This window comes from Chelon labrosus, assembly GCF_963514085.1.
Source record: "Chelon labrosus genome assembly, chromosome: 12".
Taxonomy (NCBI): domain Eukaryota; kingdom Metazoa; phylum Chordata; class Actinopteri; order Mugiliformes; family Mugilidae; genus Chelon; species Chelon labrosus.
Window position 1 is genome coordinate 3,406,975 of NC_140345.1, and position 72,089 is coordinate 3,479,063.

Genomic DNA, 72,089 nt, shown 5'->3' on the forward strand with positions numbered 1-72,089 from the left:
TTATTTTATTTAAAATAATTTGTTTTTATTTCCTTTTGTGTTTTCTATATTCTATGTTCTATGCTTTTAAATCTGCTTTTATATCTTCTGCTTCTGTAAAGCACTTTGAATTGCCTCGTGTACGAATTGTGCTATACAAATAAACTTGCCTTGCCTTGCCTTGCCTCTGCGACCCTTCACAGGACAAGCGGTTACAGAAGATGAAGATGAACTGAAATATCAGAAATAAAGATTGAAAACTCCAGTTTTATTTTTAAGCGCAGGTCTCTTTGAATCTCAAAAACATCAACAATCTCTTAATTTTATATATACATACAGTATATTTGTTAAAGAGTTGTTAAGAGCCTAATAAAAACGACACAAGACAAGAGGCTGACTTTAAGCAATACATTATTTATGTATAACATACACTTAAAGATTTCTGAAGGAATTAGTATTGATATGCAGGGTTACATTCTGATTGAAGCCCTTTTAAGAAGATTTAAAAAAAAAAAAAAAATTAAAATGACCCCAAAACAGAAACAAAAACTAAGGAGAGAAACAGAAAATTAAACCATCAAAGAGCAACCAAGAGAGGACACTGAAAGTCCACAAGTGAGCAGCTCGCACAACAAAACTGAACTCAGTGACACAATGATCCCTCTTTCAGCTGTCTCAGGCCGTCTCCTAGAGAAAACGTTTAGACCTCAGGATCTGCAGCTCTCCTTTTAAATTCACCTTCACACCTGAAGACAACGTTACACTGTGAGCAACCTGAGCTGAACTCAGCCGCGTCCAAGAGCCACGGGATCTGATCTTTCTGTTACACAGTTACACGGTCACGAAAAGAAGCATCCTACCTAAAAAGCTGCGACAGACTTGGCTACTTGCGGTGAAGTTAGACCAGACACGGTACCTGATGCTGAGTATATCCACAGAGCGAAAACACACAAGCTATGAATGTTGATGTTTAGGGGCAAATACTGCCTAAATACTGTCGAGAATGGGTCAGCTCAAAACAAAAAAAGAGGAAGCAAGTTTATAAAAAAAGACAAATGAACATCAACAGTACTCTGACTCTTTAAGCCACCGCAAAGCTTATCTTTTATTAACGTGACCTTCACTGCACTTGTTACTTAATAAATCCTCCAAATAACGACGAATGTCAAAGTAATTACACGTGTCATTGGCTCACACGCGTCCTTCTCGTAATCAAAGCCTCATGGACGCAATCAAAAAAACAATCAGACACAACAGAGCCTTGTGTCAACCATGCTGCTCACAGTGTCAACACACACACAGCTGGACAAAGTTATTTAAAGCACAGAAGTCCTGATCAAGAAGGAAAATAAAGTACTAACGCCAGCAGTGTGTGAAATTGTCTTCATTTGTTGAGCAGCTAATATTTAGAGGATAATTTGTATTTATATCTTTCAGATTCAACTGTGGATAGATGAAATAATGTGTTTATTGACACTGAAGTAACCGGGTCATTCAGAGAAACTGAGATGTTTTTGTTTCATTTCTGTGTCTGATTTGTGTCAGGCAAGGATGACTTTTCGTTCCTGACGGAGGTTGCTTGGATTTGAAAAAGTTAAAGCTTACAAACTATTTGGGCGCCAGAGTCAGGTTGAATCGGATCATGGATGGATTTATTTTAAGTACAGAAAGATAGCTGTGTGGCCAAATTATGTGCCACTTAATGCGGCCACGATGACACTTCCCCCTGCAGTTTTTTTCTTTCACACTAGAAACGACACTGACAAGAAATCTTCGCTCTTTGAGAGAAATTAGCCGAGCCAGCGAGACTTCTCTTTTTCCCTACCCTGCTTTAAAACCGGGACTCATGTTCAAGACATCACTTTACCGGAGGAAGTGGACTGTGACCAGGTTACTTAAGTGTCTTTAATCACGGGATCCCTGCCAGCTGCTGCTGCCGACCTCTGAACTCCCCGAGGAACAGAGGTTGTTAAAATACAGACGTGGTTGGCTGGTGAATGTCAGAATCAACCTGCTACTGTGAATACTTCCCTACTGTTTTGCAATAGTGATGATAAAAAGCAGCAGAGCCTGCTGATGTGACTGAGAGGAGGAAAAGGAGGAGGGCCGAGACAGCGTCATTTCAGAACTGATCAGAACTGTTCAACAAAAACACAATAACCCAAAACAAATCTGTACAAATATACAAAAAAAAAATAATAATAATAATCAACAGGATTAAAACAACATGAAGATTCGTTTTAAAACATCCAACAGAGTCACTGTGGATCTGACAGTATGTGGTAATAACCTGGATCAGAGTCCATGTGCAGACTTAGTTAAGTGCAATCCACAGCGAACCTGAGGACGGACTTTGTGCTCCTAGGTTTGACGGTGGAGTCGCCTCCTCCGCCAGCACCCCAGCCACAGTATAAAGGACAGCTGGTTAGTGATCGTTAGCATTTTATTTTCTCTTATCACTCAGGTTGCCTTTATTGTAGCAACATAAACATGAACTGCAAAGAAAATCTGTAAAAATCTAAAGACATACAAATAAAACAGTCCCTTTCTTCTTCCTGTTCTGCTGCTTGGTGAGTTGCAGTTTCAAAAGGTGTAACCTCTTTAAACATGCAAATAGTTCACTGCGTTGAAAGATAATGCTCCGTTTGCAGTCAAAATGTAGGTAATCATCGGGAGCGAAATGCACCTTGTAAAAGTTTAGAAGCAGCTAAAACACAATTTTTTTCCCTATTTGATAAAATTTCATTTGTTTCAGTTTCCAGACTCAAGATTCAAAACTCTCAGCTACGTGTATTACTTTTACCATTTAAAGCCACCTCTGAGGAGTTTCATTCCCAAAACCTGAGTGCATTCTTTTTAAATAGACAGGGGACAGGTCTGACCTGGTCCACAATGCAGCCAGACAAGCAGCACCACAATGTCCTGCAGCCTAATGAGCAGCCGTGTTCACGGTTCACCCTCCGTCTGCCTGATGAGGTCGAACATTGAGAGTCTGCTCGGGTGGTGTCGGCTGTAACAAGCAGAGGAGGTGTTTCAGTTGTCTTTTTCAGTCTCACGCTTGTCGGACTGAACAGATGCACTTTAGTGGGATCAATACAGCCGTGTACGCAGACCTCAAAGCTGCATATTTATAAGTCTGTTCTGTTCCGTGCAACACAGGAATGACCACACCACCTGTTTACACACTGACAGATGACCGCGGCTGCTGCTCCTGTGCTGCTTTAAATTGCAAATGGTTCAGACAACATGTCAAGTCCAGATGTTGCTCAGGCAATATTATCAAACATCCAACTGGAACCAATTAAATTCACACACCTTCAGGTAACCGTGCTGCTAACATTCCCCAGAGGTGTTTAAAAAAATATTCAAATTGAATATTCCTATGGAGACCACTTTGCAGGACATGATCAGATAAACTGATCTGGCTTTTATTGATTCATTTCTAAAACTATCTGTCTCCTGAAATGATCCATTCTGACTTTTGAGTCATTTTTACCAGTTTTTTTGAAAACTGCCAATTAAAGGAATGAAACTCTTCAGAGGACTCACTGGGAAGAGAAACTTTGCCTGAAACCCAGGGTATGAATATATACGAGAGTCTGAATTCTCCAGAGGTTGCGGCAGGTAGTTTGTCATAACATCCCCTTCAGCAGCCTCTCTCAGTTCCTGGTTCACTGACTGATCACATGACTGAGTTCACGCAGGGTGTCACATGATCACTGCACTGGGCTTTACATAGCAAAGCTCCGCTGCTGACGGAGGAAGGAAGAAGGGAAGCAGGGACGGCCATGTTAGCTTGTGTTGGCAGAGGAGTGGAGTTCAGAGGAGGTGCGTTTGTTTTACGGCGCCGAGTGGTTCTCTGACCTCGGAGCAGCACGGTGAAGAGTTACTGACAGGAAGCCTGCTGATTTCCTAACTTTCACTCCAGAAAATCACCTCAACCACTGAAGCAAGAGGAATTGCTCCACACACTATAGTGCAACACACAACCATGTGACTGCAGAGGAAAGCTCAAAACAGGCCCTGACACTTCCTGATTACTGCATTTCATTTCAATCACTGGAGGTATCAGCTGAGTGTTAAAGAATTTCTACACAAACACAGCTGCTCATTTCCTTAACACCTTTTGTGAAGCGTTAGATCATTCTGTAAATCATCTGTTCTTTCATATCAAATTATGAACAGCCCAGTCAATCTTTAACACACCTCTCTGGTCACACAAGGTGCAAGGAAACTTCAAACCTTTATCTATCTTCCCACTGCTGCCTTTTCCTTCTTTGACAACTTTGATGATTCACACCCTTTAGTGTAGCCTTAGCCACTTTTTGTCTTAAGTTGCCACTGAACGTCACGCATGACGCGATGCTAAATCCATGTTCCGAGAAAAGTACTCAGGTTGTCAGGAGGGTGCAATGCCACAGCTTGTTTGCAACACCGAAAATGTGCCAACTAACAACGCAGGGCATGTGTTCAGACAGGAACTGCACAGAAGCATGAGCACGGAAGCACGTCGCAATTCACCATTTCTAACTCATATCCTGACCAAGAGTTGAATCAAACGCATTGCAAGAAGGTCTGGAAACACAAGGTAGATCACGGCAGAAAAATGATTAGCAGCTAAATCGGAGAACCTTTTAAAGGTTGGAAGTGTCTTTCGAGGGTTTCCAGGAAAAGTCCAAACTGAACCCTTCCTGTCTTTCGGCTGCTAACACACAGAACTCCAACCAGCGTAATGTGTTTCAGAGTCAACCTATCATGAAGTTCCTGTTTTTTTGCAGTCTGGTTTCATTAACTCATAACCTTTTTCCGACTGAAGGCTGAGCTCAATTTCCTACAAGGCACTACGTGAGGGTATAGGCGGCTGCTAAGCATTTACACTTACAGACAAGCTTAGTTGATTTGTCAGGAGCAACTATATTACGTCAACTACAAAAGCCCTGCGTTTAGAGTAATATCTACATTTTGCTATTCATAAAGGGGTACTTTTACTTTTAGCTGGCGTAAGTTTATAAAATAGGGCAGAAATATGCCAGAATAATGTTACAATTAAGTCTTGTTTGATTTAATACCTGAAGAACAAAGGAGATAGAGGCTAAAGCCCAAACATTTGCTTTTCCCTGCAGAAATGACATGCAATCACTTTGGGTTAGTTCATCAACAGAAAAAATTAACTTAAGAGGAGGACAGAGCAGAGGTTTCTCATTAGCACCTTTGTTTTCTGTAGTGACGAACGGCAGCCTAATTAAGAGGCAGAAGAGAAGAGCAGACTGAGCGGCTGTGATGAACAGTCAGACTTTTTCCCAGAGTTCTGCTGGTCACCCAGTTCATTCCATATGTCACCATATGTTCAGGATAATATCTATCCCTTCTTACATTAGAGGGAAAAATATTTTGGTTTGTAGACGGGAACTCCAAGACAAATTAATGAATTAATCCTCAGAGGTGGAATTCCTCTCACAGTGGACCATGATTCAATCATGTGGGATTAAAAAAAAAACAAAAAAATGAGAAAATTATCAGCAGAGTATTTCCTCCTCGACGGAGTCGGAACAGGCCGTCAGGAGAAACGGGCATTCCTCAGTCACTGCTGTCGTCTTCGTCCTCGTCGTCTGAGAGGTTGTGGAACTTTGACCCCGGCCGGCTGATGGAGTCTAAGCGCGGTGCATTTCCTGACGTCAGCTGCATGTAGCAGTACTCACAGACGCGAACAGGTTTGGACGACTGGCTGGGCAGGAGGTACTTCTTCTCCGAGCATGGCCCGCAAACCACATAGCCGCACTTCCGGCAGTGGTGGCGGCGGCTGACCGGCGTAAACTTAACCTTCCGGCATCGCATGCACACGGACGCCTCCGAGTCCGGCACCCATACAGCAGCGTGCTCGTCTGTTGGAGACTTGCCGCTCTTCTGCAGCAAGTCCTCCACACACTTCCCTATGTGGTTCATCCACTCAGACTTCTCGGTAGCAGTGGCGGCGTACACGATGAAAGACTTGGTGGGTGTCTTGATGAGCCAGCCATTGCGCAGCTCGCCCTCGTCCGGTACCGTGTCAATGGTAACGCTCTCCAGCGGGATGATGTGCTGCTTATTGTACTTCTTCTTCTGGATGACGATGTTGCCGTAGACCAGGATGTCGTTGAAAAGGAAGAACTGCCTCGCCTTGGGCTTCTTGCGGCAGAGTTTAGTAAGGACACCCTCGCCGATCAGCACGCGGCCCGGGATGGCCAGTGGTTGACCCGCAGCTCCAAAGCAGCTCTCCACCACGGCGATCCGCTTGGAGTTGGCCTCGCTGTTCGCAAGCCGGTCCACCATCTTCACCTCACCTAGAGGGAAGATGAAAAGAGAGGAAAGTTTGACAACAAATACTTTTACCCACTGTTCTGTTAAATGAGTGTCTCTAAAAATATATTTTACAGGAACAAACATGCTGCCACAATTATTTAACACTGCTAAGCAAATTAAAAACCAGATATGGAGAAGCCATTCGTTTAGTTACCTTGATAGCAGACCCGTTTATTGTTATCCAAATAAATCTCAGCTTAGAGTCAGTCTTAGAAAACTTTGTTGTTCCCAGTTTAAGACATCACGTTTGTTTTTACAATTCTGTTTTTCCCCTATTTTTTTCAACACCTGTTTAAAGTTCTGAAAGAGAGGAAATTACTAGATAATGGCACAATGACCTCCATTGTAAGCCTTAAATAAGACAATATTTCTATATCTAAGATGATCTATGATTTCATATGGCTCCAATTATCCATGAATCAATGAGATGCAGTCATAAATAATTTACCACCAAAGCAATCAGAGTGGCGTCTCCAAGGTCAAAATTACACTTCTATTATTCTTGCCAATATATTCCATGTCATGTTTTGTCCTTTTCATAATATAAATTATTTTGCATATTTAACACAGAAAGCATTCTGCTCTACCTATAACAGAGCTAAAAACTAAATTAAATGTACCGTATTTCACATTAACGTCTGTGTATTCTTTTCTTGTGACATCAATTCACTGTTCTTCTTTCCCATCTTGTAACTCACTCCACCTGCCAACATTTCCACGGCCGTCTTAGGTCATTTCAGACATTTGTCACATGTTGGCTGCATGCCACAAAATCTGGTTTTATATAGCATATCTGTGTGGAACGGAGAAATGTGACTGCAGCAATCTGCCAACAACACTGAGGAGTAAACATTGAATCTTTATCAGATGGGACAAAGGTAGTTTACAATATGAACCAGTAATGTCCAATATTGCTAGACAACCCATAGCACCAATCAGCCACACTTAAACTGTCAGTGGCAAATCTCTGAACGTCTTTTCCCCTGGTGATAAAGTCCCCACTCAATGAAGAAAAAAAAAAAACAATGTCCTGCAATTTAGAGGCTAATGCTGCAGCAGAGAAAATAAAGTCAGCTCAAATATTCAGACCAACCACCTCAGCATCTGAGTATGTGAAGAACTTATTTAACCTGCTGACTGCACAAGCCATGCCTCCCACTAGCCTTAGCTCAGATGTCTCACCTGAAGCCCACATACAGAAGTTTAAAGTGAATGAAAACTAGTCAGCAAGTGAGCAGAAAAGTTGAACTGAATCACTAAAAGTACCAGATAAATGCCCAGCCTCTGTCATCAGTTGCGAAGTGTTCAGGTTTAAAACCTGAGAAACAGCACAGGTATAACCCTGACATCAAGGTTAAACTGAGTGTAAGGTCACCGTGGCCTTGGTATGTCTTTGTAGACCACACAGAATGTTGGGCTTCTGAATACAACCCCAAATCTGAAATGTCAACTACTTTTATTAAAACCAACTGATCAAAATAAATTGCTGTGTGTTGTTTCACACTACTATAACATGTTAGTGACACCACTGCATTGTCTATCTGCCTGGTGATAGTTTTTGTTCTCAGACAACAGAAGGAGTAAGAAAGAGTGATTGAAACAAGTCAACACAAAGTCTGCACTGCAAAAATCCTTTTAAGTTACATTCATGTGTAAAGTGATGCATCTGAAACAAATTTAGGCCTAATGCTCTCAGCAGCTTTGCGGTGAATGTAATTCCAACACCAAACAGAGTGCACTCTAACTGAGGTAGGACTGGGCCGAAAAACCAAGGCCCTACATCTGTGCTGCCATACTAGGGACTCTTTCCCATGGAGCGTAGCTAAAGTCAGTACAAAAAGTTGCTTGAATTGTTGCTACAATATCAAGAAATACAGATACAGAAGCCAATATAACACCCTGCTATCCTATTTTTGGGGTTATATTAGAAGCTATCTAAAAACCCAGCCTGGATCAAGGTGTGCAAGAGTCCTTTGATAATAAAGACTCAGGTCTGAAGCTTTTCAGAGAGTGTTCAATTGACATCCAACACCAGCAGGATTCTTCTCTCTGCTGTGACCCAAATGGCAGCACACCCAGCAGAACTCGAGGCCCTCCCTTTGGCTTTTCTTAAAGCACGGCGAAGGAGATCAAAGGTCAGTGATGATGGATCTTAAAAGCTGCTGGCGCTCTCTGCCAGACCCGGAGGCTTGAGTGCAGAGGTGTGACCTTAGAAGGATGCTCACATGCACTGTGATGTACACAATATAGTATAGACAGATAACACTTGTCTATACAGATAACTCTTCCTCCAATGATGCTGAGGTTCATTCATCTTCAGATCTTCATTTGTGTTGTGAGATATTGTATAGATATTTTTTTCTGCATTACATCTGGTCCTTCCCAGTCAGCCTTAATGAGCCTGGCTCCTGTGAGGCATCAGAGCTCACTACTGATTCCCTGAAAGTATTTATTTATTTATTTTAATTGAAAATATCAACCTCAATGTGAGCAAGAGCTTTAAATGCCAAACGTCTCTGACAAAATATTAACTGTCAATTTCAGATAGCTAACATCAATTGTAGATCTGTTCTACTGGATGAAAACCCACTGCCTGTTCAAGATCAAATAGCTAACAGAGAAGGTTAAATACTAGTTCAAGTAGATAGTGAAGCATTTTGCTGCTACAGAGCCAGATATTTCCCTCAGGAGCTAACAGAGGTTGAATATTGGACTGGTAACAACAAACTCGCCACAATAAATTACAACTGTAGCAAACTATTATTTTTATTGCTCCTCTTTTTAAATCGTTCTTAGTTAGCCATCATGCTAACTAGCCTCACCACCAGATCGATACATCTGAGGGTAGCTGACAGCTAGCTAGGGCTTCATCCAAGTGGTCAAATCTTTTGCAACGTGTTTATTGGGATTTATCAAAATGCAATGATAATGAAAATATGATTCATCTGTCAGGTACAGACATTCATGAACCCCACAGGATGTATCCTGTCGAATTCAGTGAACCCCTGACTTTTCCTTAAGCACAACAGGTAGACATTTTACTTGACATATTAACTTTGTCAGTGGTTTGTGGAAAAATACCTGTATAGCAAGTAACATTCCCATCAATCTCAAAAGCTCAAAGCTGTACTTCAATGTTTCCTGTTAATTAGCAAAAAATTTGCAAGATAAAATTCTTAAACATTACACATCTTTTTCAAATAACTCAATAACCATTTAATCCAAAATCTGTAAACAGAATTGGAAATAGTCCAACACTCTAAGACACTTAAGTTAACTATTATATAATACAAAGCAAAGCAGACGACCCTCCCAAAACAAATGACTAATCATTTCTGAAAAACTAGGACAAGTCCATAAACCATACAGTTACACAGACTACAATCAGATTTGCTGTCTAAACTTCCCAACCTTCATTGGATGAAGATTACCCGTCTGTACAAGTCTGTATAACAAACAAGCCCTTGAGTAGATGTTGTGGCCTTCACTTCACACAGATGCTTATGGGTGGGTGGACTGCACTTGAACAAATTCCATGGCTAAGCTAACTGTAACATATAGAAAACAGAGTGTAGGTGTGAGTGTACTTTCTTGCCCTTTAAAAACAAACCACCCTATGTTAATTAGCCAGCAGATGCCAGTGCAGCCTGGGCCTGGCTCCCCAGTGATCTGCACACTAATAACCCAGAGTGAACTGCTACTGAAAGCACTGAAGAGGACAGAGGGTCTGCTGACATGTCAACCCTGTTAGCGAGGGCTTTTTGCGCACTGCTGAGGCAACTGGGCAACCAGCTCCTATCAGCAGAGAGTTGAGGGCACAAAGAGCAAAAGGCTCCTAAGAGAGACATGCATAAATACAGGCTGGAGGCTCCCAACCCAGTAATCAAAGTGAGACAGAGTGGGATGAAATATCCAGAAAAATACACAGCACAGGAGAAAGAATGAGCTTTCTTTGCTCTGTAGCAATAAATGACAGTGATGACAGCCCTTACGAGCTAAGACAGGAAAACAGTCAAGAGGAAACCAGTCTGAGGGAATAGCCATTATCATTATAATTTACTGATAAACCCAAAGATATTTCAGTATCACAAGCTGGCAACACTCATGAAGTTACTTTATAATTCAACGTAAATCAGACAAACACAATACCAGACACCTTAGTCTTAGAAAATATTTTTTGGACGTTTCAAACAACGTCGTGCTTGCATCGTTTTTCCTATTGCGTCCGAAAGCATACCTATTTTTTGTGCAGACATTTCATATACTGTATAAATTGTTTCTAACAGTACGGATATAAGCAGAAAAAAAAATAACGCCAAGGTCTCAAAATCTTGTGCAAACACTGAACTCTATCAATTAATCAACCAATCATTTAAAAAATTGATCATGACTCTTACAGTCAAAACTTCAAAGGATTTCATTTAAAATGTATAAAACACAAACAAGCCACACGTCTGTATCAAACTTGGGATTTTTTTCTGAAAATAGGTGATTAGTCAACTAATCCTTTTACTGCAATATAATTCTTTTTATTAGAACCTTTACTGGTTCGTGGTCTGCTGGACTCAGTCTTGTGGATTATGGGTAATTGTTTTTCTTTTCTTTGAGCTGTCAAGCTTTACTGAAACAAAGGAATGAAGAAATTCCAGAGGGATGAAGGGAGAGAGTCTGCCGATACGAGGCTGTATGAGAGAACAAATTTACCTGCCTCATAAACATTTAACAGATGACAAGAGTCTGGCTGCAGCAGTGATGTGGCGTACCACTTCTTGCAAGAAAAAGGAACTTGATTCTTGTGCAAGTATATATGTTTTTGGGGTTGGTTTCTGATATTAATAATAATTCCAATGTTTGTCTAAAAAATATTATTCCCAAAATCTGAATAAAGCTCCAAAGAAGAATGTTAAGACCCAGTCTACATTCATGAAGCTTGAACTTGTGAATCTTAAAGTTAGTGATCAACTATCAAAATTACAGGTACTTAATGAAGAGCTGCAGGTGACAGCTTTTCTTCTAACTTTTTAGGAGGCAGGGTAAAACACTATTTACACTGCGTTTGCTCTCTAAAAATAAATTTTTCAGATTCCCCCATTGAGAAATTTTTATTGGGTTTATTCCGCATAAATATAAATGTAATGTACTAGGTGAGTGGTTACCTATCAAAGCGGCCGTTAAAGGAGAAACCTTCACAGCCTGAACCAATTATTTACCTGTACTACGTTGCTGCTTGGTGTCAGTTTCCTACCTAGAGGACGGATTGGGCTTTTCAGCCAACTAGAAAGAGGCAGATGGAACCCGTCATGCCAGCATCACCCTCTGTGGAGCTAAACTTTACCCACTTCTGTGTCAGAAAATGAGCATATCGGTCATCCATCTGTGGCCTCAGACAGATGCAGTCTGCAACCGAGTCAGGTCGGGGCAAAATGTTTAATTGAAGACCATTCTGCAGCAGCCTGCCTGGCCAGAGCTTTGAATATCCTTTGAGTCACTTAGCAGAACAACCTGACAAATATTTTAGAATTTGGTATTGACTGTAAAAAAAATGTCTGGTTTAGTTTAGTTTAGTTATTTATGTTTAAAAGCTGTGGCTGATTTCCAGAAGACCTCGGTTGAAACATGTGCTGTTTAAGTATTTCTTCATCTGTCGTTTATTATTAAAAAACATTTGTATGCTTGCTTCAACACAACTGTTTACACATTAAGATAATCTGCTCTGATTTGTGTGCTGACAAATTCATTCTTTATTTACCCAGGAAGTTTATTGACTTTTTAGATACATTTTATGTGGCCACGGTGACCTTGGCTTTTGACCCCCAAATCACAGAAAGAATGCCTTAAAAGTGTTTCTGAAACCTTGTCTTCATAAGAAAAGCCCAGGCGTTGTACATAAACCAAAAACAGCTCCTTCCGCTTTGCCATTATGGAGGCGTAATAAATTGAAGCATACCTTTATCTCTGATTGTTTAAATGTCACACTTGGGCTTAAATTTCTCAGACAGAGTTACTCTGTGTGCACGCACTGATGAGAAAACTTCATCTCAACCCAGTTTCGTGGATAAGCATGTTTATAATCTAGTTATTCATCTGCTTTATTCCAGCCACACAAAATACCACCTCGACTCTATCAAGCACACATGATAAGAAACTAGAGAAAGCCTCAGAAAGGCAGAGAAGTAGATGCTTTTTTTTGGACATGGGTAGTTTTGTAACACTCAGCTGGAGTTTGTTGTTTTGAATGTCAATGGCGACTGGCTGTGCTACCTTGGGTTACAGAAACAGCAGTGGCTTTAGATAAGCCCAATGATTAATTCATTAGGAGCACTGCCCTCGCTCTCAGTTTACAAGATCCGGTCATTTATTGCCAGGCCAAAATAAACCTTATCCAAAAAGAAAGAAAGAATAAAAGAAAAATCTAAAACCAAGGCACTTTGTTCTCTGTAACAGATGGGACAAAGGCCTCACACAACAGGGGGTGTAGGGCACACGCTTAAAGGACAGAACGTTTTGTTTTGTTTTGTTTTTTTAAAGAAAGAAACTGATGCCACCATTGTGAACGTGAACTTATTTGTCAAAGGTATCTCTGCTAAGACTATGCCAACGTGAATTTCATTAACAGGCCATTCTTTTGGCCTTGTGGAGTATCAGGGCCTCTTGCTTGAGGTTCTTGAGCAGCCTCACACTTCCTCAGCTTCACAGAGTGCACAGATGGTTGCCCGTACAGTAATGGGTGATTTATAGTTGTGCATGAAAGAGGTACTGTGTTGTTTCTGAGCTTGCAAGCATACTGTAGATATACCATAGACAAGTTACACCTACTACAGCAATGACTGGTCTTCTTCTGCTTTTGTTGAGAATGAACACAACATTAAGGAAGTTGGAGAAAGACTCCGTGGCTCAGTACGTTTACCTAATGTACAGTATATATAACAAAGACAATGAGTTGTCATTTACAATTTAAAGAAACAAACACAGTGCTTGTATGCAAGTAGTCTCCTATTAAGTAACAAGACAGGGCGACACTGATGTTAGCTAGCATTACAGGTACTATACAAACAATGTCAACACAGCTATAGAATAGAATTTAAATAGTAACTTGGCACTTCATGTTTACTGCAATATAATTGATTCTTTTTTAATGCAAATGTTGCGATATTGTCCTCTAGACACCACCGAAGAGGAGCTCAAACACACCCAACAAAAAGTGTTAATTTGCTTGGTCGAGCATGATAAATCACTACTGTGTTGCAGTGCAAATGTTAATGGAAAAAATCTCATACTTGACTATGAATTACAACACATACCATTCATATCTACTCCAAACCCTCTGCAAGAAACCCAACATAACTTGGCAATTAATGTTAGGCACAACTATTTTCCATTTTTAGATGTTTTTTTAAGATGTCATGGAAAGGCCTTGAAAAATGAGTCTTACAGTTCCAGTGAAAACCCATTGCTTACAACATGAATATGCCACCTGGTTAGGGAAATTACTGTGGCTTGGCTGGGCAAATGACACAGATATATTTTAACCCTAAGAGAATAACAAGAAGAAGAGTTGGTTTGGGTTTACAAATAAGATATGTGAGATAAAGAGGAGCATCTCTGGCATAGAAAATGATGAAGTGGGACTGTCAACTCTTCATCTGGGCCTGCAGTTAAACCTCCAGCGACACCACAATGGGAAGCCTGGGAAGGAAGGGAAGCTATGAGTCAGATGCTGAAGGGAGAAAGTGACGATGACAAAGACAGGGAGTGAAGAGAGAAAGAGCGATTCTCTAGGCTGTAAACAGCAACCACAGAAACAAGGACACCCATTTATCCCGAGGAGGTAATGTGAGGGTATGCTGTCGAGGATGACGCACTGTCATTGTTCCTGCCTTGTCTGTTGTATATCTCCGTCTTCCAGCTATGAGCAACATGATACAGAAGAAAGACTATGATAAAATGTAATAAAATGCATTCTTTGGCAGTGATTGCTAGGTACAAAGCTTTACATATCATGAAAACTGGATTTTGTAATAAAAAATAAAAATAAAAAAAAGTTGTGTGGCACATTCAAACTACGAACAACCGGTCTGGATCTGAATTAAACAGCATGCACTAACTTGAGAACACAGTCAGGTCAAGCCTGAACATACTTGAATATAATCAGGAGCAAATGAACCCTGGAAACCCTCTAATGACAACATAACAAACAGTTGAATATATGAAAAAGTAAGATAATTCAGCATGCTAAATGCTCAAACCAAGAATGTGATGTACTGTAAAACTGAGTCCTGAGCATCCTTCCAAATCTGGCTCGGAACAAAAACAAACATATAAAACTGTTTTCACAAGACTAAAGCACTATTTGCTTGGAATGATTATCACCTGGAGACATCAGCTGATTTAAAGATTACGCGCCTTGTTTTACTTGAATCTACTGACATTATCTCTGGATGTGTCAGAGCTCTGCTACTATCTGCTCCAAGAGGGAAATAGTAGCCTGCAGATTAGGCTTATACATAAAAAATTTATTTTCAAAACATGATGTAATAGGACTGTACCGATTCCATTGAGAATTCATAAACTGCCTGGCAGTGTGTAATAAGCTTGTATTAAACATATGAATGCAGCAACAAATAAAATCCAATACATAAAAATGAGCTTCCATACATGTAAGTCATCTCAAGGTCCTTCAAGGTTTTGCTACTCTGATTGTTTTGAGCTTGTTTTTCTGTGATTGGGTCTCGATGCTGGGTAGGGACATCCTGACAAACAGCTATCCAAACTTTCATTTTTAATTTTTTTTGCTATCACTGCTTTTATAATAGGAGAAGAAAAGGCACAAACAAACACAGGAGAAACAAAACTCCTTGAAAGTATTTCCACAGGACTTCCATGAAACAGTGTGGGAAATTTGCTGGGTAATTTTTACTTTACAAATTACGGACATGGCTGATTTGCATGGGATCAAGATCACTCTGTAATTATTACAAATTACTAGAGGTCCCTCAGGTAATACCAGTGTCCAGCAAATATGGATTAAGAACTGCTACTGCTGTAGTTGATCCAAAGTACTGCCAAAGCAGTTCATCCAACAGTTTCCATCTTTCAGTGGTGGACTAGGAAACTGACCACCACTGCTAGCTCTAACAACAGGTTTCTCCAGTGTTGCTCCTCTTGTGGCTTATAAAAAGGAGCCTTATTCCACTGTAAAGGGATTCACTTTTTTTGTGGTTCATGAATAAGTACCTACCACCCTTGGGATATACATGCATGCAACAGGACAGCTCCTTGACAACAGACAGCCTCCTTCAAGAAGCCCTTATCAGCTTGTGGCTAACCTGAACATGGTGTTCTACTGCTATGTGTCAACAACATCCTGTCACATCTATACAAAGGATTACGCACCTGCGGTGTGAAAATGAACACAGATAAACGGATTGGTGGCTAATCTGTTGTGAGAGGTGATGGTATGAAATTGAAACTAATGTTACCCAACCTGGAACTGAACTCACGTAAGCGGACTGCTTTATCTTTACAGAAGAAACAGCTGTAAAAGTCACACAAACTCTGCTTGGGCATCTGCAGTACTCCATACACGGGCCGTCTGAGGGTGTCCTGTGGTGTCTGGCAACAGAATGTCGTTAGTGGGGGCCTTTGGGTCCTATAGGTTGAGGGGAGGGGCCTCTGTGGATCATCCCACAGATATTTGATCAGTTTGTGATCTAACCAATTTGGAGGCCAGGTCAACACCTTGTGCTGTTTTTCATGTTTTCTGAGTTGTAACATCCACATGAATGTCAGGTCCAAAAGTTTCCCAGCAGAACACTGAATTGTCACAAGATGGTCAGTATTATTTACTTCTCCTGTCAGTGATCATAATGTTGTGGCTGATCGGTGTATATTATCGCCAAGAATGGAAAAATAAATATTAGTCCTGTTAGGACAACCCAAAGTTACATTTGTGCATTAAAAACGCATTTTTTAGGGTGTAGTTTTGATTAGAGTCTATGCATTCTCTGAGTTATGTTTAAGGGCACTTCCGTCAGTTAAGATAAAATGTCTTATCATCTGTCCAATTTCAGGTTGGGTTACAGCATGTAGTTTTTACTCATAACTGACGAGAGACTCTCTTCCTTGGTAATAAAATGATACACAAGGAGCCAGCGGAAGCTTGGCCAGGACCATTTTGCATTCTCACAGTTATAACCTGGAGAAAAGTTTAAATGAGACAAATGCTGCTCACTCACAAGTGTCATGTAAAGTCACATTTAATTTATAATACTGCAATTCCTCTCTGTTCTCTTTTCTCTCTCTAGAGGTATGACTTCATAATCAAGCAGACTTGAGTCAAGGAACTGGGATATTCAGTGATTGTAAGATAATATCACAATGCAGTTATTAGAAATAGTTTGAGGTTCCTCAATAACTTTGCAAATTACTTATTTCTAGAGAGTGACCATAAAACAGCACAAGCACAATTAATCTCAAGATTAAACACACGATTGAGTGCACCTTTTTATACTAGCAGAGAAAGGATTTATTCTACAGGAGACTTTTCTACAGATATACTATTTGAATTCACTGTAACTAAATTAAACTACAAACTTTTTACAGTTAACTCCACAGCAAGGATGCGTTTGGTACTGCAAAAACTGTGGAAGAATATTTTTCAGGACACCCCCAATGGGATTTTATCATGTTGGTACTTCCTTCCTTAAACGTTTAACGTGTCAATAAGATGTTTTGCAACTGCAGCGGGGGTTGTCATATCTGAAAGCATAATTATCTTTCCAGATATATGAATTTCAAAAGACTTTCCCAGTTTACTATCATGCAGGAAAAGTTTTAACCCAGGTCATCAGAACTGCTGCCTCCAATCTCATAAACACTCTGTACCCAAGAGGTTTCACAAGGAAAGGCAAGTAGCAAAGATTAAAAAACGTAGTGATCTGAGGGGGCAGGTTCAGAAGTAAAGTCAGACTAATAACAGACCAAACCACGTGATAAATGATAGTTCAGCTACACTGAGACATCAACAGCCAGACCGCCTTCCCTTAAATTCTGAATGTCAGAGAGCAGTAAAAAAATAATGATTACCACACAAGCTGTATTATCTTAGTGGTCCCAATATAATTACTTTTACAAACAAAAACTATTCCAAGAAGACGTCACAAAAACAGATATATGCAGCTAAAGTTTCAAGAGCAAAAGTCATTAATTATGTGACCAGGCAGAGCTTTTTCGTCTTCATTTTAAGCCTCTAGAAACTTCATTTCCAGCAGTTGCTCCCCCCACTGACCTCAGCTGGCTTCAAACGCTGACCAGGACAGAGATTAAACGCCTTTCCCAAACAAAACTCTTTCCCTTTTAAAGGTCTTGTGCTGACATCAGAAAAAATACAACTTCCAGTAGACACAAGGAAACTTCCAGAGTAAAGTTAACAAATGCTTACATTAGCTTTTAATTGAGGAGTTACCTTCAAAACGGTGGTATTTCAATATCTTGCACTAGTTTACAACCAGTTTGAGTTGACTCAAGAAACTTTACATCCATTCTTCCCTCAAAAGTGCCGTATGCAGATAAAACTATCACAATTCAAATAACTGAAATAACATCTATCAAGCAATCATTTCAGCTCTACTTAGGTAGTTAGGTTCACGTCCATTTCTGTTCAACCTTTTCTCTTGTTCTAATCACACAGGCCATACAGGAAGCACTCAGGCCATCCAAACATGATCCCCGTGGGAATAAAATCCAATAAACAAATCCTTCAAAAGAAGAGCCTGGAAAAAACAATTGTGAACTATAAACGTACCCTTACCGATTTTGAATCCATTTTATTGTTCAAAGTGATTTACAGAAAGAATTAGGACAGCTGCAGCAGTTTAAGTTTGCGGCGTCATGCTAAAATAAATGCTCGTTGGGCTCTTTGTCATTATTAAAACTTTAGTCCTGTTGTTCTGATTGTTTGCACAAAAGAAAAACATTATACAGTTATCAAGCGTTACTATTGATGCTTTGTTTTACTGATATTTTTGTTTTGCCTTTCCTCATGTAATCCTAACTAATCTGTCTTCACCGTTAGGCGGCAGGGCAAGTTTAATCAGTCACTCATGCAGGTTCAAACAGATTTAGTGAACAATCGAGGCAATCTAGCAGACTGATTAGTCAAGGATATGTTCAAACGCCCATTTTATCTATGAGGTTCTTGTAAAAAGTAGGGGTGCACGATAATTATTGGTCCAATAATTATCAGCCAAATGATGATGTCATTCCGATAAGTCTGATATCATAACGAATGGCCCCGATAATATATAATATATATTTTTGTCAGTACTGCGGTGTGAGTGGTTGTTTTAATCAATTGCTCCAACTCCCACATGAGACCTGAACGGCCTGAAGTGAATGCTGCGTTCAAGTGGCATCGGTATAATCGGAAAAAAACAACATTCTGGCTGACAAAAATCATTAAAACACTCCCTCATGTCGGAAAACAACTCGTCAACTCGGTCATTATTTTGGTAGTAGCTGCCATTACCCAGGATGTTACACATAAACCACAGAAACATAAAAGGTCGGAAAAACAACTCTCAAACCATCAACAGGGAACTTCCGTCACCACTTGAATGCAGCACAACGTGCATATGTTTGTAAGTAAACAACATGGAAAGTTATAGGTTTTAAAAAAAAAAAAAAAAGTTATCGTGCATCCCAAGTATAAAGCAAGCCTACAAACTAAAGAGTCCGGACTTTCCTGTGCCAAATTAGGTACCACCACTTCTGAATGTTGTATAAAGAAGTATAAAGATGTATATTATGCTAGAAATGCTTTAAAGTCCTCAGTATATTTATGCAAAAATTTCAAAGCAGAGTTCAAAGCTGATGGTGACAAACAGGAAACTACACAGCTTTTTCCAATTTTTCTTCATCTGAAGAAGTTGTAATTTGATTTTAGTAAATTCCATCTCCTCCTGGCCACACACTCTGCAGGACACCGGGACCATCACACTTAGTACAATTTACAAGGTGCATCTTCAAAGAATACAGAACAGAATGCTTGAAATCTTTGCATCTGGGCAGTGTTCTACAGAGTGAGCCAGACTGACGAGTGCACAGGTGTAAATGGCACCAGTATAGGCTACGTGCATAAGTTACACCGTCTGGTCCTGTTGTATTTTTCATTACTTCCACAATACGTTAATGACAAAAATACAGAAATGTGAAATACTGTTTGTTCTAGTCCCATTGGACTACTGCAGCTACTGCTGCACTACTTCACTACTCTGACTACCTCTGCTACAACATGTTACAATGCAGGATACAAAAAGATTATCGTAACAGAAGATATACAGTATCTACAAGTGGAACGTTTAACTATACAATAAATGTATATAGCTATTAGCCATCTTAGAGTGTACATGGTCTCAGTTTTAAAACACAGTGACACACTCTTATAGCTTAGTCTATACTGTTGGTGTGTGTTAAAAATGAGACCGTCAGAATGGAGCTTTTGAGGAATGTGCTCTGAACAGGCCTCCATCTGTTCCTCTCATTCTGTTGAACTCATGTGTGCAGCAGATCAACCTTTGAGCCTTTCCAGTGCAAATAAACCCAACAGGTAGCAGAAAGTTATGACCCGAGCTTCAGCTTCGGGGGTACATTTTCCATGCCTTCATTGTTAATTCACAGCGTTTCTGCATGTACCTTCAAAACAAATATATTCAAATGTCTTCACTGAAATGTTCCACACAATCCAAACAGAAGACAAAACAACAGGAGGCTCCAAATTGAGTCCTAAGAGTAACTGTAAAGAAGGCACAGACACAATGCTGATTATCAGAATATTACATTTAAAAAAAAGAATGTAAGCAGCTGGTAATAGCTACAACTAACAATTTATGTCCCAAACTAAAAAAGAAAAAATAAATTCAGTGTTTCCCACAAAATTAGAAATAAGAGCAAATAAGAGCATGTGTTTTTTATCAGACCCTTTAAATGACCGTAATAACGCGGATGTGGGATTTAGCAACAAATAACAGCAGCCTGTGCAGTTCATGTACATTAATACTAAACATAAGCTGTTAAAATGTGCCATTCTGTATGTAATGTATGTAAGAATAAATAAAGTATCAGCAAATAAAATGTATTTTGCCAGCTAGCTCTTACAAAGCTAAGCTAACTCACACTACATTTGGAGCTGTTTCCTTTGGGTTTTGATCAACTCTCTTTAAATAATTTTAAATCTCCATGGTCTAAAAATCAAGAGCAGAAACATCGGGTTATAAAAAGTCACGGTAACGTAAAATTTTATTAGTGAACAACACAAATAGCTTCATATGCTTTCGGGAGCGACAGGGAAAGATAACGCAAGCACAACGTTGTTTGAAATGTGCAAAAATATTTCTGATTCATTATGAGACTGTGGCGGAGTAAATTAGACCCTGGCGGGCCGCCACAGTATTAACATGGTATGGGAAACCCTGAAATTACATCTAGCCATCTTAAACCTGGAGATATGTCTTGCCTAAATTGCTTATTTGACCTGCATGCCCCTTAACCTCTGTCCAGGCCTAGATGTGTATTTGTACCCCATTTTTTGTTCAATGCAGGAAATAGAGATGAGGTTACTAAGCGCTTACCAATAAAAACAGAACTCTTCTGCTTGTTTAAGCTTGTTGAACGTTGATCACTTTTAATGACTTTTTACTCACAAAAGGTATTATTGCACTTAAAGTAACTAGTATACTTTGATCAACTCAACTGTGCGTCAGAGATAAGTGGCTGCAGGTCAGTAATAACTGACACGGCGGTAAAGAACATTCAGCATACCGGTAAATTGTTCCCATTTTTCTGACTCATGCGTTCAGAAAGAAATATCCCCGCCCAAATCTAGAAAAGTACAGTAAAAGCCGGCATGCTTAGTCATTTTAAACAACTCTCTACTGCAATCAGGTTGCTTCACACACCACGGGGGAAAGATGACAGATATTCTTCCCTCTAATCTAAAACTTGCACGTTAGAAGATCTGAAAATAATCACGCTCAAAAATAACACACACTACAGAATATTATTACTGTGGCAGATAAGGAACCATTATATGTCATCTGGTGTGTAACTGGATGTAGTAATGCACCTGCAAACGTTAGGTAGGCTAGATATTGCTACTTATTTCCTGAGCTGATCTGAGTCCAGTTCACAGGGACCCAATAAAGCCAATCAGCTTTCAGGAATGATGGTGCTCTCAAGGTTGGTGGATGTTTTGGATCTCCATCACACACGAAGCATTCTTGTTGCGTGGTGTCGCAAGATTTTTTGGTTTCATAGGATTTCTAATGAAAGGATGGAGGAAATGGCGAGTGTTTAGAAAATCAATCAGAGGATTTTATGAATCACAGACTCAGCAACAGCTTCCAACAACACTCACCCCACTCTCCCTGCTCCAAAGTCTCACCAGCCCCCCCAACATCAACACACACACACACCCAAGGCACTCCTGTACAACACCCAAGCATTGTGCAAGCCACTTTCAGCTTAGACAGACACTTGCACAACAAATATTGCACAACTACATGTATAGTACTACATATTTATAATACTTTCCACTACATGCATCTCTGGCTATTCAAACTCTATAGCACTGTCATAGATCCATTCTTGCAAAAACAATGCTTATTATGTATATATATATATATATATATATATATGTCAATAATGACGTTCACTCTAGTTAACTATTGTACCTACTATCGTATCTATCAGTGGAAGTATTCAATCAATGCATAGGCAGCTTTTGTATTTACACTGCGTGCACAATTATTGGGAAAGTTGCACTTTTGAGGATTAGTTTTGTTATTTAACAACAACAGTACTCCTGGTCATTCCAAAATGTTAATAAAGCTCAAACCTGAATATTTAATAGGGATTCGCCGAATATTCGGCCACCGAAAATGTTCGGCCGAAAATGGCCCAAAAGTGCATTTTCGTTTTTTTGGCCGAAAGACAACACGACCCAAACAACACGGCCGAAACGAGATGTATTTCAATATATAAAGTATTCTAGAAATATATAAAGATCCACTGATAGCGATTTGCAAAACGTGTGATGCTGAAATTTCAAGAGGCATGCATCTGCAAAGTCGGGTTTAATTTATCACCTGAAATCCAAACATCCAAGCAAGGAAGTTTCCCAGTGATGGTGCAGGTGCCCATTACGCCGATCGCGATCGACCGGTAGATTATTAAGGCAGTGCAGGTAGATCGAATGCCATTGGAAAAAAAAATAGTCTAATCATTTACCTGCTGCACTTCCAAAACAAACAGCAAGACAAACGTTTCTTTTTGTTTTGTTTTTGTGTCTCCATTTTCGGTTTCGGCCAAGAATATTCATTTCGGTGCATCCCTAATATTTAAGGAAGTGAAAGTGATCTTTTGGCTTTTGTACGAGAATATCTATGCACAATCACACTGCCAGCTGGATTTAACTCAGCAAAAAGGTGGGAGCCTCCTATTGGATAATTACTGCATGGGCGATTATCTTTCGGGTGGCAACAAGTTATTTAATCCCAAATGATGCAATAAGTAGCTTCTCATTTCTTAAACAACCATGTCAAAAGACACAACCTGTGGACGTGGAAAAGAAGTTAGTCTGTTTGAGAAGGGTCAAATCATTGGCATGCATCAAGCAGAGAAAACATCTAAGGAGATTGGAGAAACTACTAAAATTGGGTTAAGAACTGTCCAACGCATTATTAAAAACTGGAAGGATAGTGGTGAACCATTGTCTTCCTGGAAGAGATGTGACCAGAAAAAAGTCCTGATTGATCGTGATCAGTGATCACTCTAATGCTGGGTGAAATCAAATCAAAGAAAAACAGCAGTAGAACTCAGGGCTATGTTTAATAGTGAAATTAAGAACATTTCAACACGAACAATGAGAAAGAAACTCAATCGACTGAGACTGAACAGCTGTGTAGCCTTAAGAAAACCACTAATCAGTGAGGTTAACTGGATAAAATGGCTTCAGTTTGGTAGGAAGCATAAAGATTGGACTCTGGAGCAATGGAAGAAGGTCATGTGGTCTGATGAGTCCAGATTTAGAAAACATTTAGCTAAACAATACTATATTTTCAGTGGATGTTTAAAGGGACAGTTTGCTCTGAAATAAAATATATTGTATATAGTATGCTGTTTCTAGGGACTTTAGTAGCATTTATCCATGCATCATGGATAGATCCACGTTTCTTTCTTTGCAGCGATACAGACTGTGTGTTTTATATATAAAACTGCTTACGGCAAGATCTGTGTATTTTTTTGACAAACTGGGACATGATCACAGGAAACAGTTGTTTTGTTGTTGTTGCCTTGTGTGTCACAAACCGAGTGCCATCCAGTTCCATTGTTAACAAGTGGCTGAAAAACCTGAACGTCTCAAAAACAGAGCAGTTCCTTAAACGGATGCTTGAGCCCCCCCAAAATGAGTCAATCCCTATAGTAGTCTGTGTGAAAATGTCCAACTACCCAGCAGAAATAAAAATGTTTCACTAATTTCCCCACAACTGGACGGGAGGTGAATTTTGATATCGCTCTTTTCCACCTGAAACTTTGCATAAAAATGTACATGCTATGGCATTTACATTTTTTCCTTGATTATCCTGCATTTTCATTCTTTGAAAAAAAAAAGAACTACCTCTAATTCTCAACCTTGTGCTTGAAGGCTTTTCATCCTGCATTCAATGGAAAAGTCATTAACTTTCTTGAAAAAGCAAAAAAAATAAATAAAATAAAATCTGATTTCATGTCATGCCAAGCATTTGAACATTTTTGTTTGTGCATCCTATAAACAGACAAATGACAAAGTCATTGTTGTAACACAAAAAGGTATAAACATTTTTGGTTTCGAATATATCAAACTGTAGTCATCCCCTCAACAAAACAGTTTCTTTCAAGTATAACTTCAATCGCTCTCTCTCTAAATACAAAACACAGCAAACATTGCCATACACACCAAATAAATAGGCACTTGTTTTGTTCACATAGTGAAAACCCCTGATAGATGTATCAGGATGCATCTATCAGGACCAAAACTGGTAAAGAGCATTTCTATGAAATTGCATATTCAAACTGACAGTCAGTCAAAGGCTTTTTAGTCAGACGAACGTTTGCCAAATAATTGGTGTCCACTGAAAATTGGGCAGAAACAGCCTATAGTGACAGAGGCGTAAGTCCTCTGATGAGGCCACGCGAAAAATGCAGAAGTGAAACTGAGTTACTATAAAACATTTACATTGAGTAATGGTGTAGCCAGGTATGAGGCCAGAAAATGAGAAGTGTAGATTTTGAAAGTAGATTCGGACTCTACGCTGCCTTTATTAGGCCTTGCTCTGTTAACTTAACTACCTTAGCTGTCTGGCATTCGGTTTATGCAAACATTTGTCTACATCTGTAGACAGCTGGCGAACTCAAAACAGCTGACTTGCTTATACACAGACACCAACTGAGAGAACGTGCACAAGGACACGTTCCACACATGCACACTAGATTAAAATGAGTGGGACGTCCTGAAAACAAGAACAGTTGCCTTGTTTATCAAGTTTGGAGTCAAAAGTCAAAACGAGAAAACTGTGGGTGAAATGGTTTAATCTGAATTAGATCAACAGTGTGGATTACAGGGTTGGGGTTTAAAAAAAAAAAAAAAAAAAAAAAAAAAGTCAGTGTCAATGCACATAATTAATGAGAGACCTGACAAAAAACAACCAACCAGTCAGGAGCGTGAGACTATTCTAACACTACTTTTTAAATCATGAAATATATGAAATAACCTTACAACAACGTTACCTAACAAATTGAATGTTACACTGAATACCTAAACACCTTTCAAATGTAAAAAACATTTTAGAAATCTCAGAAAGGTCAACAGGATGGCAGATTGCTCTTCAAGGACAGATAGACACTAATTTAAACCAGCTAAAGCAGCTAGCTTCCTGTTCATATTTATAGGTGACAGCACAAAAGCCTTCATCAGAAGAGGAGGACAAGTTGTTTTTCCTGTACTACCCACATACACATGATAGTCAGCCAGTCAACATCTGTATCTCAACCTCCTCCCCGAACCACAGGAAATCATGCTACCATGATCTCTGTGAGGAAAAAAAGCACTAAATAAAACAGAAGTAAAATTATTGATTTTATTCCTTGGCAATGACACTAATTGTCACAAACATCCAACGGGACTCTATTATCTGGTAATCTGTTTGTTTATCTGTGATCTGTTTGAGGTGTCAGACAGGAAGTAACCTACTCTCCTTAACTGTGTAATCTGCATCCATTTATAAACCGAGACACGGTTGGATTATGCGCTGGGTGTTGAATTACACAGGAAGCTGGAGCAGACTCCCTGTGCTTGAGGTGAGGCAGAAGGCTTAGTAGGCCTGTCAGGTGGTTAATTTTACCTGACCTCGCCCTCATCTGCTCTGGCAGAACTAGTTTTACAACGCTAAGACACAAAGAGGAAGACTTGGTTGAATAGATTTGTTAACAGGAAACTCACCAGCTGACACGGCTGATTAACCATTTTAACTATCTACTTTGCTGGTAAGAAGAGGGTGTTAATTTATTTACCTTTACCATCTCATCTGGACTGGAAACGGAAAGTGACAGTTTCTTTTACTTGGGTATTAGTAATCAGAAGTTCCCTTTCAGTTCTTCATTTACTAACGTGATGTTAAATTCCTACCCAGCCTCCTTTTTTCAGTCCTCTAAGGAAGTGCAAAGTGAAAATCCTCCAAAGACAGATGATGTAAGAGCAGTACTGGCTGTCAAGTCTCCGACATTTTAAATAGTCTCACCTTAGTCTCAATTATAATAAAGAAAACCATAATAATCAATACTGCAGCCCTAGTGGTCTTGAGACAATTTGTCAGATTTAAAATCTTATTGTTGGGTCTTAGTCACGGGCCAAGTATTCTGGTGAATAGTCTCTTGGCCTAAGACTGAAAGCTTTAACTCTAAACACAGAATTTCACCAATTTAATAACCAAGCAGCACTAGACCCGCCAATTTGTACACAACACGCTTTTATTAACAAGATCAATTTTTATCTCATCTCAACCACCACTTCCTTTAATTTTGTCTTCCTGCAGAGATGCAAAATCTCTCTCTCTCTCACAGAAGTACAACCTTTTATTTAGTGCGCTGAATAATAAGTTCGAAATCTGACATCAACCAAGAGCATGTACAGCTGCAAAAATTTATAAGTTTATTGGTTAAATGTATGTAATAACACGTTGACTAATAAGTAGTCCATAAAAAAACATGGTAATGTTTCAAATGGCTTCTTTAGCCCAACAGTTCCAAATCCATAATCATCAACTGAATGGCATGACACAGATACAGAACAATACAATGACTAGATTAGTTAACAGGAAACCCACCAGCATGATACAATGACACAGAACCCATAAAAGACAGAAGTCATTACAGTAGAATAAATAGCCATTATTAGATAAACCAATCAAATAACTAACAAATTATTACTTTTTTATTTTAGGCATGAGTGAAGAAGAAGCAGTAGCAATGACAGTAAACTGAGACTATGAGCTGATTTAACTTCAGTAATATATCAACACAAAATAAAGCTATTTATTTATTTATTTGTTGTAAATATCAGCCACTCTGTTGCTCTGAGACAATCAAATGCCATAAGTCCCTAATTTTCTTAATATTTTGAACTGTTAAGGTATGGACACACCAAACCAACACCAAAGACGCACAACGGAAGCCAACTGTGACATCGCCTCACGTTGCCACTGTCTAAGACCAAAAACTTAAAACCTGAATGCACCACAAAGACAACAACCAATGGTCAGCAGGCACAGGAGGTCCTGAATCTCCAAGACAGGAATGAACTCTTCATACCAGCAGGTGGCATAAGGCCGTATTAGTCATTTGAAAGGGGGGAAAATAGGAAGCGCAACTATTTGCTGCGGCACCAGTAAGGCCCTCCTGAACCATGCTGATCAGCTCGTCTGCCAATTATTCATTCTAGAAGATATTTGTGTATCTCAATGTTCAAATTAGATCATTTTTGCCCTTCATCTTCTTGTGCACTGGTTCGCTAAGCCGATCAGCAAGTCTGAGGGATCTCTCTGACTGACGTGTTCCACCACCACCAAGGGTCTGATTACAGCCACTGATGCTCAGAGACACACTGGCCCAATGGCCAACCTACGGCTTGGTGTGTCACGGCCATTACTTGGATAAAATAAGAGATTAGGAGGTGTAAATTTCAGCTTTAATAACTTTACTGACTCATTTGCAACGAACAGACTAGTTAGTCTATTCGTTATAAATGAAAACCATCATTAGCTGTAAAATGAAACCTTGTGGCTTTGGATTATCCCACACAGCAGTCAAGAACTAATTTCTTAAACTAAGGAACAATGTTACTGAATGTAAATGGATAATTAGTGCATGGCGAAATAAATGTGAGCAAGCCATTTACTTTCATCGCACAATGTTAAAAGGCAAGTCAGCTGAAAATAAGTGAGGATTTGAAGAAACTCAGAAATGACAAGACTTACAAACTTCCCTTTTTGTGGTAGAAAAAGTTTCACCAGCTTTCAGGATCACACATTCACTTCCACAAGGGTGTAATAATAGAGTACGGACCTCGAACTGATTGCAGGCTACCTGCACGGTGAGGGTAAAGGCGGCTGGAGTACACGCAGAGAAGTTTTAAACTTTGTACTTCTTGGAAAAGTTATTAATCAGTTATCAAGCATTGTCATTTAAACCGGCGAGGACTCGATAAATGCTGCGTTTCCAGTCTGTCCTCCACTGGCATAAATAAATAAACCACAATGACTTCATCCCACAGGCTAAGTGGAGCGAACAGAAGCGAGACACGTGTGAACTGCTTTTTCATTTTATATTAAGACTTTTACACACAATTTGATTCAAGGTTTCCGTAACTTTTCGAGTTATGAGCCAAGTTTGTCAAACCGATGTCAGCTGGCAGCGTTAGCCACCTAGCTCAAAAGTTAGCTTCCCAAACGGCACTCATTTAACGCTATCTGTGTCACAGCTAACTCAACTCTATTTGGTCCTCTTAGCTATTATGAACTGTCGAGTATTTTACTTTTAAGTTTACAATGTAAGAAAAGTCGACGGAGAGCGGTTTCGCTGAACAGCTATCTCCCTGTTAGCATGAATGGGAAAAAGTAGCTCCAATCCACGGAGCAAACCACAGCTAGTCCTAGCAAAAGAGTGACAGAAGAGCAACAGATGTGACTTTTAAATGAAATAAAAACTAAATAAATACATACCCGACGGCAGCGCTTGAAGTCCAGTAACTTTTGCAATGACTCGAAGCTCCGCTGTATTCCAGATAATGTGAGTAAAGCAGAGTCTCCCCCTCTGAAAGTGCTCGATTTAACCGCAGAGCAGCTTGAAACTACTGCCCAGAAAATAAAACAACAACATGGCAGCGCCGCGCTGCGTTCATGGCGCACTGGACCGTCGGTAAATATTCAATGAATGGTGCATTTACTGAATTACTGTACAATTCTGATGCACATTAGCTTGAATATTTACTATTAACAATATTGGCTGTCAAGTTTTTGATAGTTTACTTTATTAACTTTACTTTATTGCTTTATTATTTTAACTGATTATTAATTTGTTGAGCTCGTCTACTTAAGAAAAACAATCTTTAATGCAGCACACACTTTAGAATAAGTAGTAGGATAAGTTATTTTAATAACTGACCATGCTAGTCATCAATCAAAAAAAAGAAAAAGAAAAAAAAAGGCAATAATCTGTGAATAAAAACTGGTCTAAATGGAGTCTGTACTACTTCGGAACAATGAAAACTGAACATGCCTTCATCACATCTAGGCTTGACTACTGCCATGCTCTACTGTACGGCATCCCAGCTAAAACCCTAAACAGGCTGCAGTATGTCCAAAATTCTGCTGCAAGGCTACTCACCCGCACCAGGTCCTGGGATCACATTACTCCCATCCTCCGGCACCTGCATTGGCTTCCTGTCCACTACCGCATTCAATACAAAATCCTTCTCTTAGTCTATAAATCCCTACAAAATCTGGCCCCATCCTACCTATCAGAGCTCCTTACCCCATACTTGCAATCCCGCACCCTCCGCTCTACAGACACATGTCTTTTAGCAGTCCCCACAACGCGACTTCGCTCCATGGGTGACAGGGCCTTCAGTGTGGCAGGTCCTAAACTGTGGAATGCCCTGCCGCTTGAGATGCGCCAAAGTACATGTATGTCCACTTTTAAAACTCAATTAAAAACACATCTTTTTAGCTTAGCTTACCTGTCAACCCCTGATCTCTACTTGCACTGCCTCTTTTATTTTATTTTATTTTCCCTGTTTTTGTCTGTCTTTTTTTTTCTCTAAAATTGGTCTTCACTTTGTGCTCAGTGTACTATTGTGTGTCTCTGAGGGTGTTTTATGTTTTATGTTTCTCTGCGTCTTGCCATTCTATGCACTGTGTATCCTTGTATCCATGTCCACCTTATGTTATGTCCTTCCTTGCCTATACCTAATTTGTACAGTGTCCTTGGGTACCTTGAAAGGCGCTTTTCTAAATAAAATTTATTATTATTATTATTATTATTATTATTATTATTATGTAATGTTTGTGCATCATTGGAGCAATTAAATAAGTTTGCAAGAGTATTTACATTTATTTTACATTCTTAGCTACTATTAGTTCTTTTTTGGATTAAAATTTCATGTCAATTTATGTCATTCAAAAGAATTAGAATCTGATTTGCTCTCGCATGAAGGTATTTGTCTTGGTGTTTGCAATAAACATAGTACTAAAAAATAAGAAACTATATAAAATATGCCAAATTTACAACGGATATATAAAAAAGTCTGAACTGTGATGGTTGTGTGTGGATGAGCTAAAACAAGCCAGGGAGTGTACACAAATGCTGAAGTATTAAGTATTAATTAAGTAAAAAAAAGAATGTACAGGTTCATCCAGAAAAGGGTCTCTGAAGTGATGCTTAGACTTCATGTTGATGTTACATTTAGTGGCTTACGGGAGTGGAAAGATTTCCTCAGTGATTCCCATCTTTGTGTTTCATGTGGCCACTTACAAAAATACAGCATCTAGTCGGGGCCTTGCGTCACATTTCATTGTTGCGAGAAATTCTACGACAGAGAGATTTCCTCTCCATATCATTTAATAATGGATGGAGACTGTAAAGCTTACTCACTAAACTTACTTGTTTGTAATTTATACATCACTTCTTCCCAGCAGGAGAATAAATATGCAGAAATAATATTACTATAATAATATTATATAGATATGTATAAGTAACTTAAAAAGCACAGATACAATGCAACTCTAAAAAATAGACTAAATTTTCCCCAATTCTATATCGTAATAACTAATCTTTTAATAAATGAACTATAGCCACAATAAGGTCAGTATTATTTATACAAGTATGTGCCTTTTATAGTAATGTGTTTACTTGTATTGTGCTAATTTTACCCAAAAATCTACTGAGAAACTGTTAAACAACGATGAAAGAAGACCATAAAGACCATAAAATGAAAGAATAAAATACCTTATACATTAGTGCTTATGTAAAAATGATATAAAATAATATTACATGCATTATATATTGCCATGTTGCCCCACCTTTCGCATAGTTATGTTTTAGTATGGCTAGGGCAATATAGTAATGATATCTCAGAAAGAAGTATTAAATTAAGAAATATTATTAAAATAAAAAATGGGATTTTGCCAAATCTCAGATTTTTCTTCAAATGTCATTTGAGGATTGAAGTCATGCAAGTTGTCTCTGTGGTGCTTGCACTTGTGATTTACTGAAGCTATGACTCAAACAGAGCATGAGCACATCTTCATTAGCGGCATCCACTGAGCTTCAACAAATGGGGAGACTTGTCTACTTCTATGCGGTACATTTTCATGTCACGATCATTTGGTTGTTCCAACGTGCAGTGAACGCAGCATGAGCGGGGGCCAGAAGCTGTGCTGTTGGGAGGAGACCTGGTTCAAAGTAGTAAACAGGATAGGACATGCTTACCAGGCAAAAATGCACTGTCACTCAGGCTATAAAAAATCTTCCCGCTAGTTTCATGTCTTCTACACTTTTAAACAGTTTTTCTTTTCGCCCTGGGCAACAAAAAGACCTTTTCACCATACTTCATAATAATTCCAGAGAGTTAAAATGCTGCTGTTGCTGCTTTGCCCTTAAGCAAGGCAATTGCTTTGCTGCATCTTAAGTCCCACATGAGCCTGTCAGGGTTCAGGATTCATCCAACCTGACTAGTTTTTAGGGGCCCAATGTTCATTCTTGAAATTGTTTCACAAAACTGTCCCAACTTGAGGGCCACTTAACAGCTTTTTCCAGACCTTTTAATTGTATTCATCTTTTATTTTAAGGCAACACAGATGTGTTTGTTTTATAATAGCTGCTGCGCCCCAATTACACATCTTCAAAGTAACTCAGCAAGCTGTATGGTGTCTTTTAATTCTTTGACCTGAACATGAGACTAATTTCTAAGTCAAAAATGAATGGTTACCTATAAAACTTTTTGTTAATAAGACCAAGTTTGCAAAACCCCACTCCTGTACTTTGAATGTGTATCACAAACAAGGATAACCTTTTTTTTTTTTAGTTTGTTGAAGCAAAAAAAGGTTGAAAATTGTAAATATTTCATTAAAAGCCTGTCTATCTTTTTGCCCATAGGCATATAACAAACTTGGTAACTTCCTTGTAACCTGACAACATATGGAAGAAAAGAGGATGTTCAGCGCAGACAGCTCAGACTCAATTTCACGTCCTCTGCTGAGTTGAGTTCTGGGTCAAAAGAGAAAATCCATCATTTTGAGGACACAGAGGGTAGAAATTTGATTGAACATAGCCCATAGAGGAGAAAAACCAAGAGGGCTGTGGAAACAAGGAAACTGTTTTTGAAACTAGTAAAAAATCATGAGACATTAAATGTTGGAGGTTCTTATTTTTGTGTGGTTTGGTGCGATTCATTGACATGGAGATTAAGCCAATTAAGGTCTTTTACGCTGGTGATGGTAGGAACAAGAAGTCCACATCCATGCTGGTTTGAAGACCCAGTTTACAGACTTTGCAGCCCAGTCAGACATGACTTGAGTTGTCCCCGTGTTCAGTTTAGTTAAAGACTAGATATAAACAGGACACAAGCCTGAACTCACGAAAATGAAGTGTTTTTTTAAAGGATATACTAAAATAGCGGACTATAAAACATTATAAACAGAATGAAAATTACAGTAAAGGACAAAAAGTTGGAGACAACATGTCTCCTGCACAGAAACTGAGCTGGAGTCAATCTGAGATCTGATGCAGTAAGGCCAAAACAGACTCATCCCTGATGACCTGATAAGAGTTTAAGAGGATCAGGAAACCCGATCGATCACAGCTCCTAGATCCAAGGGGAGCTGAAACGTTCACCTGAATCATCACAGATCTTAACGCTACACTGAGGCCCTGACCTAGACCAGATTAGGCAATTATAGCAGCACTAATCACCTCTCTTCAAAAACCACAGTGACTTGACAGGACTGTTTTAGCTGGAATCATTCCTTTTAGACCATGCAAGACTTATATTATATAATGTATTTAGCAGATCATTTCAGACTGTTGAGACTTTAAAGAGAATCATTTAGAATCCCTTTATTTGGATGTACAGTTTGCTTTGTGATGGACCTCTTATAACACCAAAGAGGAGACCAGTTTCACTATCATTCAAGACTGGATTAAACCAGGCAACTGCCTGGTGACCCAGACTCTAATGCTGCTTCTCCACTACTTCATAACGTGTGACCTGGAGCTTCAAATGACCTGAACCTTGTGGGAACTTGCTTGACATGTGGCCCAGTCCTCACTCTCAGCCTGTTGGAATGCCACCTAATGAATAATGCAGTGTAGCATCTTTACTGCTGCCTGAGCTATAAGACCCTCTGTGAATTAGACCTGGCTCCTTAAAGACATAATGATGATAGCTTGGAGTCAATGGCTTCACTTTAACAGTGGCTCCAAAAATGAATTTCAGCCATTCCTGATGAACAGTCCGCAGTAACACTCTTCCAATGTCTTGCTTTGCTAGTCATCTTGACCTGGTGATTTGCAAACTACAAATGTCAGCACAGTGCTAGGAGGGAGAGCGCTCATGCTACAGCTGTCTAACGTATTTGACTTGATGTAGCAACAGATGCTGCCTAAAACCCATCTGCCTGAGATATTCAGGATTTCAAATAATTTGGAAAAAATAGAAGTTTTTACAGCACAAAGGGGAGTTTACCATTAGCCTCATCCCAGAGCTCATTCTTGTCTTTTCTAGTTTCCACATCTGCCCCTCTCTTGTTGACTAAAAGCTTTAAACACTTTCACACTAGTTTTGTTCAAGCGGAAGCTGGCACATAGGGGCCCCGTGGGCTCCAATTTTCCTGCATAATATATTTTGTTTTGTAATATGGACGTAAAATGTACAAAATAAGATCTGAATGTTCTGGATCTGAAGACCCCCACGCTGGAGTTGAATAGTTTAAGGAGTTAGCCAGGTGCTTTCGAATCAAAAGACTGGAAACTTTTATGCACACACAAAAACTGGGATAAAGGAAATAACAGCTCCAAAAGCTAATCGTGATATTGCCTAATGTTGCCTATGTCTGGGACACAGCATTGCACTCCAGGCACAGGAGAACTAGCATAAATGTCTACAAACCAGCAGCTGGCAGTTGTCTGAAACAAGAAGAGCTACTATTAGCTAGCTAGCTTCTACAAGTACACTTAAGTCAGATGTATGTATCTATGACAGATGTATGTTTATCTCGTTTCTCCTGCTGTTCTCTGCTCTCTTTTCTGTTGCTTCCCAGCCAGCCTTAGACAGATGGGTCCCTCCATATGAGCTGGGTTCTGCTCAAGGTTTCTTCCTGTTAAAAGGGAGTTTTTCTTTCTTCATGCAGTGGTACAGGAAAAAGTATGCATCTTTCAAGAAGACCATGATTTTTATGCAGGACAACGCTCCATCTCATGCATCAAAGTACTCCACTGCGTGGCTAGTCAGTAAAGGCCTTAAAGATGAAAAAATAATGACATGGGCCCCTTCTTCACCTGAGCTAAACCCTATTGAAAACTTGCGGGCCCTTCTTAAACATGAGATGTACAGTGAAGGAGTGTCTGGGAGGCTGTGGGTGATGCTGCACAAAAAGTTGATGGTCAAGTGATAAAGAAACTGACAGACTCCATGGATGGAAGACTTTTGAGTGTTATTGAAAAGATAGGTAGCTATATTGTTTTATTTTTATCACTTTATTTTTTGAAATGTCAGAAATGTTGATTATTTTGACTTTAAAAGATGAAAATAAAGAAATGAGATAATTTAGTTTTTCTTTGAGTTGCAGAATAATTCTGCACACTAATAGTTGCACACGTGCAATAATTGTGCATGCAGCAGCTCTGTATTTCTTTTGTTTTGCTTTGATTATTAATGTTGACGTTAAGAGCTGTTCTTTGCAGCACTAACATTTTACATATACCTGCATGTTTTGATAAAAGTCGGTTGCCGTTCTCGCCTCCATATTTTCTACTTACACTTATGTCGCGAATTGTTCCTATAGTTCATGGGTACTTTCCATGAACAGCTACATTCATTTATTCATCTTCTGTAACCGCTTGTTGCTGTTAAGGGTCGCGGGGTCTGCTGGAGCCTATCCCAGCGGGGTACACCCTGGACAGGTCACCTGTCCATCTCAGGGCTAACACAGAGACAGACAACCATTCACACTCACATGCACACCTACGGCCAATTTAGAATCACCAATGAACCTAATGAGCATGTCTTTGGACGGTGAGGAGGAAGCTGGAGTACCTGGAGAGAACCCACGCAGACACAGGGAGAACATGCAAACTCCACACAGAAAGTCAAACCCGGGACCTTCTCGCTGTGAGGCATCAGGGCTAACCACCACGCCACTGTGCCGCCCACCTACCCTACAGGATCTTAAAAAAAAATAAAGATTTGATGGTTGACAGTTCTTGCAGTGTGGACACACAAGAAATTGGGTACTGAAAACTTCATGAAAACGTTCCTGCGGTGTGTATAACAGGCTTAAATATAACAGGGTTATAATAGGGTCTTGATGTGGGAGGTGGTGAAGGGCAAAGCAGCAAAGTGGCATCAACTGCAAGTGCTTTAAATGACCAGTAATCAGAATAAACTCACGAATATTACAAAGAAATAACTGGAGAATAACTGGGTATCAGAGTAATGAAAAGTTTGAATTAATGGACTTTCATACCAGTGTAAAAATATTGAACGAGCAGAACTGGTGTGAATATTGGCCAAGATCTGTGGCTGCAGTATCATCAATTCTTACTTTAACAAACTACAAGTCTATTTATAGCCCAAAGCCTTGTAATTGCCATCAAGGCAAAAGACAGTTTGTACATCTTAATCACATTTTATTTTCTACTTTTGACAGATTATTACCAGGATGTGACTCATTTCTTCCTCAGTTACATTTCTGATTTCACAATGTTGTGCTTTTGATGCTGTTTGACCAACAACAGCTGAAGGTTTGTCATTAAGTCTGACACCAGTATATTGGTAGTCCACAAGTGAAATGCCATTTCCTTGCCGTAACCGTTTCTTCTCAGAGCCACAAGCTGCAGAAATACTTGTTAAAGATCGAGAAGGATGTTAGCAATCTCTGGAGGCAGGTTTAATTGGGGGCAGGAGGGCCTGGTCATCTGAAAAGTGTTTTCTGTTACAGAAAGGTTACAGGTTCGCTCTTGGCAGCAGCTGAAGTGTCCATCAGTAGCTCTGTGACCCTGAGAGGGCCACCAGCTCCCAAACTGCTCACCCCAATTTGAACGTCATGTCATCTAAATGCAAATTAAGTTCCAGTATACTAAGAACCAAAACAGCATGTACTTTAACTTAAATTAACGGAACACCACGGTGGATTTCGTGAGGGCACAGGGAAATTCGTTCCTTTAATTTTCTAAAACTAGTTTATGACCCGTGCCTCATTTCAGACATCTGAGATTTGTGGCGGTGCTAAGTGGAGTCTCGTTTACTGCAGTCTAAAAGACCTGCTCATAAGTTCATTAAACTTTTTCAGTTCATTAATCAACACAGTTCAGAAATTATCTGAAATAAATAACACCTTTGTTCCACTTGTTTTGTCATGGATTTCATTTACACGAAAATTACTTTATTCATCACTTTTAAAGTGTTTTCTTTTCAATGTCAGACTTCACATCTACTCATACCGTTAATACTTAAAATGTGAATGCAGCGTCTTCTCTTTTTTCCTTCCAAGGTCAGTTAGTCTTCAAAGATTTCAAGCATAATTTGCCAGTGAATGGACACGTTACAGTAAGTTTTATATGCAGACTGGACGTGCACACAGAAGCTTCATTTTATATTTATACACATGGCACAAGAACTGAGGGGATCAGAGAGAATAGAAACAGCTACTTTTATTTTGAAGTCTTATTGTCCAAATTAAATTTCAAGTCCTTGAAGGCAGCGCCGAATCAAATCACACCTGTTGATACGCAAACTAAGTCAGTGCAGGTCTTTCAGGTGTGACAATTAATGACAGCTTGTCTTATAAGGTTTACAAGCTCTGCCTGTCATTGTTTTGTATTTACGGATTTATTTCATTATTCAATCACATAATCATTTCAAAGCCGTCTAACGGTCATCTTTAGTTTACTTTTTACAGTGGAATTTTTTAATATAACAATATTTATAATATAACAACACAAGGAGGGCAATGTATTTCCGGAACTTCTCGTAAAGAAGGTGATTCTTTCCGTTACAAAGATTTCGTATCAGTTATCCCCTCTGGAGCTGGGATGAAACACTTGTCTTTTTAATTGGTTTTCTAACAGCCATACTCTCAGTATTCCACTTACCTAATGTGTTTTAATCGTGGTGCATGTTGAATGCAGAAGTACAAAAAAGGAGTTTCTGTCAATTAAAAGTGAATTTAGTCCTGAATACAGACACTAATTCTGGGTAAATGTTAAAACATGAAGTATTTACTTTTGGACAGGCCCCAGGGAAATCCATCCAGCACCTGGAAAGGTCTGAGCTGAGACTTTTCCATTCAACTTAAGTTTTATGATATTTTTCCTCATAGTTTACCAGGTCGGAAACTGTGTCTCAGGCAGTCAAGTCTTTAGTCCAAAATTTTTGGAACATGAGCGTTGAGAACATTTTTGGTCATTTTGAAAATAGAAAGAGAAAATATGCCATTTCGAATTTGTCAACATGCTTTTTTGTTAAAAATCAAACTGAATCAAACAAGATTAATAACTGTAATACAGCTACAGTTGCCATCAGTACAGCTGCACATGAACATGACATGACACAGAGGTCATGACACCTCAGAGCTCTGGGTCTTCATAATCTTGTCTGAATTCTGTTTACTGTCTGGTTGTTGCAGTTTCGTCTCTGACTCACTCTTTATTTCAGGAGTCAGATGACAAAAGTAGATTGATTTATACTCAGATCTCAAACACACTAAATGTGTCAGGCTGAAACTAAAAAGTTGTTTATAATGTGACTTTTGGCTTTGTGCAGAGTTAGAAGATAATAAAAGCAAAAATGTCGAATAAGATGATCTTTAACAACCTTAAAGGGGAAACAGAAGCATGACAAGAAGTGTGAAAGTTCACTGCGCTGTGAGAGTTGACAAATTTTTCACTTTTTGACTTCCACCTGTCCCTCTTCGCCTGTCAGGCTGCCATGCTCTCTGCAATAGTTTCACAGCTCCTCAGAGAAAACAAGGGTGAGGCAGAGGCTTAGCCGAGTCCATAAACATGCCGCGTGGTGCACAGTGTGTGGAGGCTTAAAATACCTCGTGGGAGTTGCAGCTGTTGACTTCATTGTTGCGTCTTTTTTAAGATGACAATACTGTTTGCTGAGATTTTACTGGGAAAAGCACAAGTGTGATATTTAGAAGTATCACTTCAATCTGATTGGTGTGATTGGTCTTAAATCTCTGTGTCTGTAAAACTTAATTTGTTGTTAGTGCTTTTGTAGTTACTGAGTGAGTTGAACTTAGTCAGGAATGACTCTTTATTGTCTCACTAAGGTTTAACTGTTCCTATGTGGAGTATTTTTGTGAGTTAAGTCTTTAATTTTACCTTGATAATGTATTTGAGGTATGTACGTGGTTTTGAAGTGCGTGTCATTTCAGAAAGACTTGTGCTGAGGATCTTTACAGCCGCTGTGTCGGCTCCCTGCAGGAGGTCACTGTCTGGATGCGGTGCTCTGCTTCCTCTGTCATTACTGGAAACAAACACTGTGTGATTACAGTGACACACAGCCTGTATCCACTGACTGCCTGAACGTTTCCGACTGATGCTGTCGATCATACAAAAAGTGCTTTCAAATGTGACAAAGTGCCCTGCGCTGGCTTAATGCTTTGTTTTTCTTGGAGTCAACAAATGCCATAAATAGATCCAAACCAGCGATGTCTGTGATTCTCAGCCAAAAGCTAATCTTTCTTGTTCAAAGCCTCTAACAAGTCTCTAACAAATGTCAAACAGGAGAAAACAGCACAGAACTGGAAAAATTCTAATTTGATCTTTTATGTATTTGGGACCATAGACATATATCATGTGTATTCATGGTAGTGAAGTGAGAAATTGATCTTGTTTTGTATAAATCTGTGTGTGATCATAAAGCTCTGTGTCTGCTGGATGTTTCTTAAAGCAGGTTAACTGGCAGTGGAGTTGTCCTGCCCATTACAAGCCAGAAACTCTGAGAAAACAAGCAATGAATTCATGTAAACTATTCTCAGGTGTTTTCAGATGTTGCCTATCTTAGTTTTACTCAGATCTTGTATTTGAGGGCACTCCATGACGTTTGACCTTCCCTACCAGACTTTATTGGACAGGGCATCGACTCAGTGCTCTACTTCTGTGTCTGTCATCTGCTCAGGTTGTCAGACCGGAGATTGAAGCTGACTCAGTCTCTGCAGACCCACAATGCATCAGTGCAGCTGTCACTCAGCCAACTTCGACTGAGTGGCGGAAGGACCTGTGAGCTGCTGACGGATGAAAGTGTTAGTTTCTGTGGTGGCTGAATTATGCAGAATGTCCTTCGTCAGGAAAAAAAAAAGAAAAAAAAAAAGAAAAAAGGCCACTATATGTCATGATTGTGTAATGTGAAATGTAAATTTGTAGATTTCGATTCAGAGTTAGTCAGAGTTATTAAAGGGACAGTTCCCAAAAAAGAACAATGAAGACTTAAAACACTTACTTTCTTCTTTACAATTATTCAAATAATTATGTCTTTTAGTTAGATACTGCATATACAAAAAATGGCTGATACACGTACAGACCAAAAATATGTGGACACATTCATCTGTTCCGCTTACCTCTCAGGATCTATGTTTTATCATTTTGACCTCTTAGATCCTTTTATTAGATAAATTATATATGATAACTATATTATTATATTATATTTGAGTTAAGTCAACGTAACAGTTCTCCAGTGCACAACGAAATATTTTTCACAGTGTGAAATACTCAGTCTAAGAGTGCTCTCACTTTGAGAGTCCTGATATCAAGCCTGGCCAACAGTTTTGGGATGAACTGAATCACAGACATTGAGACAGTTTGGTGCAGAGACTTACTAATGATGTTTACTACTGCAACTAATGATGATCAATGTCAATGATTAATTTGTTGAATATTTTTTTGTGAGTGAATTACTAATTTGGTTAAAGAAATGTCAAAAAGGTGGAAAATCACAGCCAGATGTGAAGCCCAAAATTCAACAATATACACATGTAAATGTGTTAACAAGTTGGATGATGGGGAATATTTTTGGTGCCACTTTGGATAACTGGAAGCACTTATTGATTATCAAACATTTTTGGTTCTGATGCTTTAGTGTGTGGATGGGATCAATAGTCTGCAGCCAGGTTGCTATATCTGCTGGCAGGCCTGAAACTAGAAAAGTTAAACCCCATCAGAAACAACAAAGAGCAATATAAAATGACTCATTACAAACAAATCTTGCATTCGAATTTCAGCAGCTATCTACATTTTGTCAGATAAATGCGTTTTATTCACAGCACTTATTTTACAGAATGGCCACTTTCAGACTGTGAAGGATGATATTTTTCTGTTTTAAACAGAATGTGTGCATATTGTAGGTTTAAACTTAAAAAACAGGGTCAGAACAGTTTCACAAACAGCTCGTCTGATAGTTTTGTTGCAGAACAAATATTTCAACTTTATCTCTGTGATTGGAAATGAATTATGCAAATTTCGGCCTGTGCAGCTTTACTCTGAAGAAACAGTGTCAGTTGTTGAGGCCCAGCTGTGCCAGTTGTAATGATCTTAGGGCAGCAGCTGAGGCGACCCACTTCTCTAGTCCAAACTAAGATGACATCACAGCACACTCAAGCGTGACTCAAGCGGCCGTGCAGAGCCAGAGTGCCGTGAAGCTCAGCTGACTGCAAACTCTCCCATCTGTCGCCTCAAATCCACAGCATCAACCCCCAGCAGAGCCTCATCAGCGCTCCAGAGATTGACCCAGCAGGGGTGGGGAGTTAAGGGTGAGCTCGGAGTAAGCTTTGAGGAGGGGGGAGTCAGGCTATGGAGTGGGGGAGGAAGGGAAGGGGGGGGGGGGGGGGGGATACAGCACTTGTCTTTCCCTACAGACAAGCGAGCACGTCACAGTCAGAGTGAATTAATCCAATTCTCGTTGGTGGCGTGCCGGCTGCAGACGTAGGATTGGGCGTCCTTGCCTTTGCGAGCTGCTGTGTCATCCTCCCCCTTCTCCTCCCCCCACTCCACAGTAATGATCTCCATCTCTCTATACTGTATAATTTCCCCCTGTGACTTCTTCTCTTCTGCTGTTTATTCTCTGCTCTGATTCTGTCCGTTTTTTGAAGTCGTGATGACACAGAAACGTTCTAAATCTGCAATGGATTCCTCTTTTGAGTCTTTGGTCTTTGTATCGTCTAAAACCTTTCACCTAAGTTAAAAGCAAAATATACCACTCATTTAATATTACACACTACTTTTTCACCAGAGCAAACATGTAGTATAGCATAAGTGAGGCTGTATTGCCTGTGGGAGTTGAGCACAGTAGGAATTTAGGAACTGAAAATTGCCAATGCAAGTGCAAGATTTAGCATGGTCCTTCATGCAGCAAGGTGCCAAAACTACTAACTACTATTAAAATGTGCTTTCTGTTTGGAGTTTGCATGTTCTCCTGTCTGTGTGGGTTCTCTCAGGGTACTCCAGCTTCTTCCCACTGTCCAGAGACATGCTAGTTAGGTTGACTGGTGATTCTAAATTGGCCGTTGGTGTACATGTGAGTGTGAATGGTTGTCTGTCTCTCTGTGTTAGCCCTGTGATAGACTGGAGACCTGTCCAGCGTGTACCCTGCCACTTGCCAGATCACAGCTGGGATAGGCTCCAGCAGACCCCGCGACCCTTAACAGGAAGAAGCAGTTACAGAAGATGAATGAATTCTTATGAACCAGAAGCATGCTTTTCCCCAAAATTACACAGTAGTTGCAGGGTACAGATCTTGTGTGAGAACAATGTAACACAATATTGTCAGTGAGAACATGTTCTGAGGTTTGCAAAACAGACCAGACAGAGAAAAAACCCAAAGCACAGTGTGTCATGTCTTCTTGTCACTGACCGCCTGTATGTTTGAGGCTGTTTAGATGAGTCCCTCACAGTATTGTGCAATGGACAAGAACATGTAAGGGACATGACACACCAAGCCCATGGTCGGCTGTTTGTTGGTTTTGGGCAGTCCATCTGTGTCCTGCATCATTGCTATTACTTGGACCTCTGACTGCAGCTTTTCAGCTGATTCAGAATGATGGCGGTGAAGCATGTTGCTAAGAGCGGTCGGTCTGACAGGTTGTTCATCTTAGAGAACCAATGCGTGACAAGAAAAACAGAAGTGACAAAAATAAGCAAACAATAAAGCTAGTCCCAGACCTTTCAATTTTTCCTTTAGAATTAGAAACACAGACTATTGCCACTGGCAGGTATTAAGAGTTTCTTCTCATGTAGGTGTACTTATGTGCCAACTGTCCATTTACTGTAGCACTGGCATTGTTTTTAAGTTCAACTTTGTTGTTTAGACACAGGGGAAATCAGGCAATGTCAGAGGCGGCCTGCGTCCTGACCTCTAAGTACCTAAAACCTTTACACAGTACTGCTCACCTTAAGCTCAGGACAAACTTGGAGACAAGCTATAACCTATGAAGAGAGGACAGTACTGTTTTTGAGCTGATTTTTTCATCTGCAGTGACAGCTTTGTCTTTATTGTATTCACTTTGAAAATCTGTGTGTGTGTTGCATCATGGCAAAATGTGCTCCTGGAGACACAGGCTGAAGGAAGAACAGCCACAAAGGCAGTTTTGATTGTTTGACAGGTGTTTATGTATCTGTCTGTCTGCTGGTGGACAGATTTTGTGACTTGAGCACACACGTCTGAATATTTGAAAGTAACGCTTATCACCACAATAGCTTGGCTGATATCCTTGTCCTTCAAAGTGTCCGTGTGTGTTTTTGTGTGTGTGATCACAGCAAACTCTTTTAGCAGGTGTTTTTGTGTCCATCTGTGCAAAAACATCACAATTGTGTAAGAAGCTGTCATGAAACATTACAGGCGTGTAGCTGAGATCAAAATGTGTGGTCAGAGTACTCAATGGGCCTGGTCAGACCTTGCATTAAAGGAACAGTATGTAAGAAATGTATTTCAATTAATCATAAAATGGCCCTGATAAGTCACTAGACATGAAGAAATCATGTTCATTTCAAATACTTATATCACTGACAACAGTGGTCCGGCCAGGATATTGACATTTAAAAGTGAACGTTGCAGCCCTCAACTGATGTTGATGTTGTCATGTTGTGTTTTGGTCTGAGGCGCCACCCTCAAGCTATCTGCTAATCACGAAGTCAGTAGAGTTTCGTCTTCCAGGTTGCCAGCTCTGCTCTAGTTACCACAGCTGCAGCTACGAACGTGTCGGATAAAACATGTATAACGTTACTAAACCTAAAAGACCTCGTTATCAATCCGAAATACGTCGTGACAAAGTCCGGAATGGCATGGAATTGACCCTCGACTTTTGGATGCTATATTCTACCATGTTTGTTGGTATAGGCTAAAAGCCCCGTGCTTCCGTACATATAGACAGTGGATTTTCCATGGTTGCCCGTGCTAAATGCGTTCATAAAAAGCTTTATATCGCACCACTAGCAGGGTATGAAAACAATCTATGTTCCGACTGAAATGTGGTATTACAGTACATCTTTACGAAATATTTGGCTAATCGCCATTAGTAAATTTTTGCGATACATAATTACTTTGCAAAACATCTCTCATGAAGCATAAACTTTATTAACAGAAAAAAAAACTTACTGTGTAGGACTCGTCACTTGCCATTGGAAGCTCCTTGTAGCAGCCTACGTTCCTGCTGGATCCTGCAGCTTAGCTGGCAACCTCGAGTCAGGGGGGAGGCTGAGGGGATACACCGTTCTACAGTATTTTGAAAGTGATTGCAGTAGCAGTTTTGGCCAGTTTTGGCCACAATCCTACATACGGTTCCTTTAAGATCCAAGCTATTTGCAACTGGCCAGTGTAAAAGACAGGTGTGAAGACCTCCAGTACGCACTGAGATCACATTTGAGAGATCTGATCTCTGACCACATTTGGGGCCTGTTCAGACCTCACATTAAGATCCACTGTGGATGATCCGAACATGTAAAAGACAAGTGTGAACACCCCAAGGACGGTCGCATTTGAAAGATCACTGACCACGTTTGGAGGTGGCCTAGGTTGCAGGCATCCGCGTGTGTCCACATTCTTTTGGTAGTGTGAACGCAATGCGTCCTGAGTCACACTGAAGTCTGCCGATACTCAACAGGGTTGCTCCTGCGTCAAGGGTTTATTTGCATAGAGAGCACGAAACTGAGATCAGATCTGGAGAGCTGGCTAGAGATGCATTTGGAGATGGATGTAAACGCCACGTCTGCAATCCCAGATTGCATCTAAATGCAAGGTCTAAACAGGGCCACTGAGTACTTATGGCCTACTTATGCGGCTGTGGCTCAGTAGGTAGAGTGGTTTCTCCACGAACCAGAGGGTAAGCGCTTCGATCCCCGTAATTTGACACATGCTGAAATGTCCTTGAGCAAGACACTGAACCCCCAGTGTTTGGTACTGGTGTGTGAATGTGTGTGTGCTTGTGTGAGCGAATGGGTAGATGTGTCTGTGACTGTAAAGCGCTTTGAGTACCAATAGGAAGAAAAGCACTATATAAAAGCAAGGCCATTTACCATTTATACTTATGGGTCTGACTGTCAACATGTCAATGGCTGGAGTAATCCCATTGAAAGACGGTTTCTAACTTTAGTATTTTACAAATATTAAATTATCTGACAGTGTAATGTTTGTAACAAACAGACAGGCAGCGACATTTGCACTGCCGCTGGTGTTTGTCCTAGTTGCTGGAACCAGATCTCACTTGGTTTTTCTTTGGTGACACACAACCGACAGCAACGTTAATGGATATCAGTGACAAATATTAAACACATTCAGGAGAATCAGTTCAGAATCTTTGCATATTACACGCTTTATGATTTAAACGCTCACAACTGTCAACAGACCGACTCAGCGCACACTGTGTTCATGGAGGTTTCCAGTGCTGGTAAAATCCAAACACTTGTTCTGTTGGGGAAAGCACAGGTGTGTTAATGATAACTGCATTCCACTAATGGGGAAGTCTTGCTTCTCTGCATGTTGTTTCACTATCATTACAGTAGCACAGTGGTGTTTTCCCTACTGTGACAATTCAAAATGTCCATGGAGAAACAGGTCTGTCTTCATTTATCTTGTGACACCAGACCTATTTTTGTAACATAGCAAAGGCATGTCAGCACATTTCCGTCTACCTGCTTTTATCTAGATGCAAAACAGAACTTTGGAGAAAAAAGGAAACTAAGTACAAGCTGTACTACTGAAAGAAATCGAAAGTTTTACGGCCATTAATAACATTTGTGAAATAAATTCCCTGAAAACCAACAACAGGGAGTGGTCGACCTTCCTGTCACTGAGGACGGCTCGTCATGGCAGCGACTGAGTATTTGAAGTTGTTCAGGTGCCTCCCTGATGGTATTGTGTCATGAATAAGAACATCTAAACATCTCAGAGTTGTGACACTTTAAGCTGACAGTTTACTATTTGCTACTGTCAGGCAGTCAATAAGCATCTGTGACCTTAGTTTTGGCAGCGTGTCCCGCACACTTGCCACAAGTTGGACGGCGGCAGACTTCCAGCTCACAATATTGACTCAAACTGTGAGTGCATGAGAAAAGAAACAGATGTGAAGAAGTGAAGTAAGCAAACGATGAAGCTCGTCTTAGCTCTTCTGGTTTCCCTAAATGGCTTGTCATGGGCTTTTCTTGAATACTGATGAGCTTGACAAAAGATCACTTCCCTTTTCATGGTGTTTTGACAATCCACCTGCACGGAGCTCTGCTTTGGTTTATTTAGAACCTAAATCAAAATACTTCAAGGATTACCCTTCACTTTCTATCAAATCTCAAAAGCAAATGGTTATAATCAGTGCTGTAAATGAGCTAGCATGCCCCAGTATACAGTACTGCCACTTCTTAATTTTACCCTCGGGTGTGTCAAGTGTCTGCCATATCAGGAGTTCTCACTAGCACTCACTGTCACTGGTCCCTTGTGACGTTCTCTCGTTCGTTCTCGACAAGGGGGTCAAAGAGAATGAGGACTGGAGTTGTATGAATAAGAGGAGAACCTGCACTCATTTTTTTCCACTTAATGCACTGGTCATAGATGAGCAAAGCCTGCTCTCTGACTGACTCAGTATGTTTTTGATGTTTGGTGTCTAATAAAATGAAACCAAAATAGGTGGCACAGTAAAAGGTGGTCCATTACAGCCCTTCACGGCACTAGAAAGCCCCCAAAATGTAAATATACAACGACAGTGAAGATAGATAGGTTTACCGTGGCTTGATTAATTCTGTTGTCCTGTCACGTCCTCTTTAATGCATTTCCATGACGGAAAAATACAGGGACAGTCAGACTTTATTTTATTAAATATTTCAGATTGAGATTAGAACCGTCAAGATCAGTTACAAAAATGCGTTTTAATACTTGTTTGGACACATAAACTGACTCCATGATGATGTCTCTCCGTGACAGTGACTGACAGGGCTTTGGGATAAAAAATGAAAACACTGCATGGATTGATCATGCATGACACGTTCATCTGGAGCAGCAATGGTCCTGAAAACCTGCTGGATTATAATTAATTCCATCACCAAAACAGCTGAAGAATAAATCCTTCTTAACATTCCTTTAGATGCATGGATTCATTTCTCGGAATTTTACATTTAACTTCTGCCACATATTTATCTGTCTATAGGCAGTAGCTCATGTTTATACTTTTATCCAGCGCCACATGAGGTTCAGGGTACATGTATAAACAGTGCAAAAACACATCCAAATGTTAAATAGAGTTAATGCAGCAAAATGTATGTATTTACTTGCTAATATCATCTTCTGTTTTTCTTTTTTCTGAGAAGACAAGCTGTGAGGTGGCAAGGAATTAAACAACAAACTACAGCTGCATCTTTTGCAACTGTTTAAATTGCATTGCAGAGAGTATAACTGGCATATTCATCAAAACCTAATGTGAATGTGAATGTTGTAAATATGCGGAGAATAAATGGCTCAGTCCTGTGGTCCCTTGTTCGTTACAGGTGAATGAGTATAAGCTTGTTTGTGTTTCCATCCAAGTAATAATGCAAATTTCAGCCAATCTCTAATTTTCAATTCAATTCAATTCAATTCAATTCAATTTTATTTATATAGCGTCAATAACAATACAAATCGTCTCAAGACGCTTTACAAAAACCCGGCCTGAAACCCCCAGAGCAAGCCTGAAGGCAACGGTGGCAAGGAAAAACTCCCTTTTAACAGGAAGAAACCTCGAGCAGAACCCAGCTCATATGGAGGGACCCATCTGCCTAAAGCCAGCCGGGTACAGACAGAAGAAAGAGAGAAGAGAACAGCAAAGAGAGAAGAGAAGAGAACAGCAAGATAAACATACATCTGTCATAGATACACATATCTGACTAAAGTGTACATGTGGAATCTTATGATACAAACTGATGATGTTACATGACAGTTTGAAAATGTAAGAGGAATCATAGGCAGGTTGGAGAATTGTTCATTCAGGTAGGAGTGGAGAACTGCAGGATTCCATGAAGACTGGGCAGGCTGATGAGACCACGACAACAGATGTAGTATAGAGCTCCACAGGAAACACACCACTCCAGGCCAGAGATACTCACAAGAAGAGGGGGGAAGGGGGGGGAAGGGGGGTGGGACACACACAGCAGTAAACATTCTATATAGTAATAGCACAGAATTGCATGACTAGTAGTATATAGGAAATTAGAGGGCAAGAGCTCTGTGCCAGAGAAAAGAAAGTGGAGGATGCGAGAGAGGAGAGAGAAGAAAGAAGGAGGACATGTGTTTGGTGCATCGTCCCCCAGCAGCCTAGGCCTATAGCAGCATAACTAAGGGATGGTTTAGTCCAGCCCTAACTATAAGCCTGATCAAAAAGGAAAGTCTTAAGCCTGACCTTAAAAATAGAGAGAGTGTCTGCCTCCCGAACCCAAACTGGGAGCTGGTTCCACAGGAGAGGAGCCTGATAGCTGAAAGCTCTACCTCCCATTCTACTTTTTGAAATTCTAGGAACCACAAGTAGGCCTGCACTTTCAGACCGAAGTGATCTGCTGGGATGATATGGTACAATAAGGTCTTTGAGATACGATGGAGCTAGGCCTTTAAGGGCCTTGTATGTAAGGAGGAGGATTTTAAATTCTATTCTAGACTTTAAAGGGAGCCAGTGAAGAGAAGCTAAAACTGGAGTTATATGATCTCTCTTGCTAATTCCTGTCAATGCTCTTGATGCGGCATTTTGAATCAACTGGAGGCTTTTTAAAGAGCTATTTGGACAGCCAGACAGTAATGAATTACAATAATCCAGTCTGGACGACACAAATGCATGAACTAGTTTTTCAGCATCACTCTGAGACAGGATGTTCCTAATTTTGACGATATTACGCAGGTGAAAGAAGACAGTCCTAGTCACTTGCTTTATGTGACATTTAAAGGACATATCCTCATCAAATATAACACCAAGATTTTTTACAGTAGTACTGGAGGCCAAGGTAATGCCATCCAAAGACACCACATACTGTTTTAATTTGAAGATTTTGACTTTATTTCCCTAAGTGTCAACATCACCATCCAGACCAATCCAACCGTTTCATTTGCAGGCTGCTTAAACCTCCCAGATTTGCAGATAAAATATGGCGACATGATCTCGGTGTGATGGCTGCAGCCCCGGAGCTCTATTAAATTTGCTAATTTGGTAGAGAATTCCTGCAGGAATCCAATCTATCTACAAAGACAGCGTTACTTTTTTAATCTTCTTGGACTTCAGGACATTGCGCTGGATCCCTACTCTCAATTGTGTTGCGATAATTTGATAAAACTGATGAAGCATTCAGATGTAATCTCTTTCATTCTGCTAGTATCTTCTGTGAGTCTGCACCTCATTCATGTCCTCCTGGGATGGTGTTTTTGTGGGACTGCGGTGTGTTCATGTGTTTATAAGAAGGAAAGAACAAACAACACAGATGCTACAAACAAACCAGCATTCACCTGACAACAGATTTAGATATTTGATTTATATGTTATATAAATTATTGGTGCTGTTAAGCATGTATTATTAAAATGCTGTTTTCCCAGTCATAAACTGATTTTTCTGCTCAGTCCCACGTCACATGTATGCAGACATGGAGGATAAATGCTAACATTTAAACACAGTGGTGCACACTATCACCAGGATAACTCCTATTTAGGAGTTATTTGCTTCATGTAGCAGCCAGGCCAATGTGTTATGAAATGTATATGACGCATCTTAATATTTTCAGTAGCTCCTTGGTACAAAAAAAGGAAAATACAATTTGACTGTAGCAGATTCTCCTTGTGGTAGTAGGTGGCACACTCATCCAATTTAGAGTGGTCTGGAGGCCAGATCAACTTGCACTCATACAAAAAGTGCCACTGGGTTGAATTTGTTTACAACAAACTGGCTGCTCTAGGAGAAGAGAGCTGTTTAGAATCTACTAACACGTCTGCTGTAAAAGATATTGACAGAGAAATAACTAAAGGATAAACAGTTATCAGAGATAAAGGCCTTTGTCCAGAATGCCTTATGCATGGTTTATTCTTCTGCGTCAATTTGACGCTATGCAGAGCCTACGTGCACATCCTCAGAAATGTAACTACGCGTTGCGGCGATGCAGACCACAAGAGCTGTGGTCGGTCCGCTTGGTAGTAGCATGTTTCCGGCCGCTTCTCCATCTCTGCAATTTTAGAATTGATTGTTTTGGATCTATATAGATGGAACACATCGAGGAGAGGTTAATTGAGGAGGTTCGGAGATACAGACAGTTGCCACTGTTGAAAGTGAAGCAGGAAGTAGAAATCAAAATGACTGCTGACTAGCGTCTGGGTGGTGTTTTTACAGAGCAAGCCAGACTGACGAGCACACAAGTATAAATGACTCTCACCAGTGCAGGCTGCTTGCGTAGGTTACGACATCTATGTCCCGCACAGGTATAGACCGCACTTTAAATGCCTCTCACATCTCACAAGGTGGATGGCTATATTAGCTATGTAGGCTGCATGAGCTGTAATGCAGCAGCATTTAAATACACTCCAACAATTAAGGGAGTATAATACTAAAATGATATTGGGCCTTTTATTTTAGGTCTGTTATACAAAAACTATAAATTCAATGCAGTGTCAAGAAACAATCTTCTCCCAAAAAAATCTAGAGAGAAAAAGTAGCTTTAAGACCCCTTCATTGGCTGTTTTTGGTACAGACCTGGTATATATAGATAGCTAGTGGAGGAAAACACACACTAGCTACCATACTCATACTGAATGCTACTTGGTATGAAACAGCCGAGTGCAGCCGAGGGGAAGAGGAAAGTAATAGGTTGTAAATATTATTGGACAAAAGTTTTGACCTGATGATGGCAAAAATTAACACTGAAGGGAACATCAGTTTCATTTCAGTTTACACAGAGGGGGGCAGGACTTCAAAGACTTCAAACAAGAATCAAAGAAGTGGTGGATCAGAGATCAACAAAACTCATTAAATGTCATACTCTGGAATATGTATGTATATCTGTACTTTATACTGAGGAAACACATCCAGTAACTAGAGAGATATTTCGCAAATATCTAAAAAACGGACCACCGCTCCTGTTTTTAAATAGATGAGAGGCAGAGAAGCTTCACACTTTGACTTGCACTTTGACTTGAGGTTGTAGCTTTTGTAGCTTTCTGGGTGTGCGTCTGCAAAGACAGCTTGCCCTTGGTGTTGGTTTTGTGTCCGCTTTAGAACTGATACCTGCAGAGCTGACATTTACACAGTTTCACATCCCTTTTTTGTTTTGTCTTGAAACACTGTGACACAGAGGCTGAGCAGTGAATGTGCTGCTACAACGAGAAAATGTCAACACAACATCCACAGAGAGAAAGGCTCAGTTCGGCGTCTCAGAGTTCATCCCTGTGAAATGACCGTGACAGTCACGGCCGTTTATATTTCACCTCCACAGTTTGAGAGCAGAAAGAAGTGGAGCTCTGCTCTGTTTGGTCTAGTATTTTGGTAGAACTCCTGTGTTTACAAAATTGAAATGAAATAAGTCCAACATCTTTCAATGCCACTCTTCATAAAAAAAAAAAATACCAAGTTCAACCGGCAGTGTTGCTGAAAAATGCAACTTGAAACTAGAAGCAGCTTGACCGTCAAATCCGTCACAGAAAGGTAGTGCTGTTTTTATGAGGTCACATGTTGGTGCCAAAATAATTTGCTTCTGGTTGGCTTTTGAAAATGAGACAAAATGGGAAGGTTTACTCATATGTATTTTCTGAATTTGTGCAACATGAAAGACATCTTAAAGAAGTTTGCCCGCCCCCGTTGACCACGTCACCTTTGCTGCCTTTGTTGACAGATTTTACTTTGCTAATATTTGCTCTGCTTGACCTCCTCTTCCATGCAACCAAGGCTGAATCACCTTGCTCAGTGCTGCTCACTAAGTGCACAGTAAATACATTGTCTGGAGTTCTCAGTGAAACCCCAGCTGGCACAACGTGGCCGGAATCAGTCATTCAGTGGCCTCCTGCAGTGGAGGCAGAGATGATGAGGGGAAATTTGGTTTGTTGATTTTGCAGGGAAAAATGAAGTGCAGTAAAGCCGGTGCCATGTCGACTGAAAAATACAGACAAAAGTATTCATCATAATAAAATCTAAGTTTTTTGAAGAGGTTTGCCAGTCCTGTAAATCTCAGACAAATATTTTCTGAGCTGAGATGCTCTGAATGGAACAAATTTTGTCAACCCATTCATCCACCCCGACCTCCTCCCTGTACCAGCCGAGTTGTCCTAGAGCTACACTAGACAAAAGGCCCTGTGACGACAAGAGATCATGTCATTTTAATACAATTCAGAGAGTTGTAGAGATGATGGCATTTGAAACGATCAGTGGGCGAGAGTGATACAGTTGATTGACACATGACGCAAACAATGTTATATCGTGACACAGCTTTGATCCTACAGCCAAATTCCCCATGCTGACAGTAGGAGCATCAGGTGAACCCAGATGGAGCGGCGGTGTTTCTGACAGCATTTTCTTTTCAGGCAAAGAGCAGTGGCGGTGTGAAGAGCTAGCTCCGTCCATACAATACTTTTACGTTCTGCTTGCTTCACTCCACCACATTTGGGGTGGAAAGTATACAGGAGGGTTATCTAGGAAACCACAACCTGGAAAGTCTTCTAGCTTAAATGGCTTAAAGGGGAATTAACGTTTTTCACAGCCTGGACCTTATTTCTGGCATAAAATATGATCATTTACTCACCCATATAACTTTGGTGTCTTTTGGAGTGGTTCGGACGAGATTTAGATCCAGTGGAGCGCCGCGTATATCCATATAGTGGGAGTGATGATCGGGAACCGCAATGCTGCCTCTAAATAACGCATTATCTGCCGCGAATCTCGTTCAGAATTTAGAAAGTCAATCTACAGACCCAGGATGATGATAACAGGTAACTCCAGACTCACCGGGGAATAGCACTAGTGTATCATAACAAAATATTGGTGAAACGAACGAGTTTCACGACAGACAATGCGTTATTTAGAGGCTACGTTTCGGTGCCCCAGCCACTCCCACTATACGGATATAAGCAAACGCTCCACTGGATCTAAATATTGTCCGAACGACTCCAAATGACACCAAAGTTATATGGGTGAGTAAACGATATTTTAGGCCAGAAATAAGGTCCAGGTTGTAAAAAATTCTAATTCCCCTTTAAGTGGCTTAAATCACCAAACATCCTCCTTTGCTTATGCCTTATCTACTGTGACCACTAGATGGTGTTGTTTCTTCAAAGAAAACTTTTTCTTTATGTTGCACAGTCCACTTTGTTTTTGGTTTTGTGGCATTTTCTCACAGCCAGAAGGTCCTTGGTTCAAATCCATGTGCCGACTGGGCCTTTCTGTGTGGAGTTTGCATGTTCTCCCTGTGTCTGCGTGGGTTCTCTCCAGGTACTCCAGCTTCCTCCCTCTGCCCAAAGACATGCTGGTTATGTTCATTGGTGATTCAAAATTGGTGCATGTGAGTGTGAATGGTTGTCTGTCTCTCTGTGTTAGCCCTGTGATAGACTGGAGACCTGTCCAGGATGTACCCCGCCTCTCGCTCGATGACAGCTGGGATAGGCTCCAGCAGACCCCCGTGACCCTTAACAGGAATAAGCGGGTACAGAAGATGCATGAATGAATGAATGAGTGTGAATGGTTGTCTGTCTCTCTTTGTTAGCTCTGTGATAGACTGGAGACCTGTCCAGGGTGTACCCCACCTCTCGCCCAGTGACATCTGGGATAGACTCCAGAGGACAAGCGATTACAGAAAATGAATGAATGAATAATAATAATAATAAACTATTAATTGTTTGCACAAATGATAGTGTAATAACACAGTATCTGATTTTTTCTCATGAAACATGGGACATTTAAATCCGGCCTCAAGTAAGTGCACAAGTGCTAAATTAATTTTTTTATTTTTTTATCTATTTTATTTATTTTTTTATTGATTCCTTGGCATCATAAAGAGAAAGCTGCAGTTATTTTTGCTAAAAAGTCAAAATCATTCTGCATTCTTGCATCACAGTTATAGAGGTGAAGTGAACAATATGAAAGGGCACCCTAAATAAAGACTGTTGTTAGTCATTCAATGTGGTTAGATAAGGATTATATAACACATCTATCTTTGGTCAGCACAGGTCAATGTCTTCCTGTCTTTCAGCAAAGTCTATCTACCGAGAGATGACGGTGAAGGTTACTAATTTATCAGCCACTTTAGGAGATAACCATCATCATTATTTCTCGCTTCTTTTCATTTCGCAAATATGATGCTGAGTGAGGAAATACTGGCAACTGTAATTGCTTGTTTTGTCTTGATTATCCAAGAGGAGATGTCAGATTATAAAGCTCTTGCTTTGGACTCCTTCATTTGTCCCATAATGAATTTTACATATGATTACGCTCATTATTTATAATATTGTTGGTTGCTCTCCATACCGTTGTATTTCTTATGCTACAAGATATTTCTCTTTGTGTGTTTTTAGAACTTTATCCACTGCGTAGTTGTCACTGTGTCAGAAAGAAATGAAATGGTTCATACTCGCAGCTTCTGCTTTTACTTACTTACCAAAACAAATTCTAACCCAATAGTCTTTGTTTTTCATGAATGCATGTATAATGTAGCCAGAGTAGTCATATTTAAAACAACAAGAGAGCATGTGCAGCTTTTATTTTTGCTCAAACACGTAATGAGACGCACTTGAAGATTATCATCATCTGCCGGTGCTTACCCCTGGAGGTTTTGTGGTGGATTAAAAAAACATCGCTGAGCTTTTATCATGCTCAGCATGCATGAATGCTGCATTCAAAGTCCCTGAAAACAATCTATTTTGCACAATGAGGACAACATTTTCTGCCACGACAGTTGCTACAATTTTGGTAAATTTTCATGAGAGCTTCCTCTAAACCGGACTCAATTTGAAGAAAGCAAAGTTACAGACTGAAATTCTTGAATAGTAATCAGTGAACAGGCAAGTTTGATGCTTACCATATGTATGCAGACCACTGTCATTCAAAGCTGAATAATCAATATTTTTATAGTATGAATACATATTGTAGCTCAGCGTTTACGTGTCTGACCATAGACTGTAAATAAAGATGGAGGCGGAACTGCTCCTCAAAAGTGAAGCCAAAGCAAGTAGAGCTCCCCCTGGTGACTGGCTGCAGTATAGATCATAAGCTCCACCCCCTCCATGTTAGTGGATGGGACTTGGGCCAAACTAAAATATGAAATGAATGCTGTGAAAGAGAACACTTAAACACATGTCACATAATTTTTTTTTCAAGGATAATTTCTCTTATTTTAGGTGGTTAATTTTAGGTGAAATTTCCCAGTTTGGGATTAATAAAGCATCTATCTATCTATCTATCTATCTATCTATCTATCTATCTATCTATCTAATACTGAGGTATACTCAAGTATCAATTTTTCTGATAAGCTTTTGTTATCATGATGACTACTGGTTGCCGCGAGAGTAGGAAAAAATAAACAAGTATAATCTGACATTTCTTTGTAGCTGGTGGAGGTAAATCTCAGTATGGGCGGGTCATCGAGAACGTAACCCACGTGGCTTCACTATCGGACCGTTATGGGCAGACTCCAAACTCACAAAATGGAGCCACCCTTATCCCTGGAAAAGTAGTGTCTGTTTGGCCAGTTGCAAGGGAGTCGGGGCGCATTGTCCATATTTATATACAGTCTATGTGTCTGACCCACAACTGTTCTGCTTTGATTCATAACCTTGTTTTCAGGCAGCTGTTTTAAGCTTAAAAGTCCTAAAACTCAATTCACTGTTTACTACTTGTAAACAGATGACAGACACAAAATCAGATCTCACATAATCTCTGTAATACAGTGCAGAACCATAGAGAGAGAGAGTTGCGACACTTTTTGATGTCGCCGCTATGGCTGTCACGTGGTTCATGTAAACCCAATTAGTTCCAAAACATGCGCTGGCTGTCATGTTCTTCTATGGGACAGACAGCAGCGATTGCATTATTGAACGGTAAATATAAAATAAAACACACACCCAAGTACTTTTTCAGCTGTTATTACATTATTGCATTTTTGTTAATGTCAGTTTTGCATTTGGAGAGGCAGGGTGACAACGAAAAACTTATATTACTTAGATAAGTTTTAGGCTACATTTTTGGAGGGAAAAACTTAGTGTTCATGTTCGCATGGGTAGTAGCACTGGCTTTAGAGGCTCTAACTTAACTTTTCCATATCATTCATCTGATGGTAGACGTCTCACGATATTCATTTGTGCACAACTGGGCTGTATTAGGCTATTGATTCCCGTGATTTTGCTTATAAATTCCGATTCAGCTATTAGCCTACCTTCGTGATAACGCAAAGAGGTCTGCCATGGCGGTCCGTTCAGAATTCGCCTAGAAGCTAGCTCACTTCTTCTGATGAGTGGCCACCCCCAGGACCACAACGCCAAACTCGCCAGTCCTAAAATTCCCGTCATTCCTAATTAAATAACCCTCGCTCAAATCACGAGTCACGACAATGCCTTGACATACCCTGATCACGAGCTCATGGCATGGGATAGCAATCTATCAGCATCTCATCAAGCATCAGCAAGTCGCGCTGGGCAAATTGTACACTAGCCAAGTGAACATGGAACAGGAACAGTACAACAAATTAAGTATAGCCAACACGTCACATAATGAAAAGTTAGTATATCCTAAAATTCAATTAAATAAAAGTTGCTATAAAGGTGGTAGCGATTCATTACCGAACTACCTTCACAGCAGGGGAAGTCGCGCTGGCTAATTAGCTAGCAGGCAATGCTAGAAAATTGGTTGAAACAACCAAGATAAAATATAACTAATTACGCTGTGCATATACAAATGAAGACCAGTATAAGCATCACAAAGGGCCTCTGACACAATATAGACAGTTGACAATTCAAAAGAGGTCGATATTTCAGCAACTTACCTCTGGAACAACTCGATGCGCAGCAATGTCAGTGAATGAGGTCCAACGCCCAAATGACAGTGTTAGGAACTAATCCGATTTTCAAATCCCGGAAGTAGGCGGTTAAAAGCGCCGCCATTTTTTACAACAGAGGTCTATGGGAGTGTCGCAACTCTCTCTCTCTATGGCTCTGATACAGTGGTATTCATGGAAAGTCATGACAAGCAAGGTGACTCATATATTTAAAGGACCAGTGTGTAGGATTTTGTGAGATCTGGTGGTGAGGTTGCAGTTTGCAACCAACTGAATAACCCTCTCTTTCCAAGCTTGTATGAAACACCTTTGGGTTGCCGCAATTCCAAGGTAAAATGCTAAGGCCCTCTCTAGAGCCAGTGCTTGCTTTGTCCCTCCTCAGCTTCAGTAGAAACATGATGGACTCAAATGAAGAACCCCATCCTTTTGAAGATATGTAAAGAACATCAAACAAGTGCTGGTGACATAGACCAACTGTAACATCATGTCACCTCATGTCTAAGTACATCAAGGATCAGCTGGTACATTCATTCTGAGCCTGTGTGAAATAACTCTCCATACCAGCACATGGCAGGTAGGTAGGTTGAGAATTGTTGTTTTGAAATCATGCTGTTGTGAACTTTGTCGTTTTGTTTATTCTCATCACTTCTGTTTGTCTTCTCATGCACAGGTTCTCTAAGCTTAACAGCCAATCAGAGTGATCTCTCTGACCGACTTGCCACTGATTCAACATGCTGAATCTGCCAACAAGGTCCCATTAGTGTCAGCGGTGTGGGACACATAGCAAAATCTAAGGTCATAGGCACTCATTGACGGTCCAACAGCTGACTGTCGGCTTGGTGTGTCACACCCTGAAGACTCTCTCCCAAGCTAAAGAAAAGACATCAGTTTATAACAACAGGTGATATTACACTAAGTAACCTCAGTCACTTCAGGTGGACATGAACAGATGTTACGTAGCTACAGAAAAAAATGTTAGAGATGTACAATCTTCTGCTCCTCCCTCACCTCCACACAGCTGACTAATCAAGTAAATGTGAATAACGGGAAATTTACCTTGAATGTCCAACAGTTTCCTCATCTTCATTCAGACTGAAGTTTAGAAAATGCTGCTACATTCGTTTTATTCTCGTGTATTTATCCAAAAATTGCTGCACGCAATTCACGCGTAGCTGTTGCCTCATCAAAGGTTTTTTTCTGGAGGTATTTGGTAGGAAAGATCAATCGTGACAAGTTTGCTTTCACACAGGAGAATCCCTCCGAGCTGGTGGAGGGATTGCATGCGTCTCGTCTTTGCAGAGCAGCGGGTGTCTGGGTGGAAATGTGTTCTATTAATCTTTCTCTCAACATCATTAATTTCACACGACCAGGGAGAATTTATGAGCCGCTCAGGTAGTGAAAATTGTTTGTGTGAAATGTCTTCTGCTCTGGAGTCATGTGTCATGCGGCTGTTAGTCTGGTAACACTGCAGTGAGATGAAAGCTTGGCTGATCTTAAGATGAAATAAAGCCACCATACTTACCAAAAAAAATAAAAGTTATTATTTTTCAACCTTAGTTTTTAATCAAACATTATACTGAAGTTGAATGATCAGAACAGATCGGTAGTATTTTTATATTTTTATACTAGTGGGATACTTTTGACAAGTTCTTCGTTCCATGGGTGCCTCACTGCTGCCACCTGTTGACAGTAGCAGTCTCTTCATCCTTTTTACTCCATATAGAAGAAAGAAAAGTTCGTAAAGAGATGCAAACCTGTGAATCCTCTGTTCCAAAGCTGCTCTAACTACATTACAGGTCCCTCCCTAAGCAGGGAATGCGATGAGGGTGGGATTCAAACCCATGCATGCAGAGCACAATATGTCAGCCAATGTGTATGTTGGATCCATCGCCTTTCCTAGTCGGCCCCCTCGTCTGATGTGTAGCTCTCAGTGAATCAATACATAAGTCTTAAAACCACATGAGTCAGTGTGAGCGTATTGTGAATTTGTTGCAAATACAAGGAAATTAACAATTAACAATAAACTCCACTTTCTATTTTGGCCAGGATCACAGCCCATTGGCCTGAAGTAAAGCTTTGATCATTGGTTTTTCACTATTACGTACTATCACTTTTGGTGATCCTTTAATACACCACTGTGGGTAACGAACAGATACAACTGCACATGTTTATTTAGCAGGCGTTTCTAGATCAAGTGTGTTTGTACATTTAAACACAGGTCTACAGGTTATCACGTCAGCTGCTTTGAGTCAATATTTGAAGTGAACTGCAAACTGTGTCTCTTCTTTATATAATTAGTGTGTTTACGCGCAAGAGTTTAATGATTTACTAGTAAAAGTAATTACAGACAGCTTGCCGACCCCAGAACAATGGCGCTCTTCATTTAAACCTAATAAGCGCTTCATTTGGAAGCTGCAGTAATGAAATTCAAACTGACATTTCAGCCCAACAGCAGCATTAATAAGTCTGCTGTTATTTCACTGAGCCCACTTGACTTTTAAATTAAATGTCTAATAACCTGACAGAGCAGGGTTTTTCACTCTGTGTACGATGAGACGACACAGAGGGAGGATGAGACATTATTTGTGCTGAATTTGACAGAAATCTTTATTTTTTTTCTGAGGGAGAAACGTGATGCATCTGTTTTTTTATGCAGACAAGGCGAGGCAGGGAAAGGAAAACAGACTTAGACTGTCAAATTGAGTTGGTCTCTTCTTTTAAGGGAAATGAAAATTATTCTGGTTTTCATGTTGTTTGTGATTGCTGGAGTCCAGTCAGTATCCCTCAATATGTGATTCCACTGGGATATAAGACTGGGAACAGGAATAACCAACAGCTGAGTTTTAAGAAATTGAATTTAATCCCATAGGATATGTACAAAATCTATTATTTTAAGCTTTAATAAATATGTTCTTCATTAATGTTCTTCTATTGGAATGTAACCAATTTAAATTAGTTTATTATTATTTGCAGCCTGCCCGCTGCAACATGTGTTGTTGCATCATTTGGCACAAATGAAGTAGACAAACATCTATCACAACACAGACGTATGGCAATTGCTACATTTACATGGATAATAACTTAACTAATCAACCAATAATCAGAATAAAAATGCCTCATGTAACTAGTGATGTCCCAATCAAGTTTTTTTTTTACCCCCAATCTACTGATGATTATTGGCTGAACCGAGTCCGATTTTCTCCCTTGGATATTCAAAAAGTCTTTTCTTACTTTGATTCTCCTCAAACAGGTGTGCACCTGTCAAAGCTAATGTAGTGTCAAGATGGTAGCTTGTATCTTGGCTCCATATGCTCCAACCGACAGTGAAAACCTGTGCTTTCTTCAACAGAAACCTCTGCAACCCTCTCTGTAATATTTCACGTTGTCTCGAGGAAACTTTTCTCTTCTTTTAATCGCAGCGTTCAGTGTTGTTGTCGTTTCGGTGCAGACTTTGCCTAAATAACACAACATATTCCATTTTGTTATTCTTTTAGTAGGTGGCGTATAAAGTTGGTAGTAATAAAAGACCTAAATGATCTCCTACTACCATCTAGCCAGACATCCACTTTGCACAATTTACAAATTGCTGTCTGACTGACTTCATTTCCCATGCAGCAAGCATGTTTAGTCATGTGACTTTGATGCTAGCCAACCACCAATAAAACAGAAGAAGACGCTGTGATGCTACAGGGACGGGGTTTTGTTTTATGGCAGAAGCTTGAACAAATAACTACAAAAGATCCGATCATTTTAAAACTGCCTGGATTGGACCCCGATGCCAGTCCAGACATCCCTGTAAACCCCTCAATCAGAACATTCATTCATTCATTCATCTTCTGTAACTGCTTGTTCCTGTGAAGGGTCGCGGGGTCTGCTGAAGCCTATCCCAGCTGTCATCGGGCAAGAGGCGGGGTACACACTGGACTGGTCGCCGGTCCATCGCAGGGCTAACACAGAGAGACAGACAACCATTCACACTCACATTCACACCTACGGCATGTCTTTGGACAGTGGGAGGAAGCTGGAGTACCTGGAGAGAACCCACGCAGACACAGGGAGAACATGCAAACTCCACACAGAAAGTCGGCCCATGGATTCGAACCCGGGACCTTCTCGCTGTGAGGTATCAGTGCTAACCACCTCGCCACTGTGCCACCCTCAATCAGAACAGACCAGACTATTTTGTTTTCTCTTATATTACTTGTTTTGGGGCATGTAAACACATAAACTGGAATCTGAAAAAATCAACTGTGTTGAAGAAATAATTCCCATGTGAACGTAATCAGAGACAGAGTTGCTGTTTCTAAAATCGATAATGAACTTTTGGCTGTAAAAAAACAAACAAAAAAACCCATCAGTATGAAGGCTGTTAACCAAATTAAGGACAGAATAACAAAGTGGCAAGCAGGACCAAACTAAATTAGCAATGAATCCCTTGCAAGGAGCATGACTGGGAATAACAAAGCTCAAATAAATCAGTTGAATCCACAAAGAGACTTGTATTGTCACAAAGGGGCGTCAGAGAGCTGAAGGAAGGACCCAGATGAAGACCAAGACGAGGCAGACGGGTGCAGGTTATGGTGCCTTAATCAAATATGCGAACAGGAGCTTGCAGCCTGAATGGATCAGCAGGTTGCTAAACAAACAAAACTCAAAGGACAAGCAAAGTCCACAGAAGTGAGACCAGTAAACAGGCAGGAAAAAAAAAAAAAAAAAAACCCAAAAAACAAGCCTCTGGAACACAGTCAAAAACAATCGAGCAATGTGTAACTGGTGAAACAATACTGTGTAAAACAGTAACTGAGGGACTAATGAGCAGAGCATGAACGGGTCTGCAGCAGGTGGGAGTGTTGGTAGAGTTGCAGCAAATAAGGCGGCACGAATGATAGAAGTAAAACAGTGACAGATGTAAATAAATGTGACTCAGAGCTTGTTATTTTGTACATCTCTGTGTAGTAGAGAAGCAGTAAGGTGCATTAGAGGTGACATTCTGAGGGATATACTCACCTGTAGTGGAGTGTAGGAGGCGTTGATGATTCCCAGCAGCTACTTTTCTGTGTGTGTTTCTAACCAAAACAAACCAGGATAATAAAGTCTAGGCAGCAACCAGGCAAACTGGAGAGAGGAGGAACCTGGCAGCATATATTCATATAAGGTAAATGACTAATGGGGAAGAAGGGTACAGGCTGGAGACTGATGGGTAAATATATCACAAAGCATCTTTTCCCTCCACTAACACTACAGACACAGCTCTGTTCCTCACGGAGAGCATCCTCTAGAGATCTAATCATAAAGATGCTGGGAGCTACTTGGGAGACATGCGCAGTGGTTGACCCTGTTGGTATGGGTGACATTGTACAGTGATTAGTTGACGGCCTGCCTGTGTCAACTGCTGCGTTTACATGGCCACAAAGAATCCAGTATTCTAGTATAATATAAACGTAACAAGCTCGACAAGCCGTACACATGAAGGCTGCACAGTGTCTACAGTGCACCGACAACAGGAGGGCCCCACTTATGTCTGCTCTATGACAGATTTTGCTTGTTTTGAGCAGGGGAAGATAGCACACACACGTCTTGGCCTGGAGCCTCCCAGAACCTGGGGTTGCCGCTGTGTCCGTGAGTCTCCAGGTTGAAGAAATGTTGTCCTTGTAAGTGTGGATAGTGACACACATAGGTCGAGACGGAAAGATGGAGGCTGATATCGTTGTCACAGCTCGTTATCCCTGTACTTGTCTGAAACGCGGACACAGCCATGTAGACGCTGAGCAGTGACACAAGAGCTGTCTCCTCATACTTCCATGATGTAGAGCAAAAGTACTTAGTAAAACACTCTAAGAAGCCAATTTCCCTTAGTTTCTTCTAACTAAAAGCTGCTTTTAGCCTCTCAGTGTTTGAGGATTTGCCCTTAGGTCACTGGTTGACATGTAGGGAGCAACATGGGGTGCTGTCCATATTATTAATGTGGCTTCTTGCTTCTATCAAGATGGAGGGATCTTACTCATCAAACAGGTTAACAGTCCTCTCTCAGTGCAGCATCATTTTAATGAGACAACAACTGCTAACGACTCACAGCAGCTACAGAATATATAGATCAAAATATGTTTATTGCTGTAAGAACAAAAGAGACACGAGGGACTTTAGATGAAGTAAATAAATCCTGAATCCCCAGATGAGTAATCTAGACTACTCTTTTATTTGTCTTATGTAAACTTGTTCCTGTTTGTCCTTGACTGCTTGGTCCTTGACAAAGATACAGAACAGGCTTCCCTCCTTAGTGGTATGACGGCAGTGTGGTCCCATGGTGTTGCTCGGAAGCAACAACCAGACTTGTAGAGTTCCACAATTTTTTTCTGAGGTCTTGGTGGGTTTCCTTTACTTTTCTCATGATGTCAGATAAAGAGGCACCTAGTTTAAAGATAGGCTTTAAAATACATCCTCGCGTATATCACCATTTGACTCAAATGATTAGATTCAACTCTATTGTCACTGTGCAGAATACGGGTAAAAAGCCAATGAAATACAGTTAGCATAACCTCTAAGTGTACTATTATTATTATAAGTGTATTATTGACATAAATTGCAGCTATGTACATACTCCTCCTGCCAAGGCTGGTACCAAGCCTGGAAGGGGGAGTACGTACAGTTGTCTAAAATGTGCAGGGTTAACAGAATCCTGACGCAGGACACTGCTGTAAATCTGAGTTGGTGAGATGAAATTTAACGGCGTTTTATAGGGTTGAAGAAAATCCACTGCACTGCAGGAAAACAAAACTGAGTGTGTGAGTCCACACATATTCAAGTAGTGATTATTCATCCATCTCCATCTAGTGAACTAATGGATGAGGTCCATTTTTTGTTTCGTTTGTTAGCATAGGACAATTTCTTTTCTGTAACTGGAATGTTGTCAGACTAAAAAAAAAAAAATCAACAGTAAATCCTGTGCCTGTTTAGTACTATAAAGGTGGAAGATAACAGCTTTATGCTGAGATGGAAAAACTGTACTGCCAGTTCTGTTTTTATGACAGGAAAATCTTTAAGAGACATTTTGAATGATGCCAGTTAGCCTGTCAGAAGCTTCTAAAGCCATCACATTATTTTCTGTAAGTTTCCAAGTTGTTTAAAGCACAGTCAGCTGTAAAATAAACGTCCAGCCCACTGGAATGTGATTATATAATGAATGATAAGTGAATCGTGAACAGCTGTTGACAAAATTACTGGTGCTATGCATAAACTAGATGTCCTGAGTGACATTCCAACCTATAATTTGTTAACATGAAATCTGTGGAATGGTTAAAAAAAATTGTTTTCACTGGTTAAGACAAATTTTTATGACGCTGCAACTAATTCATATATTTTTTTTATAGATCTATCTGTTAGTGTTTTCTCAGTTAACTCGTGTGGTGTTTTATAATAGTCGTAACCCCTCTTCAGTCAACATCATACATAAATGGAGACAGGTAATAAAAGGTAAATAAAATCAGAGCAGCTGACAGGTTTCATGTCACTGCACGGCTGAAAGAAATTCCAGAGACAGACTTCCCCACGCTGTTATCTGAAGCATCAAACTGGATGACCCCTGGATTAAGGATTACCCACCACATGCAGAGAAGCACGGGATTATGCTTTTGTTTTGTAGCATCCACGGCCGGACTGGAGCCAAACCTGCAGATAAACATTACTATTACAACACATACACTTTTTACTACTACTTTTTTAACGCTTCCTGAAAGGCAGGGAATAAAAGGGCATTTTGAAGTCGGAGGAAAAAGACTTGAGGGACTAAAAGAGGAGCAGAGATGTGATGTCTGGCTGCTCTGACAGGTCTTAACTACAGTCATCTGATCTTTGGGCTGGTTCAGAGAGCCGTGTGCAACAACTCGTATCCACTTATTTTTTCTTAATGTGTTTTATTCATTTGGATTTAAATGAGTTGATAGATCAGCTTCAAATAGATGCCTCACCTGCATCTGTTGTATTTCTCTTTTTCCTTTCCATCAATTTTGACTTAAATCGATCTACATATATTATCAGCTGCTGCCCACTCTCATCATCTTCAGCTGATGTTGTCGAGGAAAGCCTTGATTTTTCAGTTATTCAGAGCACTGTTATGTAGAGAATCCCTAAAGAAAAAACAAAACATCTTTGTGAAACTTTTAATACCAAAACAATTACTGCAATTACTCCTCTTTCCGTACACATGCTCGTTCCCTGCTTTTAGCACACATCTTTAGCACTGGGAACCTATCCAGAGTGCTGCTGCTATTGGTTGCCAGTAATTCAAGTCTGGCAGGTCAAAGTACTGCTTGCTACTAAAGTGTCCCCTTATGCTAAGTATTACCTTCAAATGTCTCTCACTTATGTGAAAACTGTACCTCCTGCCAAGTGTTGATTTCATGTTTTTGGATTTGATCCCAGTCTCAAAATACATTTCAGTGAGCCTGTGCCACAGGTGTGCGTGTGTTATTCCATTGTTGATATTTTCAACTTTTGTGAAATCTTGCTAAAGTTTTCCAAGGTCTCACAACTTTAAAAAATGCTTTTGTTTTTTTTTTTACTGTAATTTATCTTCATGTCTTTTCAGTGCCCCTGTTTATGGACTTCTCATCCATCTTGAGTTCAGGCTGTTCTTAACAATTTGGTAACAGCAACGGATGAAAAGATCCTCATTAAAGAAAGTGATGTGATGCTGTCAAAAGCTTCACAGCAAATAAGTAGGTGGGCCGAGGGCCCTACTGCCGACTGCTGTTTCCAAGGCCAAGGATGAAATGAGGCTGATTTTGTTTTAAGTTAATAAAACTGCAACGACTTTAACAAAACGCCCATTTGATATTTTCCAAAGCCATATTCACATATTGCTTATCATCAGTTCATCAAGAGGACAGATAATTGTTACCCTCTTCTTTTCCCGGCTCTCTCGTCTCCAGCACTGTGCAATTTGTGGATGAAGATTAATTGACTATAGGTTCAAAGTGGCATAGACAAACACCTCCGCTATCATTATCTGCAGAACACGTGTTTCTTTTTTCCCTGCGTTTGAACACTGCCTGTGTCGTCGTTTGAGTTTGTCAGATAATAAAAACAGTAACACCAGATTCTGATGTAAGAACCATTCTGAGGGTTGCACGCTCAGATAATAAAGCCGGAGGCCGCCTTCAAGCCTTTGTCATGTCATCTCGTGCTGTGCCTTAGTGCTCCCAAACGTTCAATTCTGTGGGACTTTGTAATGCTGTGGGTAAAGACAGCTGCATGGCCTGTCTTGTGATCTAGTCTTGCCACCAAAGGAAGTCCTGTCAGAAAAGTAATTTAACAGAAACAAAAACGAGTCCCTGGAAGTGTTGGACCTCATTGTCATGCTGCAGCAGTGACTCAGGCTGAGAAAAAAAACTGCTGCAGTGCTCAGGTCAGTTCTATGAACAGACTCAGGCTTGAAATTAGGAAAAAGGACATTTGTGAATGAGGCTTTTCAGAAAATGTCAGGGTTAGTAACGGAAAAAAAATAATATATATATCTGAGACATCACAGGCAGATAGAAAACTACTTGGACACAACCACGGGATACACTGCCCTCCTCATCCTGAGACACTCACGCCCTGGTGTGTAGCAGGCGTCGTGTTATAGGCGGTGGACTCCTCTGTCATCAGCATCCTCAGCCAATGGAGAAACCAGCGGAGGAGACACTTTAACAATCTCTCCGGAGCGATGCGGACCAGAGCGCAGCGCCTCGCGCCGCCGACCAATCCACCCCGCACATGTAACATCTGCACATCGGAGAGAGAGCTCCCTGGTCCTCACGATGAACTCCTTTCCTTCTTCCTTTTCGTCTTGAGGTTGGAGTTGTTTTAAGTGGCACTGGAAGTGTGCTGTGTGACTATCCAACAGGGAGATGCTGCTTTACCACGGACAGCTCGCTGCTGCGTCTCGAGGGGAAATTAAATCTGGAAGTGAGTAAAGTTAACTGTTATATTTAATACTATCGGACCGTGCATATCTTATTTATTGAAACTGACACACTTGATGCGTTTATCCTTACTGATGACTGGAAACTACTCATTGGGATCTGGAAATGTGCATGAAAGCTGTGCGTTTTGCTAAACTAAACAACGAAAATTCTTTAAACACAGGAGAATGAATGGGTAAGAAAACTAATGGTTCACATAGGCTGCGTGTTTTTTTTTTGTTTGGTTTTTTTTTGTTTCTTTTTTTAAGAAAAGTGGATGTCATGTAAGACGCACAGGGTCTGGATGGACTGCGCTGATCCGTGCGCGCTGGAGCAGGTTTTATTTTATGGATTTCACTTTGTATCCAGACCATTATTGGCTGGATATGCGTGAGGTTTCTGCATGACTGCACGCTGTAGATGGATATACAGTGAAGAAACAGCTTCAGGAAAGGACATGTAAAACTGAAAGGCAAAATAAGTACTGACAGGGTAGCCTATAGCTGCGTTTTTTTTGGTTGTTGTTGTTGTTTTTTTACTATATTACACTCACATGGATATCCTTTAAAACATCGTTGTTTTATTTACCCTACATACGTAACTTGAGATATATCATCTCTTTATAGTAAATCAGGCTCAAATTGCACTGTGGGATACTGTTTCGTGACTATCATGTGTGGGTTCTTCTTGCAGGGCTGAAGGTTTCAGCTTGACCGCTTCTCTCAAAAGTGTCTGCAGGACATTTAGATCGAGAGAAAACGGACACAAGCCGTAAATAAACTCAGTATATTTAATCCGTAATGGTTGCTTTTAATTTTAATCCTCACTAGTTGCTTTTAATTAGACATAATCAAACTGTCTGTGGCGTTTATAATCTAAATCAAAGTGTAGGAGTTTCAGTGGGAGGATGTCCAGGAAACTGCCTGACTCTGGATTAACGCAGCTACGAGAGTCAGCTGGGTTTTGTTTACTACTCTGCTACAGATGTTGTTGTCCGGCCAGATTATGACATTACCTCACCACGAGCTGGGGTTAGTCCCATCCATCCATCCATCCATCCATCCAGCTCTGAGGTCTCCCAGGCCAGGCCTCACGTGAGCGATGTAAAACCACATCTGTTATTACGCCATGACGTCAGTGCATAGGCACACATACAAACACACACACACACACACACACCCACACACACTAAACACACACTAAACAAGATACAGATATCGTTGTTTAGTGTGTGTTCTCTGTCATCCCAGTGGATTGCATGGTTTCTCCAACCATGCTACTAAGCATATTTTTTCATTTCTTCTCCATATGCATATTTTTGAAATAACATATTCACTTGGTTATCATTTTGTGCATTTGCTGTCAAATGTTTTCCGTATTTTCAGCTTCAATGGCTGAATTTTCTTTTCTAAATGTTACACATGTTGCTGTTGGTGTTTTTTGGTGTTTTTTTTTTTTTTTGGTTTGTTTGTGTTTGGGCTGTTTGCCTATATTGAGCTTAGATGGACACTGCAGTTCCAAACAAAAGTAGTCAAGAGAACACAGGAACAAGTAGAATGGGTCAAAGGAACAATGGACAGGCTGCCAAATGTTCAGCAAAGGCAACAATAAAATTAGTTGTTAATTTTATTTGAATCTGACAGACAAGTAGAGAAAGACATTTATATGTGATCACTGAAGGTCAGCCAACCAGGATTCAAACTGAGGAAGTTGTGATAATGATACAGTTTCAGTAGCCTTCTACTAAATCAAGAGGCAGAGGTAGCAAGTTGGTTTTGTGTTAAGGTATATACTACATTACCCATAATCCTTGCAGACTTATCAACCATTTTTTATTGGGGATATATTCTTATAGGATAATTCTGCTTCACGTTACTGGATCTGACAGAAGATGTTTAGCACCAGCACAGGAAGTTGGGATACAGTTTGGTACTGGTCATGTAAGGAAGTGGTATGAAAACACACATCAACCTGAGTTACAGTTCCTTGCATCATTTGACACCTGTGGCGTAACCTAGATATGAAGAAGTATTCGACGGAAAGTAACCATGGTGTGTTGATCCAGTAGATAAAATGTGATTTGAAGGGTTAATGGCCACTGATGTTAAGAAACAGGACATGAACAAACATGCTGCGTGTGTGTTGCATTACAAATTCAATCTTCATGCAGGAGAATATGTCCCAAAGTTTTGCCGTTGTTGAGATGACCATGTTTTCCTTTCCTTTTCCTTTTGGAAATAGCAAATGAAGAAAAGGTTGTCATTAAACGTATTCCCTGGTTATGAAGGTCCTTCCTCTGTCGACACTGCGTCTCATGATAGGGTTGCGGTCTCAGATTCCTGTGCATGCAAAACATCTTAAAGCTATGTGATTCTTATTAAAATGGACCTTGAAAGTTGTAGTCGTCTACTACATTTCAGTTTCCCGTGCACAAGCGTGTATCTTTATCTATTTATCAAACACATTTGTTCAGCAGAAGCTGAATTTCTCATTTGCCCCTCGATGTTAGTGTTGTAAATATTGTATGATTTCTATCTTTTTTTTAAAACCCCTCATGCCTGATATTGATTTCTGTTTATTTTAGGTCAAGATGTGAATGTGCAGCATCAATTTATCCAATGATTGAGACCAGCACACCGACCATGTTGGACGGAGCTGAACCAGCACACTGCACCGTGTGCTGTTGTACTCTGGCCAACAAAATCCTCATGGTGCTCTTCATGGTGCTACTGATCTTCGCCACCTTGTTTGGGAACTTGGTGACTCTGGCTGTGGTGCTGGGGACCAAACACTTCCACACGCCTCAGGGCTACCTGAAGGCATCCCTCGCTGTGGCTGATCTGGCGGTTGGGATATTTGTGGTGCCACTGTCTGTCTACGCTGAGGTCTACCTCATGGTGACCGACTCTGCACCCGAGTGGACGTCATATAACTCGCAATTAGTGAGTTTCCACCCGTGTAACGTCATTGGCCCCATCTTTGCTGGATGCACTTTTGTCTCCATCACGACCATTTTCCTGCTCACAATTGAGAGAAGCATCGCCGTAATGAGACCTCTGCACAAGGACTCTGTGATTACTCGTAAAAGGACCACAATCCTGATTGTCCTCTCCTGGGTGGGAAGTTTCTTCTTGGCTGTGTGTCCGATGATTTTCAGCAGCGAGATCGCTTTGGAGTACAACTCCTGCAGCCGGATGTGTAACTACGCTCTGGGGACAATCGGCGAGTTCCCCAGCCAGGCCTGGAACATCCTCCTCCTCTTCCCTGCGTTTGACTTCACCCTCCTAGGTGGCACTGTGGTCATTAACATAATCTCTCTTTCCAGCATCAGACAGCATTCAAAACGCAGGAAACACTTGGCTGAGAGCGAATCCCAAAACACCACCAAGCCAACATTCTCAGACATTAAAGCAGCCAAGACCATCGGGACTCTAACGGTGGCCTTCACGGCGTCATTCACACCCATTGCCGTGTTCGTTGTTGGGAACGTTTTGGGAAATAAATGGTGCAACTTTTCATTTTTCGCCTTCTGGATTTTAGCCACTAACAGTTGCTGGAATGTCATTATTTACAGCGTGAGAGACCAAAAGTTCAGGATTCGTGCACACAAACTCCTTATGCCTTTTCAGAGAAAAGCCTCCACCAAAACTTAAGTAACCACCAGGACCGTGTCATTTAGATGTTTGTCACACAAACTCTTTGTCATACACATCGTGGGTCTCGTTAAGAGACGTGTTTGCATGTTTTGTGGCTTGCTGTTTGTTAAATTACAGATTATTTTTTTTTACATCAGTTAAAAGCAGATGTTGGATCTGAATGTCCCTCTCTGTGGGCCTTTGTCTTGTTTTGTGTAACATTAAATAACCAAGGCCTGTTTCAGTGTGTGGAATGGTTGTTTACCTGATTGTAACAAATTAAAACCTTTTAAAAACAAAACCTTTTTTCTAATTTAAGGGGGTATGTTAAATAGTGATCAGGGCTGTCAAAATTAATATGATAACGCAGATTTCTTTTAATGCCGCTGAATTTTTTCGACGCACAATTAAGGAACGTTCTGCGATTTGACCCTTGGCCAACCCATAGCTTCGGGAATCAGGAAGCAATACAGCAGTAAAGTTGTTTTTGACAAGCAAAAACAAATCTCCTTGAGCAGAAGTGCATAAGAAAAAGTTTTTGAATGGTAAGTTGAGCTTCAAAGCCCTGCCAGGTGGTTGTCTCCAAAAGACCAAAGTCAAAATTAACGCGATAATGCAGATTTCTTTTAATGCAGCTGAATTTTTTCACCTGTGTCCACCAGAGGGCTCGGGGATTACCACCGCAACCAGCATCAGAGATTTTGCGGCTACAACTGCCATCTGATCCAACTTCAGTAGACCTAGGCCAGGGGTGCCCACACTTTTTTGGCTTGCGAGCTACTTTTACAATGACCTCGTCAAAGTGATCTACCCGTGTATATATATATAGTCATATTATTTTATATTATATTATATTATTATTAATTGTTGCTACAGTGTTAAAAGCTCTATCCATTTTTGTTTTTAATTTTATCAAGAAAAATTGGTGCACTGCACCTTTAGAAAAATAGCACTGTCTCTTTAAGAAAGACGGTAGTCTTGAGTTGTTGTTGAAGTTGTGCGTGGCTGTGGATCTGTGCCGCTGAACTGAGGGCATGTTGCGAATATAAAGTAAAAATAAATAAAGATGAACATTTGTTTTGCTGTTTGTTTTCGAGTTGCAACGGATAAATGTTTTAGACTAACATCTAAAAAAAAAAATTCAATGGCATGCAATCTACCCGCACTACCTTCGCGATCTACCGGTCGATTGCGATCGACATAATGAGCACCCTTGACCTAGGCTATCATGGTGTCAAAAGCACCAATGAACAACCTTATGTTCGAATATGATGTTAGTTATGGACAGACTGCGACTTGCACAGAAGTCCAATAACTGAACACCACTCGGGTTCAGATCAGGCAGGCTGTTCCTCCCAATTACGCACATCCAGGTCACGCTGTCATTGCCCACGTGAGTCCCCAGTCGAGGAGCAGTCCAGCGTCTGTCTTAGGGCCTCCAAAAAGGGCGGGTACTCTGTACTGCTGTTCGGCGCATAAGCGCAAACAACAGTCATTACCCGTTCCCCGACACGAAGACACAGGGAAGCAGCCCTTTCGTCCACTCAGGAGAACCCCAACGTACAGGCAGAGAGTCCGGGGGCAAGCAAGAAGCCCACCCCGGGCCTCCACCTCTCACCCGGAGCAACTCCAGCAAAGAAGAGGGTCCAACCCCTCTCAACGACTTGGGTTCCAGAACCTATACTATGTGTCGAGGTGAGGCCGACTATATCTAGTCGATAGCGCTCGACCTCTTCCACAAGCTCCAGCTCCTTCCCCGCCAGAGAGGTGACATTCCAAGAGCCACCTTCCATAACTGAGGATCAGACCACCAAGGCCCCCGCCTTGGTCTGCTGCCAGATCCACATCGCACCGGACCCTTCATGCTCCTCCTGCAGGTGGT

General features: G+C 40.4%; 2 protein-coding genes across 2 annotated transcripts; one reads left to right on the forward strand and one right to left on the reverse strand.

The window, feature by feature from the left end:
* Positions 1–373: 373 nt before the first annotated feature.
* Positions 374–28,765, reverse strand: plekhf2 (pleckstrin homology domain containing, family F (with FYVE domain) member 2). The gene is made up of 2 exons (XM_084557264.1): positions 28,629–28,765; positions 374–6,299 (listed from the first exon to the last, which is right to left on the reverse strand). Exon 2 carries the CDS (start codon positions 6,286–6,288, stop codon positions 5,557–5,559), a length of 732 nt encoding a protein of 243 aa, XP_084413390.1. The 5' UTR covers positions 6,289–6,299; positions 28,629–28,765; the 3' UTR covers positions 374–5,556.
* Positions 28,766–68,994: 40,229 nt separating this feature from the next.
* On the forward strand, positions 68,995–70,225 carry LOC311497675 (5-hydroxytryptamine receptor 1B; the record flags this gene model as incomplete). The annotated part of the gene is made up of 1 exon (XM_084558022.1): positions 68,995–70,225. Exon 1 carries the CDS (start codon positions 69,191–69,193, stop codon positions 70,223–70,225), a length of 1,035 nt encoding a protein of 344 aa, XP_084414148.1. The 5' UTR covers positions 68,995–69,190.
* Between the last annotated feature and the right edge of the window lie 1,864 nt (positions 70,226–72,089).

Coding starts and splice junctions, on each gene's coding strand:
- plekhf2 (XM_084557264.1), bottom strand. CDS start 6,288: ATGGTGGACCGGCTTGCGAACAGCGAGGCCAACTCCAAGCGGATCGCC.